At 47.6% G+C, this 66,750-nt stretch overlaps 2 protein-coding genes across 3 annotated transcripts in view; one reads left to right on the top strand and one right to left on the bottom strand.

The window, feature by feature from the left end:
• The first annotated feature begins 43,470 nt into the window (after positions 1 to 43,470).
• On the top strand, positions 43,471 to 55,823 carry ARX (aristaless related homeobox). Its single transcript, XM_082716961.1, has 5 exons — positions 43,471 to 43,895; positions 45,653 to 46,544; positions 49,148 to 49,193; positions 52,036 to 52,364; positions 54,669 to 55,823. Exons 1-5 carry the CDS (start codon positions 43,700 to 43,702, stop codon positions 54,907 to 54,909), a joined length of 1,704 nt encoding a protein of 567 aa, XP_082573087.1. The 5' UTR covers positions 43,471 to 43,699; the 3' UTR covers positions 54,910 to 55,823.
• Positions 55,824 to 62,529: 6,706 nt separating this feature from the next.
• Positions 62,530 to 66,750, bottom strand: part of POLA1 (DNA polymerase alpha 1, catalytic subunit) — a 307,687-nt gene continuing 303,466 nt past the window's right edge. For both annotated transcript variants that reach the window (XM_082718245.1, XM_082718243.1), the window contains one exon: positions 62,530 to 63,803. In XM_082718245.1, the coding sequence (XP_082574371.1) occupies positions 63,661 to 63,803 (143 nt within the window). In that variant the 3' untranslated portion in view covers positions 62,530 to 63,660. The remainder of the gene's footprint in view (positions 63,804 to 66,750) is intronic.

The following is a 66,750-nucleotide window of genomic DNA, read 5'->3' on the forward strand; positions in this document are numbered from 1 at the left end:
AATAATCTTTTAATTTGATAAGCAGTTACCAATATGTTCCAAGTATCTGTGATTTGGTCTATTGTATAACTCTATCTGGAGTCAATTTAATAGCATATATAGCCACACAATCCTAAGAACATTTTTTAACATTTCAAATTCTCTCTTTCTCTCTCTCTCTTTCACACACACATACAATTCATTTTCAAGAAATATGACAGAGAAGTCAATATTATACTTTCATGCATAAAATGTGTTATATCAGGATAAAATGCTATGGGGAAAATCAAATGTAATTATTACTTCACAGTGAATGTGTAACAATGTAAATTTTTAAAATAAGTTTTCAGTGGAAGATAGAATTATCAAATCACTATAGAATTTAGATTTTTGTTAAATGCATTTAAAAGAATGATATAATAGTTTGATTGTAAAATGTCAATATTTATAATATATTAGCACTGTATGCTGTGTAACCAATTAGACTTAAAATTAAAAATTTTAAGTGTCAATTTTAAATTATGAGAAAGTATACTGTTTCCAATATTCTTTCAGGTATGACAAGTAAACTGCCATCAAATGCGTTGTTTGAGCCACATAATTATTTGAGCCTTTGTATGATGTCTGCACTGAATATTTTATCCCAAATGAAAGTGTCCATTTCTGTAACATAGGGATATTTAATTTTTTCATTGATCTTGTGAATGTATACTTATGCTATCTTCCAAAAAAAAAAAAGATCTTTAACAACATCTAATATTTGGTACTTTGAGGTCATATACCCAGGCCTAATTACTCAATCTGTGCTAAATTTCTTTCCTCTCTTGCACCAATTCTATCAAATGACTTATAGAAGCATCCAAGACTATCAGTAGTTAAGGTCATTTTGAGGTGATATACCTTCCCCAAACAGAGGTCATCCCATAGTGAAGACGTTTTATAAGAATACACATATAAGGGATGCCTGAGTGGCTCAGTGGATTAAGCCTCTGCCTTCGGCTCAGATCATGATCTCAGGTTTCTGGGATGGAGCCCCATATCGGGCCCTCTGCTCAGCAGGGAGCCTGCTCCCCCCCCCCTTCTCTCTCTGCCTGCTTCTGCCTACTTGTGATCTCTTTCTCTCTGTCAAATGAATAAATAATCTTAAAGAAAAAAAAGAATTTGTTAAAAAAAGAATTCACATGTAAGGTGATGCTTTCCTTTCTGAGTAGTAATTTTAAGAGAAAACCTCACTTATATTTGGGCATACACGGTATATCAAATATAAATAGCGATGGTCTCTATGATATTTGTGGTATCTTCCAAAATCTTTCCTTACACAATGAGAACATACTATCTTTATCATTAAAAAAAAGAATGTACTATTAAGAAGGATTTACATATGGGTGCCTGGGTGGCTCAGTGGGTTAAAAGCCTCTGCCTTCCGCTCAGGTCATGATCCCAGGGTCCTGGGATCAAGCCCCGCATTGGGCTCTCTGCTCAGCAGGGAGCCTGCTTCCTCCTCTCTCTCTCTCTCGTTCTCTCTCTCTCTCTCTCTCTCTCTTGCGGCCTGCCTCTGCCTACTTGTGATCTCTGTCTGTCAAATAAATAAATAAAATCTTTAAAAAAAAAAAAAGAAGGATTTACATAATAATGAGTACCCCAGGATCCAGACTATGATCTCTAACTACCATTTCTCACTAAAAGAAACCAGGACTTTCAGGAGAAACAGAAAGGTAAGGAAAAATACAACAGGAGCCAAGTGAAATAAGTCAGAATGAGAAAGACAAGTACCATATGGTTTAGCTCAGACATGGAATCTAAAATAAATAAATAAATAAATAAAACAAGGAAAAAGCAGAATCACATCTATAAATACATAGAACTGATGGTTGCCAGAGGGGAGGTGGGTGGGAGTTAGGCAAAATAGGCAAAGGTGAGTACGAGACACAGGCTTCCAGTTATGAAATGGATAAGTCACAGGAATAAAAGGCACAGCATAAGGAACAGAGTCAGTGATACTATAACAGTGATGCATCTGGAGAGACAGAAGCTACACTTGTGGTGAGCACAGCCTATGTACAGACTTGTCCAATCACTGTGTTGCACACCTGGTATTAAAGTAACATTGTATGTCAACTGTACTCAAAAACACACAATTTTAACTCATGATTAGCTTTGTACAAGGCAAGAGAACAAATTCATTTGCATGAAAACTGGTTAAAAATGAAAAAAAGAAAAAGAAACAAGCATTTACTTTTGCCTTTTTTTACAAATACTATCTCAGAGTAACCAAACTGTGAATGAAAGAAACTTCTCTGCATGGAAGCATTTCAGCTAATAAACAAAGAAGAAATGATAGAATTAGAACAGCCCCTAATTAGTCCATGGACCACAACAATGATCATCAGTTGCTGGTAACATCACAGAAAAAGAAACCAAAAGACATCATGCGCCTCTTCTATCCATCTCCGTTTATGAAATATTCTTGTCAGAGCATCAAACCTGAATCTGAGCAAGCCTTTTTATACTACCAATGTATCACTTTACAGGAAATACAGGGAACTTAAGAAGATGTTGAATGACACCGGGGGTTGCAGTTGGCAAAATTTAGACTCTGTGAAGACTTCTACAGGTCAAAACCCCAGGATCTTTAACAAATAAAAAATTTAGAAAAATAAAGGGATTTGTGCATTAAAAGAGAAATAAGGGGGTACCTGAATGGCTCAGTCGATTGAGCAGCTGCCTTTGGCTTGGGTCATGATCCTGGCGTCCTGGAATTGAGCCCCGCAGGGAGTCCGCTCTTCCTCTCTCTCTTCTGCTCCCCTTGCTTGTGCTCACTCATCTTCTCTCTGTCAAACAAATAAAATCTTAAGACATATCAACAATATTGTAATGAATGGATCTTATTTGAATCCTATTTAAAACAAAAAGAGTGTTAAAAAAGAGATGTTTATGCCAAAGCAGGTGGCATCACAATTTCAAACTTCAAGCTCTGTTACAAAGATGTTATCATCAAGACAGCATGGTACTGGCACAAAAACAGACACATAGATCAATGGAACAGAATAGAGAGCCCAGAAATGGACCCTCAACTCCACAGCCAACTAATCTTGGACAAAGCAGGAAAGAATATCCAATGGAAAAAAGACAGTCTCAGATGCCCGGGTGGCTCAGTCGGTTAAATGCTGCCTTTGGTTCAGGTGATGATACCAGGGTCCTTGTCGAGTCCCACATCAGGTTCCCCGCTTAGCAGGGAGTCTGTTTCTCCCTCTACCCATGCCCATCTCCCACCACTCATGCTCTCTTACGCTCTCTCTCTCCATCTCACAAAAAAAAAATAAAATATTTTTTTAAAAAAAGACAGTCTCTTCGACAAATGGTGTTGGGAAAATTGGACAGCCACATATACAGAAGAATGAAACGAAACCATTTTCTTACACTGTACACAAAAACAGACTCAAACTGAATGAAAGACCTGAATGGGACATAGGAACCCATCAAAATCCTAGGAAAGAACACAGGCAGCAACCTCTGTGGCCTCAGCTGCAGCAATCTCTTACTAGACACATCACCAGAGGCAAGGGAAGCAAGGGCAACAATGAACTACTGGGACTTCATCAAGATCAAAAACTTTTGCACAGTAAAGGAAGCAGTCAACAAAACCAAAAGACAACCGATAGAATAGGAGAAGATACCTGCATGGTATCTAAGATCTATAAAGAACTTATTAAACTCAACACCCAAAGAATAACCCAGTCAAGGAATGGGCAGAAGACATGAACAGACATTTCTGCGAACACATATAAATGGCTAAGAAAGACACAAAAAAATGCTCCACATCACTTGGCATGAGAGAAATACAAATGAGATACTACCTCACAGTGGTCAGAAAGGCTAAAATTAACAACTCAGTAAACAAGAGATGTTGACAACGATGCAGAGAAAGGGGAACCCTCTTACACTGTTGGTGGGAATGCAAGCTGGTGCAGCCACTCTGGGAAACAGTGTGGAGATTCCTCAAAAAGTTCAAAATAAAGCTACCCTACTGCCCAGCAACTGCACTACTGGGTATTTATCCCAAAGATACAGATGTAGTGATCTGAATGGGGCACCTGTTTATAGTAGTCACGTCCACAATAGCCACACTATGGAAAGAACCCAAATATCCTTCGACAGATTAATGAATAAAGACAATGTGGTATATATACACAATGGAATATTCCTCAGCCATCAGAAGAAAAAGTGAAATCTTGCCACTTGCAACAACATGGATGGAACTAGAGGGTATTATGCTGAGTGAAATAAGTCAATAAGAGAAAGATAATTATCATATGATCTCACTCATATATGGAATTTAAGAAACAAAACAGAGGAACATAGGGGAAGGGAGGGCAAAATAAAGACAAAATCAGAGAGGAAGACAAACCATAAGAGACTTAATCATAGGAAACAAACTGAGGGTTGCTGAAGGGAGGGGGGGTGGATGGAGTAACTGGGCAATGGACGTTAAGGAAGACATGTGATGTAATGAGCACGGGTGTTATATAAGACTGATGAATCACGGAACTCTACCTCTGAAACTAATAATACATTATATGTTAATTGTAAAAAGCAATCTACAAAAAGATGCTTATGGCCCAGTTACAGAAATTTAAACACTGAATATTTGATGATTTTAAGAAATTACTATTATTTGGGTATGAGTATAGTAATGTGGTTATGCTTTCAAAAGAACCTTTGTCAGGGGCACCTGGATGGCTCAGTCATTAAGCGTCTGCCTTCAGCTCAGGTCAGGACCCTGATCGAGCCGTACATCAGGCTCCCTGCTCAGAGGGAAACCTGGTCTCCCTCTCCCATTGCCCCTGCTTGTTTCCCTCCTCTCGATGTCTGCCAAATGGATGGTGAAATCTTAAAAAAATAAAATAAAGAACCTTTATCATATACACGTACAGTGGAGTATTATTCAGCCTTAAAAAGGAGTGAAGTTCTGACACCTGCTACAACACGGAATTATCCTGAAGACATTATTCTTCGTGAAAAATGAGCCAAACATGAAAGGACAAATATTGTATGAATAAATATTGTATTAACAATAACAAATATTGTATGGTTCCACTTATGTGAGGTATCTAGAATAGTCAAATTCATGAAGACAGAAAGTAGAATGATGGTTGCCGGGGGCTTAGGGAAAGGAAAAGTCAGGATTTATTGTTTAATGGGTATGGAGTTTCATTGGAGATGAAGAAAAACTTCTAGAGATGGATGGTGGTGATGGTTCCACAATAATGGGAAGGTGCTTAATGCCACTGAGAACTGTGCACTTAAAAGTGGTTTAAATGGGCCCCCTTGGTGGCTCAGTCAGTTAAGCATCTGCCTCTGGCTCAGGTCACAATGCCAGGGTCCTGGGATTGAGTCCCACATCGGGCTCCCTGTTCAGAGGGAGCCTGTTTCCCTCTCTGGCCCTCCCTCCCCCTGCTTGTGCACTCATTCACTCTCTCACAAACAAAAATAAATCTTAAAAATCTTAAAAGGTTTAAGTGGTAAGTTCTGTTAAATATATTTTACAACAATAAAAAAAGAGTCTCTACCTTTTTTTTAAAGATTTTATTTATTTATTTATTTATTTGACAGACAGAGATCACAAGTAGGCAGAGAGGCAGGCAGAGAGAGAAGGAGGAAGCAGGCTCCCTGCTGAACAGAGAACCCAATGCAAGGCTCGATCCCAGGACCCTGAGATCATGTCCTGCGACGAAGGCAGAGGCCCCAACCCACTGAGCCACCCAGGCATCCCAAGAGTCTCTACATTTTAAAGATGAAGACACAGTGATGTCTGTGATTTTCTTATTGTTAAAATAACTATGCTGCCCAGAGCAATCTATAGTTTCAATGCCATCCCAATCAAAATACCAATGGTATTTTTCAAAGAGCTGGAACAAACAATCCTAAAATTTGTATGGAATCAGAAAAGACCCTGAATTGCCAAAGAAATGTTGGGAAAGAAAAACAAAGCTGGGGGCATCACACTGCCTGATTTCAAGCTATATTACAAAGCTGTGATCACCAAGACAGCACGGTACTGGCACAGAAACAGACACATATATCATTGGAACAGAACAGAGAACCCAGATTTGGACCCTCAACTCTATGGTTAACTAATCTTTGACAAAGCAGGAAAAAATATTCAATGGAAAAAACAGAGTCTCTTCAATAAATGGTGCTGGGAAAATTGGACAGCTATATACAGAAGAATGAAATTCGACCGTCTGGCTACATAATACATGAAGATAAACTCAAAATGGATGAAAGACCTCAATGTGAGACAGGAATCTATCAAAATCCCAGAGGAGAACAAAAGCAGTAACCTCTTTGATATCAGTCACAGCAACTTCTTTCAAGACACATCTTCAAATGTAAGGAAAACAAAAGTGAAAATGAACTTTTGGGACTTCTGCACAGCAAAGGAAACAGTCAACAAAATGAAGAGGCAACCCATGGAATGGGAGAGGATATCTGTAAATGATACTACAGAGGAAGGGTTGACTTCCAAGATCTATAAAGAATTTCTCAAACTCAACACCCAAAAAACAAATAATCAAGTCAAAAAATAGGCAGAAGACCTGGACACTTCTCCAAAGAAGACATATGAATGGCTAACAGACACGTGAAAAATTGTTCAACATCACAAACCATCAAGGAAATTCAAGTCAAAACCACCAGTTAGGATGACAAAAATTGACAAGGCAGGAAAACAAGTGTTGGAGTGGCTGTGGAGAAAGGGGAACCCTCTTCCACTGTTGGTGGGAATGCAAGTTGGTGCAGCCTCTTTGGAAAACAGTGTGGAGTTTCCTCAAAAAGTTAAAAATAGAGCTACCTTATGACCCGGCAATTGCACTACTGGGTATTTACCCCAACGACACAGATGTAGTGAAAAGAAGGGCCGCATGCACCCCCAATATTCATAGCAGCAATGTCCACAATACCCAAACTGTGGAAGGAGCCAAGATGCCCTTCAACAGACAAATGGATAAGGAAGATCTGGTCCACATATACAATGGATTATTACTGAGCCATCAGAAAGGATGAATACCCACCATTTGCATTGACATGGATGGAACTGGGGAAGATTATGCTGAGAGAAATTAAGTCAAGCAGACAAACTCAATTATCATATGGTTTCACTTATATGCGGAACATAAGGAATAGCATGGAGGACCATGGGGGAAGGGAAGAGAAAATGAAGCAGGGGGGGGGGTGCCTGGGTGGCTCAGTGGGTTAAGCCACTGTCTTCGGCTCAGGTCATGATCCCAGGATCCTGGGATCGAGCCCCAAATCGGGCTCTCTGCTCAGCAGGGAGCCTGCTTCCTCCTCTCTCTCTGCCTGCCTCTCTGCCTGCTTGTCATCTCTCTCTGTCAAATAAATAAATAAAATCTTTAAAAAAAAATGAAGCGGGGGTAGTCAGAGGGGGAGAAGAACCATGAGAGACTATGGACTCCAGGAAACAAATTGACAGTTTCAGAGGGGAAGGGGTGAGGGGATGGGTGAAACCTGGTGGTGGGTATTAAGGAGGGCATGGATTGCATGGAGCAGTGGGTGCTATATGCAAACAACAAATCATGGAACACTACATCAAAAACTAATGATGTACTGTATGGTGACTAACATAACATAAAAAAATAAAATATTCAGGGTGGGGAAGTGAATGAGGATAAAAATTAAATAAGAATTGATAATTCTTGAAGCTAAGTGATGAGTTCATGAAAATTTATTATGCTAGTTTTTCACTCTTTTTTTTTTTTTTAGATTTTATTTTTAAATAATCTCCACACCCAACATGGGGCTTAAATTCACACCCTGAGATCAAGAGTCACATGCTCTCCCAACTGAGCCAGCCAGGCACCTCCTGTTTCTCTACTTTTAGATGTGCTTGAAACTTTCCTTTAAAAAAAGAGGAAGAAGAGAAGGACAAAGGGAAGATTAATTCCCATTCTGCCCTACAATGCCCAGGTTGGCCAGATAAGGCCCTTCACTTTGAGTAACTCAGCCAGTAACTCTCCCAATCCTGGCTGGGCCTGAAGGTATATGGGGGCATCAGGACCGTAAGGAAATAAGATCTGGAACTGGGTCAACAGAGATCAACCCAGGATCCAGAGTGATCATGGTAATGACTGGACACACACGGCTCCCGGCGTTGCAGTTCTCCCCTACGACCTGCAGAGTGCGCCATACAAAGGTACTGCGACCTCACTGCCTTGCTGCCCTAGCTCTCTCCTGGAGTAGAAGCCTATTCTCAAGCTCTGCCTACCTGAGACCTTCACACACTGTCTCATTCTTGCCTTTTGCCTTACAATCCCAGCCTTTGTGTTCAATGTCTCCCTTCAAGAACTAATAATAATAGTAGCACTTAAAGAGTACTCATTGTGGGGGCACCTGGCTGGCTCAGTGGGTAGAGTGTGTGACTCTTGATCTTGGGGTTGTGAGTTCCAGCCCCACGCTGGGTGTGCAAATAACAAAAAAATACAATCTTTAAAAAAAAAAAAGAGTACTCCATATGTGACAGGAAGTTTCCAATGCATTATATGGGTATTTAATCTTCAAAACAGCCCTATGATTTTAGTACCATTTTAACCTCCACTTTACACAGGAGGAAACTGAGACGCTGACTGACTTAAATCAGAGCCACACCAGTACTCTCAAGGGAGTCGCGAGATTAGGGTTCAGATCCCGGTACTACAGGCCCAAAGTCCTTGGCTTTGCCCCATACTGGTGACCTATATTTCTTACAAATAAAACATTCATTTTCTAACAAACTCAGCTTAAGGAATCCTTGCTAAATTTGTAAGGCCCCTGAGGGCTTTGTTCAAAGTCAGTGGCCTGGATGGTCAAACAGCTGGAATTAGAAAAGCCGCAGTCAGAGAAGCCCTGCTGTGGATGACAGAAATCCTGGCTCCCTGCAAGAGGACATGCTGTGGTGTTTCCCGCCCTTGATGTATGAGCAACAGGGTGTGTGAGCTGAGCAGGCGATTCTGACCCACACACCAAATGGAAAAGGAAGCACCTGACACGCGTGCAGAGTCCATTGTATTGGTATTTGAGTGGTGCTAAAAGTCTCCAACGTGAAGTGAGAAAATGAATATCTGTATGTTGAGGGCGACACAGAAAGGATACATTATAGTGTGACAGACTGAAATGGATTTACTAAGACATTAATAGTATCTAGACAAGTTTTCAAGCACACCTGGGAATACATTACTGACACACTACAAGAATACACTGATACACTTTTATTCCCAAAGCATACAGAAAAACACTTTACCTTTACAATTCAAAAGAAAACTGTACTCCATTGACACCCAAATCTTTTAATTTTGTCTTCTGGACTAAAACTAAATTTTTGCGCGAGTTTTGGGCACTGTTGGTAAAGGGAGAGTATTTTTGGCAGAAATTCACCACGAGCAAGTCTTTCTTTTGCTATCATTTCAATGTCATGTGACTTATCAGTAATTTGCTAATCCTTCCCCTGAATAACATACATTTATGTACACAGTTGACCCTTGAACAACATGGGTTTGAACAACAATGGCCCTCTTATACGGAGATATTTTTCCTTTAAATAAATAGACTTCTGTGGGGCACCTGGGTGGTTCAGTCATAAAGCATCTGCCTTCAGCTCGGGTCATGATCCCAGGATCCTGGGATCAAGCCCCACATCAGGCTCCCTGTTCAACAGGAAACCTGCTTCTCTCTCTCCTACCTCCCCTGCTTTTGTTCCCTCTCTCGCTGTGTCTCTCTCTGTTAAATAAATAAATGAACTCTTTTAAAAAATAAATAAATGAAATCTTTAAGGGGCACCTGAATGGTGCAGTCAGTTAACTTCTTGGTTTTGAATCAGAAAATGATCTCAGGGGACACCTGGGTGGCTCAGTTGGTTAAGCGGCTGCCTTCGGCTCAGGTCATGATCCCAGCGTCCTGGGGTTGAGTCCCACATTGGGCTCCTTGCTCAGCAGGGAGCCTGCTTCTCCCTCTGCCTCTGCTGCCAGTGCCTGTGTGCTCGCTCGCTCTCTCTCTCTCTCTCTGGCAAATAAATAAATAAAATCTTTAAAAAAAGAAAAGAAAAAGAAAATGATCTCAGTGTCATGAAATCAAGCCCCATGTCAGGCTCCACACTCAGCACAGAGTCTGCTTAAGATGCTCTCTCCCAGGCACCTGGGTGGCTCAGTGGTTGAGCATCTGCCTTTGGCTCGGGTCATGATCTCAGGGTCCTGGAGTTGGGCTCCCTGTTCACTGGAAAGCCTGCTTCTACCTCTCCCTCTGCCCTTCCCCCTGCTTGTGTGCACGCTCTCTCACTCTCTCTCTCTCAAATAAATAAAATCTTTTTAAAAAGAAGATTCTCGGGGCACCTGGGTGGCTCAGTGTGATAAAGCCTCTGCCTTCAGGTCAGGTCATGATCTCAGGGTCCTGGGATTGAGCCCCACATAGGGCTCTCTGCTAAGCAGGGAGCCTGCTTCCACCTCTCTCTCTCTCACTGCCTACTTGTGATCTCTGTCAAATAAACAAATAAAATCTTGAAAAAAAAATAAATTTTAAAAAAGCATTTTAAATGTCAAATAAATGTAAAATAAGTAAATAAAATGTCAAAATTAAAATATACATCCTTCAGGGTACCCAGGTGGCTCAGTCGGTGAAGGGGCTGCCTTTGGTTCAAGTCATGATCCCAGTGTCCTACAATCAAGCCCCACATTGGGCTCCCCACTCAGCAGAAAGACTGCTTCTCTTCTCCTTCTGCCTCCCATTCTCCCTGCTGTGCTCGCTCGCGCTCTCTCTCTCTCTCTCTAATAAATAAAATCTTAAAGAAAAAAATATATATACACATACACATCCTTCTAGGGGCACCTGGGTGGCTCAGTCAGTTAAGCATCTGACTCTTGGTTTTGGCTCCAGTCATGATTTCGTGGTTTTGAGACTGAGCCCTGTGTTGGAGTCCGCACTCAGTGCAGAGTCTGCTTCAGACTCTCCCTCTCCCTCTTCCTCTGTCCCTCCCCCCCCCCTCTCTCAAATAAATAAAATCTCTAAAAATAAAATAAAAATATACATCCTTTGCAATCCATATTGGGGACTCTATTCTTCAAAAATAAAAGCATCAGTATTTCAGAATTACTTAAACACAAGAAGATTCATTGAGACATTTCAATGGCAAAAGAATGAAAACGAATTGCCACCAACGAAAGAATGCTTGAATAAACTGTAGTTTCTTTATCCATGAAAGCAGGCTGTACAATATAACATTACACTTATTTTAAAAGAACACTAAAGAAAAAGCATAGTTTTACAATGGAGAGATATGGTGGTTGCTACCTTAACCAAGTTATGAAATTACATTTTTTAAGATTTTATTTATTTATTTGACAGACAGAGATCACAAGTAGGCAGAGAGGCAGGCAGAGATAGAGAGGGAAGCAAGCTCCCCGCTGAGCAGAGAGCCAATGCGGGGCTCGATCCCAGGACCCTGAGATCATGACCTGAGCCAAAGGCAGAGGCTTTAACCCACCGAGCCACCCAGGTGCCCTAAGTTATGAAATTACTTAAGAGCAAGGCAGTCTGATACTATACAATAAAAATAGAGAGAATCATCCACAAATGGTACTTGCCAAATACGGAGGAGTTTTTCTACTTACAGTCATTGTCAAATTTTGGGCAAACATTTTGCCAAACCCAGGAAATACAAGGAATAGAAGACAAGTTAAACAACAGTGTGGGAATAATCAGACAAATATAGGATGTGCTATATTCTGCAAGACAATTCATCTAGGCTTTCCAAAGGTCGAGATTAAGAAAAAAAAAAAAAAAGTAGGGAACAATTCTAAGTTTAAAAAGACTAAAGAGGCATAAAACTAATTACAATGTGTGAACTTTCATTGGAATCTGGGTCTAAAAACAAAACTAGCTATAAAGAGATCTTAGGCATAATTGGGAAAATGTAAATATAAACTAAATATAAGAAGACAGGAATCTGTTGATTTTCTAAGGTTTAATAGTCTTGTGAGGATGATTGAGAAGGTATTTTTTTAAATGTATACTGAAGTATTTATGGGTGAAATGTCACAATGTCCAGTTTGTTCTATCTCAGATGATTCAGAAATATTCAGGAAAAAATATTAGGTTGTACTGTTCAAAGTGCCATTTTTGTAATGTCAAGAACAGTTGAGTATTGGCAACTTTACATAGCTCAACCTAACACTGAGGGTGGGAGGGAGCATGAACACTGATACAGTCAAATGTTAACAATAAATGAATCTAGATTATTTTGCCTTTTCACAATAAAATGTGAAGAGAAAAAACAGATCTATGTCTATTGGTCTGGATAGATAGATAAGGTATTATCTAGGCTTTTGGTGTTTGTTTTTTTTTAATACTAAGAAACACATATAGAAGAGGCCCAACAATGAGTGGGGTAAAGAAACAATTTCTACGTTTTCATAGATCTGTCCAACCATCAAGAAAAGTGTTCACGTGAATTAAGATATTAATATTGTCCATCTGATGATGGTTAGAATGGAGGAAATGGAGGAAAGATTAAGAACATTGTCTATAGGGCGCCTGGGTGGCTCAGTGGGTTAAGCCGCTGCCTTCGGCTCAGGTCATGATCTCAGGGTCCTGGGATCAAGTCCCGCATCGGGCTCTCTGCTCAGCAGGGAGCCTGCTTCCCTCTCTCTCTCTCTGCCTGCCTCTCAGTGTACTTGTGATTTCTCTCTGTCAAATAAATAAATAAAATCTTTAAAAAAAAAGAGAACATTGTCTATATATATATCTCTGAATTGTTTCAGTCATCAAAATAAGAATGTTTTATTTGTATAATTTTTGACAATCTATTTTAAAATACACACAATTCAGTGCCTGGGTGGCTCAGTTGGTTATGGTCTACCTTTGGCTCAGATCAAGATTCAAAGGTCCTAGGTTTGAGCCCAGCATTGGGATCACTGCTCAGTGGAGAGTTTGCTTCTCCCTCTCCCTCTGCCCCTCCCCCTGCTGATGTGCTCTCTCTCCAATAAATAAATAAAATCTTTAAAAAATATCTTTTTAGATACAATGCACACACAGGGGTGCCTGGGTAGCTCAGCTGGCTAAGTGTCCAATTCTTAATTCTTAGGCTCAGGTCATGATCTCAGGGTCATAAGATGATCCCATGTCCTGCTCAGCATGGAGCCTACCTAAGAGTCTCTCAGTGTCCTTTTGCCCCTCCTCTACTTGTGCTCGCTCTCTAAATATAAATAAATAAAAATAAAACACACACACACACCCCTCTTATAAAGAACCTCTCAGAAATTTAGGATATAGGCTGTTTTTCAAATGGGGGTCTGCAAGATGTCCCAAGAATTTTTAATCCCTCATTTTCATTTAGATCAGGGATTAGCAAACTATATCTTTGTGGCCAAACTGCCACCTTCCATCTACTTTTGTAAATAAAGTTTTACTGGAACCTAACTAAACCCATTCTCTTATCTATCTATGGCTAATTTCACAATATGATAGCAGTAGTTGAAGAGTTGTAAGAGACTGGTTAGCCATCAAAGCATAAAATATTTATTGTAAGTTACCCTACAGAAAAAGTTTACTGATCCCTGATTTAGATGATCATTTTAACAAATGTCCTGGGTCACCTGGATAGTCTGCCTTTAGTGAAAGGCTATTATCCTTCTTAAATGTGTTAGCTTTTAGATGAATTTATAATCATTTCAGTCAGAATAAGATTGCTTAAATTATGAACTAGTGAAAAAAAAAAAACCACTTAAAAAGTCATTTCAGGGACGCCTAGGTGGCTCAGTGGGTAAAAGTCTCTGCCTTCGGCTCGGGTCATGATCCTGGGGTCCTGGGATCGAGCCCCACATCAGGCTCTCTGCTTGGTGGGGAGCCTGCTTCCCCACCCCAACCCACCCCCGCCTGCTTGTAATCTCTGCCTGTCAAATAAATAAATAAAATCCAAAAAAAAAAAATAAAGTCATTTCAGATGGCGCCTGGGTGGCTCAGTCAGTTAAACATCTGCCTTGGGCTCAGATCATGATCTCAGAGCCCCACATTCAGGCACCCTGCTCAGCAGGGAGTCTACTTTTCCCTCTACCCCTGCCCTTCATCATGCTTATGCTGCTCGCTCTCTCTCTCTCCCCTCCTCTCAAATAAATAAATAAAATCTTTGAAAAAAAAAATAGTTTCAGGGCGCCTGGGTGGCTCAGTCAGTGAAGCATCCGCTTTCAGCTTGGGCCATGATCCTGGGGTCCTGGGATGGAGTCCCGCATCGGGCTCCCTGCTCGATGGGACTGCGTGGAAGGAGCCTGCTTCTCCCTCTCCCATTCCCCCCGCATGTGCTCCCTCTCTGTCTGTCAAATAAATAAATCAAACCTTTTTAAAAAATTAGTTTGAGAAAAAGGACATCATTCTTTACTTTAAATTAATGTTATTTTAAATGTTATGGGAAAAAATAAATGTTATGGGTCTACAATTGCTCATGTTTCACATATGTTGCTTATTTACCTTTAAACTTATCTAAGAGGTAAAAGCAGCAGTGATAATTTATGTTGTGTTAGCATATAACGAAAATAATTTAAGTCAACATTACTCTTAGAGATATCTATGTATGTCTGAAAATTTCCATAACAAAACGTATATAATTAATTACATAACAAAAGGAAGTATAATTTACTCACATTTGAGAAATATTCCCTTTCGGTATTAAAACCACAGTCAAGAAAACTGAAATAAAGAAAATTCTCTCTCTAGGCCAAATTATACAGGCTGAAGTACTGATCGAAAGTTGTTGTATTTTTTATATATTTAAATAATATACTATGACATATAATGAAATTTCCTCTTTGAATTTGTTTGTTTTTCTAACAGGAGAGTCAAAACTGCTTGTGAAAGTTTAGCCCATCTTCCCCTTTGAGTCAGGAAGTATCTTGTTCTAAATCATTTCTAGACTCTCACCATATTTTGAATTTATGACTGAGAAATTCTTTTAACCTTCACACACAATTGAAACACTTCATACACAATTCCCAAACACCAACACTCAGGTGATGTTTGAAACTCCATGAACACAAATGTTTTGGGCTTCTAATAGAGATAGTGTAGGGCTTGACTTCGTCACCAAACAAACCAAAAGGCAGTTTTTTCTTAAGGCCATCACATCTGGGCACATTTCAAACACTTCTGAAATGAGCACTGGCAAAAATTAACTTCCAAAATGATGCTGTAACAAACACATCCTACAAAATGCAGCCGAATTCGGTCGCTCTGCCTCACAGCATGCTCCTCGACTAGAGAAGCCAGAATGATGTGAAAAGCAAGATGCAAGTCTGCAAGAATATGATGCAATAATCATGTGTCTACAATTCCATTATGGTATAATTAATCTTAATTACACATTAAATTCTGCCTGAATTAAAAGACTCACATAGCCTGAATCTTGTTTGTGTTGCCTGTAATTTTACCGTGTTATTTTGAGAAATGTAAAATAATAAACCTTCTAAAGAAAAATGGTGACTTTCGGGACCCTGTTCTTCGGGGCTGTTACAGCTCCACTATAGTCAGCCCAGCCCACCGTTTCCATTTTGCAGAAGTCCATGAGGGAAGCACCATTTAGCTATCCCTTTCTCCCATCCCCAGGCTGGGAAGCAGTCAGTGCGTGGGAAAGGAAGTGCGGATTACGGAGCCAGTCACCTGACAGCAGGGGGCGTCACCCACACCTCTCCTTGTGTTTGTTGCTCTACATTGTTCTGAAGGCAGGCTAGAGACTTGGCGCTCGCCTCCTTTTCCGTACACCATTGTGAGAATTTCCTGGGTTCTCTTTCAATCTTCCTTCTCTTGCTACCACAAGCACTTATTAACCTTTTTGGAGCTTCTCCAGGCACACCCAGCAACTCCTCCAAGAGCAAAGATCTTCTTAGAAGGCGGAAAGCTGCACCCACAGCAGCACCTTTATTACAGTACAATTCAGACACAGCCTGTATTATCTGTGAGGCCACTATCATGAGATCATTTTTCCATTTGTACCTATTGAGCCACGGTGCAAATGAGGACTTTTTATCTTATTTCCACGGAGATAGGAATTCAAGTTTTCTACATCCTGTTATGGGGGAAGAAAAAAAATCTGGAAATGTCAAAAAACCTGGTCTCTAGAAACATAAAAACCAAGTCATGGTCTATACATTTTAGCAGGGCACAGTTTGACCCTGAAAAGGACAAATTTTGCTTCCTTTTAGAAAAAGAAGAAAGTGTTCGGTAAGAGCCCAGCATCTTAGAGTGGAAGGCTATCAAAGCACCGTGCTCTGTGTTAGACTGAAAACCCTGCACAGGAACTGAAGCGAAAGTAGCAAGAAACAATTGCCAAAATACCCTGTGTTGGAAGACCCAGAATACCTGCAATGAGAGGGTGATGAACATATGCAGTGCCTAGAAAACTGGGGACTCCATATGAAAGCCTCATCCACTCCATGAAGTCCAGCAGCACACCCACTTCCTTCCTAGACAATATGGTGCAGGAGACATCTACTCTGTGAGGGAGCATCCAAATTCCAGGGAAATATATGAACTTAGTCTCTCTCTTCTTGAGTTTCCTGTGTTTTCCAGGTATACCAATGAATCATAAAGCTTCCCTTTACAAAAGATATACCATGTTCATAGACTGAAGGACTTGATATTGTAGAGATGTCATTTCTCCCCAAGACAGGCCAGAAACAGACCCACGCATCTGTCATCTGACTTATAAGAAAAACAGGGGCTACTGGAGTACTGTAAATGTTTTGTTCCTTGTTCTGGACCCTGGTTACATCAGAGCATCCAGTTTGTGAAACTTTAACAAGCTATATATTTGTACTATGTGCACTATTCTGCTTGTATATTATAGTTCAAGTACAAGTTTGTTTTCAATTCCTCTGTAAGAGTTTGAATGACATTTTTAATTTTTTTAAAGATTTTATTTATATATTTGACAGGGAGAGAGAGATATCACAAGTAGGCAGAGAAGCAGGCGGGGATGGGGGGGGGGCAGGCTCCCCGCTGAGCAGAGAGCCCGATGCAGGGCTCGATCCCAGGACCCTGAGATCACGACCAGAGCCGAAGGCAGAGGCTTAACCCACTGAGCCACCCAGGCACCCCTGAATTACATTTTTAAAAAATTAAACTGTTATTGTTCAAAAAATAAATAAACTTATTGTTCAAAGCAGAAAAATAACAGCAAATGTTCAAAATTTGGATGAATACAATGGTGATTTGCTTCTTAGTTTCTCTCTCTTTTTAAAGAGTTTTGAACAGTATGCCTCTTATAAATATCTAGATACTGTGCAATACACTTGTCTCTTTTCTTGGGCTGTGTATCATCACCTTTCCTTTTCCTACCCATACAGTTTTAAGGCAAATGAAAAGCTATTAATTAACAGGTCTTTTGTATCACACAATTAAACCTAGTACCCCAGGATCCTTTGCCCCAGTCACTGTATCAAGCTTCTTTGTTCACAGAAAACAACTAGAATAATTGCACTGAAGGAAAAATGTAATTTAACAAGTGCTAAAAAGCCTCACATCAGATGTTTCCTCTTTGCCAACTGAGAAGAGAAATTCTTCCTTTATTTTCAAAGGAAGCACACAGTTTAACCTAAAGGCCACTGGTACTGGACCAGTTACACTCTCCGTGCCGAAGTTACTTATCTTTAGCTGAATGCCTTCATGGATAACAATTAGATTTTGCAGGGCACCTTGTAAGCAAGTAATGATCATTTATTACTTAGCTCCATTTAGAAATCTGCAACCCAAGACTCACGGAAGTCAATAAATAGTGGAAAAAAAGGGCATTCTGGCATGAAGACTGTTTATATGTTCTAGTGGATTTGTGCTCATCTTCCATTAAACAGACTTGGAAATTTGATTGTTTTCTATTTCTGAAATTCTACTCACCCAGAGAACCGTCACCAAACAGCGAGAAGCATGGCTCTACATATCATGTATGCCTCTGTAAAATGAGGGGCACAGACAATGGCAACACAAAGATATATTAAAAAATACATAATGTAACTTGTCTTAATATACTTTTCTGAGTCTAAAAATATGCCAGACCAAAAGAAACATATTTACATAAAAAGCAGACAAGGTCAAATAACAAAGAAAGCCCTTAATTAGTTGTAATCAACTTTAATTTGCATACCGTATATAATTCCTAAATGATTGTTAATAATAACTTTATATAATGGACTTCCAATTTTCATGAAAATGGCACATTTTGATAAGCAGACACAAAACCCTAGTACTAATAAGGTTTAATTTGCATACATTAGACTGATTATCCAAACAAAAGGATTACAGTATTACTTCTCCATACCTTTATGTCCTTATTATGCACATTTATTAACTTCACAAAAGCTAGCTGTTAGTGACAAACAATAGCCATGGTTGAAAGAGAAATCTAAGGAATGAATAAGGTACATTTTAATGCTAAGGAGCAAAGTTTATACATCATAAATGCTGAATTTAACTGTTTGTTGGCTAAAAGGGCTAGAATCCCACAAAGGATGTCTCATCCTCTGAATAAAGCAGCTTGCATTTGTTACCTGAAACAAGAAATGCCCTAACACGCTTCATCACTCGAATTTCATAATGAATTTATCTCAAGCTAGGAAGCCCCGACACTGCAGTATGCTGAGAATTCATGAACAGCCACAGAATTAAGCTTTAAATGTGTAGTTCTAGGGTGCAGTGTTAATAAATATATTTCAACAAGCTTAGTTTTCAGCCGAGTAAATAATAATATAGGTGGCATTAGTATTGATATCGGTTCCTAATGGTATCATTTATACCCTGCAATTAAAGTTTAAGCACTAAATAAAACATTATTAGGAGATCTGAGTTGGCTTTTCTTATATGTGAACACAAATGAAGCTCACGAGTGTTTGGATAAGAGCCAAAAAACTTGAAACTTCACCACAAGCTACTTCCGGGGCTTTCCTCTGAGCTCTCAGCTACTTGGCAAGATACAGAATTAGAACACCAGGAAATGGCTTCTAAAGAAGGCAAGAGAAACTGGAAGCCCCAGGAATTGAACTGAACACCACTATGGCTAACTCTGACCCTTCCACACATAATAGCAAATCAAGAGCCATCTGGTAGAAATTTGGACACTTCAATATCCACTCAGATTCTTGCTAGAGTTGCGCTGAACGTTCTTCAGTTAAAATAAAAGAGAAAAAAACTTCTTTACTGAAGGACAAAAGGCTTTTAACCTTCCCATGCCTCCCAGGAATGGCTGTACCCTTCACAGAGCTCCAAAGCACTACTAAGGAGTGGGTTAGGGAGTAGGTGCCTTTTAACTGACAAGCCTATATTGGACAGGATTCACCAGCTTTCCCTCTTGGATTTCCAGAGCCTTAAAAATACCCGATTCAATGGATGATTTCAAGGCCCACTTGTCAAATGACTGAACACTGTGCCGGAAAGGTGGACTCTAAGGTGCCCTGTCCCACTTCCTATCCCAGCTGTGGCTTAGCCCATGGATGATCGTCATCTTTCCACGATTAAGTGTTCTAGGAGCTGCCCCAACTGCTGCAAGTACTGGAGGTGAAACTTCTTCAAGAATGGAAAGCTACTGACTTTCAATTAAAAAAAAGAAAAAGACTGGAAGGCTAATAGAAAGTTACGCTCATCAAAGTAAACAAAGGAGTTCCAATGAATTTTGGTTTTCCCAACATACACTTACAGCCTTTAAATCAATGTCAAGTGGATCAACAGTAGTAAATAAATCTCTACCATTTGGTATAAGAACCGCCACACAGGACCCATAACAACACAAGAACCAAAGAAGTGTGACTGCTCTGAATAAAGCCATTATCATGACACCAAATTAGGGTAGTCAGAAAAATTTCAGAATATCACAATGAAACAAGAAGTAACTGTTTTTACTACTTAGTTACTAAACTGACATAAAATGGTGATAAGTGTCTCCAGTCCCTACTATTTCGCCAAACCAAAGTCAGTATGTGAATGTGCCCAAGATGCTTCTGTTGACTTCAGCAGGGTCCCCTACAAGACAAGACTTGGGTCCTGAAAATAAATACTATACCAATAGTTTATCCAAAGGCAATACTTAGATGGCAACTTTCTTTCAACAAAGTCAAAGGCTTAGCACGTAAATCATATCATGATGTTCTCAATTCTCTCTCTGTATATGTGGCTTTTCAACATGGGGAAACTGGCCCAGCCTGGCTAGGGGCTTATTCCTTTCAGCCAGGGGCTGAGCTGAAGCCAGCAGGGATCCGTCCTGCCTGGAGGGCAGCTGTTCTTTGCACTGCTCCACCCCTCCACCAAGTGGGAGGCTCAGCTTCTGGACCCAGACCCAGCACAAAACCATAATACAACAACGTGAGACAGGAAACGCGGTCCAGTCGCAAGGCAGGAACACAACTTTCATTAGCATTTCCTTTGCTCAAACTGATGGCACACACTCCCAAGGAAATAAATTCACACCCCAGTTCTCTTTCTACCTTTTTTCTGTGCATTGTGCAAGAGAAATAAAGATCTCTTTGTCAATTCAGATGTGCTGCTTTTCATATGCTGTGCTGCAGATCCGAAGAGCGATTCAGATTATGCAGAGAACAAAGGCCAGCCTGCCTGCTTACCTGATTACTGAGAAATGGCCATCTTTAGCAGTGTCTTCTAATAGTACATCAGCTGCCACCGCGACTCAATCACATTCCAGCAAGACTTCTAACAAAGGTATGAAACCCACCTCAAAGTTGAGAGCCATAAAAACTCATCAAATGAAAACCTATGTAAATTATTGTTCTGTTAATCTCACCTACCAATCCCCAAATCACCGAGGCCTAAAGGGGCTAGCTCAAGCTGTAGCCAGGCTCCAAATGAACTGAAACATTCAAATTCTGTGCATACCATCACACCTCATCTACTTGCAGGAGAATATAAATGCGTTGTACATTAGTTTGCCTGGGCTCCAACAGTACTGAACCTACCAGCTTTTGTGTGCTAATTCCATTATTCAATATTTTCCCTTCCTCTCAGTGAAGACTTAACCAATCTTCTTTTCACCTACCACAGTTTTCTCTAAGAGTCAAAAACCAAATTACTTCATTAAAGTTGAGAATACTAGATCAAAGCACATCCTTCTGATGAATTTCTAAATGCCCTTTAGAAGCAAGGATGGTATCTTGTGTGCTTACTATTTTCTTTGCTTTCACTTAGCCCAGGTTTCCTGTTTGTGAAACTGCTGTCCTTATATCCAAGTTAATGAGTTTTTAGGAGAAAAAAGCATATTGCATATGCAGATTTGATGTCGCCACACCACCTGATGGATCAATTAGATATATGGTGACACTTTACCTATGCCTGAGGGATTATGGGTTTGACTACACCCAGGACGGTCCTGGGTTTTGCCTGTTGTCCCAGAGAACTATTAATTGTGCCCCTTTTCACACTAAAAAGTGTCCTGGTTTGGATGACAAATTAATTAAGCTGTTTTCTCATCATTAGCATGGAAGCAAGTATTGGGTAACACAATTTGTTATGTTAACATATTATGTAACATAATCCGTACTGGGGTCCTTCTCAACTTTTACAGCAGCAATTCAGCTTTACATTGATATACGTATTGATAGTTCATATTGACACTTTGACATTTTTTAGTCACTTTCAAGTACCTTCATTTTTATTTTTTTGGATCCATACAACATGCCCACATAGTGTGAATAGAGATATTAGTATCCTCATTTACAGCTGAGACAAAAACGATTGATTTGCCTGGAGACCATACAGTGAGGCTTCCTCATTCCTTACTCTGGAAGTAATCTTTCCATTAAATCATAATAGAAATGTATAGAATTGAGATTTGACATTATTTGAAACATCATTCAACTTATTATTCTAAGTTTTAACTCAACCTTACTTTCCTAGCGAAAAGAGGCCTTGGAAACAAATCCTACACTGACAATAACCCCCACAAGAGTTAAATTTCCTCTCTTTCTGGATCAAATCAAATTACAATCCAAGATTAAAACAAGATTTTTTTCATTTTTTTAAGTAATCGTTAGACCCAATGTGGGGCTTAAACTTATGCCCCACAGATTAAGAGTTACATGCTCTACTGACTGAGCTTGCCATGTGCCCCTGAAAGAAAATATTTTCAATTATAAAGTCAGTGAGGGGGCGCCTGGGTGGTTCAGTCATTAAGCGTGGGCCTTCAGCTCAGGTCATGATCCTGGGGTCCTGGGATGGTGCCCCACATGGGCCCCATATTGGGCTTCCTGCTCAGCAGGGAGTCTGCTTCTCCCTCTCCAGCTCTCTTGTGGCTTGTGTTCCCTCTCTTACTATCTCTCTCTGTCATAAATAAATAAAATCTTTTAAAAAATAAAAAAATAAAGTCAGTGAGATTGGGACAAGAGGAAAGGGACTCGTGACAGAGTTTATAAGGCTTTCCATGTGAATTCAAACAAGTCTTTAATGTCTTGAAGCCCTGTCCTCTAAAGAAAAAGGGATCACAGCACAAACATTTTGCACCAGAGGCACTTCCAAAAACATTATCTACCTAAGTGTGTTTTCTTTACATCCATCCTAGAAGCACAGGATGGGACCTGGGATAGCACAGAGCACTGAAGACTGAACAACCCCCTGTCTTGGTTTCCAGGATAGCATTCTCTCCTGGTTTGACCTCTCTGGCAGGAAGTGAGCCACTTACAATACATGTGTTTCCTTTGACCCAAATCAATTCTTTAAATTGAGGCAACATTAAAAACCAAGACATTCTGTGGTAAAATCCAGATTCCTGGCTGCAGGTGAAAGTCAAAAAAAAAAAAGAAGAAGAAGAAGAAGAAGAAGAAACAAAGAAAGAAAAGAAAAGATTAGGAAAAAAAAAGAAAATCCATGCAATAACCACATGACATATTATGTCTGGAAACAGCGTAGACAGTCTCAATCACTGACTTAAATAAAATATGCTTCTGGCCTGCATTCTCATTTGTTACCTGCCTGGCCCCTATAGACAATGGAGTTAGCAGTCTCTATTTCATGTACCTCCTACAGCTTCAGGAACCACCTCTGTACACACTAGCAGTATCTATTTGGACATTTTCTGAAGTCCAGCTCCACATACCTATATGTCCTGAGGTCCAGATCACATATCTGTATACCCTCTAATGTCCAGACCACACACCACAGGGCCCCTGCAGTTAACTTTACTATATACATCCTCTGTGGTCCAGGGACATATTCAGCTGCCTTCCAAAAATCTCCAATTGAATGGTAGAGACACCTCATATTCAGCATCTCCAAAACTGCTTTCTCCCAAATCGGACCACCAGTGTGGTTTATTTGAGAATAAAAATAATGATTTCAAGCTATCATCTGAGAATCCTATCAGACAACCCCTTATCCTCAACTTCTACATTCAATAATCACCAAGTTTTATTGATTTGCCTTTAAAATATCTTTCCAGTGCTTCCACCTTCACTTTATCTACCTTGGACCAAACCACTATCATTCCCATCGTAGACTATTCAGTCATTGCCTAATTGGTCTTCCAACACGCATATTTACATCCTGCCAAATCATTCCCTTGATTGAAATGTTTCACTGATTTCCCATTGTATGAGGTCCTTACTAATTTTCTCCAAATCCTTTATGAGCTGAACCTCTAAATTCTTTTAGTACCCTCTTACCCAGCCCCTCTCCTCTATACCTTCATTGGCATTCTCTCAGTTCTTTGAAGATGCAACCTTCTTTCCTGCTGCAGAATTCTTAGATAAACTCCTCTCTCCCTGACACTGACCACCAGCCCCCACCCCATCTGACCAGGTCAGTCCTTCCCAAACTGTTTCACTAAAACAGTAAGTCAGTATAATGTCGACAGGGCAAGCTGGGGAAACAGATGGGACCATCCATAGCATGAAATGAGTACCCTTGCCTTCTGCCCCAGCCCCCAAGTCTGGCTGCCCCTGAAAGCTGAGAGGAGCAATTCCTCAGTGGGCCTAGAACCACCCCCCCCACTTCAGCACTGTGCCCCCAGCAAACCCTTAGGAGATATGGCCCAGATAAGTGATTCCCAAAGTGTAGTCCCGGAAAGGCAGACAGCATCAGCATCACCTGGGAACATGTTAGAAATCAGTTCCACCCCAGACGTACTGAATGAGAAACTCAAGAGTAAAGCCCAGTCATCTGTGTTTTACAGGTGCTCTGGGTGATCCTGATTCACACTCAAGTTTAAGAACCACTCTCTGGTCTAGACAACATTGTAGATAACTCCTATTCAACCCTGAAGTCTCTCATTTCAAGGAAATATTATTCTATGACCTCCACAATAGGTCAGATCCCCCTGCTGTTTATTTTCACTGCACAAAGTACCTCTCCTACACAATACACATGCTAACAACTACCAGTTACTTGTGTAGTCACCTGGTCCATGTGTCCACAACACACTGCAATCTCTAGGTAGTAAAGACCAATTTGGTCTTATTTATTTATTCATGCGCAGTGCGTGGACGAATGGAGTAGGGAAGCAAGGAAGACTAACAAGAATAAGGAAACAGGGGCGCCTGGGTGGCTCAGTGGATTAAGCCGCTGCCTTGGGTTCAGGTCATGATCTCAGGGTCCTGGGATCGAGTCCCGCATCGGGCTCTCTGCTCAGCGGGGAGCCTGCTTCCTCCTCTCTCTGCCTGCCTCTGCCTACTTGTGATCTCTGTCAAATGAATAAATAAAATCTTAAAAAAAAAAAAAGAATAAGGAAACACTCTTGCCTTTTGACAATCCCTCAAGCCTTTTAAAAATGCCAAACTAGGCATGCTCTCCGCCTAGGCTGTTGGCCCGCTAAACCTAAGATCTTATTTTAGGTTGCGTGCACAGAAAGTACAAAGAAGCGACTCACCAAAGCTCAAATCGCCAACAAAGGCTAGGGGCGGAGACGCATAAGTATGACGTAGACTGCTACGGGGGGGGGGGGGGGGGGACAGAGGATCCACCAGCATCAGCCCGCCGGCGCGGTGTGGAAACGCAAGGTCCTTTTGGTCCGGCTACCGGCCTCGCAAGGCGGAAGGCCCGGCGCGCTTCTCGCCCCCCGGCTGCACGTGCACTGCGGAAGGGAGGATCCTCTGGGCCACCATCCTTCTCCCGCAGTACTTGCAGATACTCCTCCGGGCACAAACGTGCCCACGAGAAAGGGTTCCGCGGGTCGTTTGGTCCCTGTACCTGCCTGTGTGCTGGGAAACCAAAAGCTAACCCGCCTTCAACCTGCCGGTACACTGTGACAATGAGATCACTTTGGGCCATGTTACAGGCCTGGTGTCATATGGCGGGGGGGAACCCTTCCTGCTAATGACTCGCCTGTGCGAAGACAAAGTGAGAACCTTCTCGGCCACCATCATTTCAGCCTGGCGGTGCACCCATTACCTTTCCGGCCACCCAGCACTCTGCTGAACTCGATTGGAAGCCCTTTCAGCCACCATTCAGCCCCTAATCCACCTATCCGCAGCTTTTTCAGAAGCCCAATCTGCAGTAGAATTGGAAACTAAAAGGCCTTTCACCCTCAAGTCTCCAGGGTGCTATGGAAAATCAATACATTTTGGTGATCATCCTTCCTGCACTCTATCTTACAGGATGTTCCGGTCACCAACCTGAATCCTCACATGGATTCCGCAGGTCATTTTGGGCCCCAGTCTTCTTCTGTACTGGGGAACCGTAGGTTATTCCAGCGATTCTCTTCTCCATGACTGTGCATCTGAAAGCCCTTCTGACCACCAAACCGGCTTTGAGAGCTGCAGAGCCGATGGCCCTACGTGCCGTTACAACTACCACGTTTTGAGGAAAAACGAGCCATTTCGACCACCATCCTACCAGGGTACTGGTGTCCTGCATGACCTTCCCGTCTGAAACCTCGCCACCTGTTGAGGTTCCGCCAGCCATTCTGACTTCTCGTGCTGGGAAACAGAGAGCCAAGCAGCCATCAGGGGAATACTAGCTATGGAAGTGAGAGCCCTTTTGGCCACCATATGGGCCTCACTGGGTACGGAGCTGAGGGCCTTTCTAGCCCCAGAACGCATGTACATTGTGAAAGTGACACGCCTTTGGGCCACCATCATTATCTACCGGTTTCAAGGAATCTTCCGGTCGCAAAGGGGCCCACCCATTAAGGTTCCACTGGTCATTTGGTCCCCCAACTGGCCCACGTGTTTGACTAACTGAAGGCTAACCGACCTTCAACCTACCCACACGCTGTGGAAATGAGATCCCTTTTGGCCGCTTTACCTGTCCGGCAGAGTGTGGAGCCATGAACTCTTTCTGCTAACAACCTGTCCGCGTGTTGAAGAAGTGAGAGCCCTCTCGGCCACCATCCTTCCAGCTTGCTGGGGTATCCATTTCGCTTTCTACTACCCACCTACCATCACCGGAGAAGGAGATTTGCCGCCCTTCTGATAGTACCCAACCTGAAATCCCTGTCTTCTTGGAGGCTTCAGGACCCCGGCCTGCAGTGCACAGAACAAAACACCTAACACCCTTAGGCATCAGAGTGCTGTGGAAGACAAATGCCTTTTGGTGACCCTTTTTCCAGTGCTCTGGTGTTCCAGAGGGCCTTACGGTTAGCAACTTAACTCTCAGCCTGGATTCCAGGGGTCGTTCTGACACTCACCCTCTCTGAGTGATGGAGAACCGTGGTTATTCCAGTAATTCTCCTGCTCATACCTGTGCACGCGAAAGCCCTTTTGACCACCACGCAAGCCTCACATGCTGTAAAATTGAGAGTTCTTGCTGCTTTCATACCAACCGCATTTTGAGGAATCAAGAGCCCTCTCGGCCCCAATCTTCCTCATGTGCTGCTGTCTTAAGGGATCTTTCCATCAGAAACCTGGTCACCAGCTGGGATTCCACATGTCTTTTCCTTGGTGTCACCCTCCCCCCGCACCTGCTCACAGGCTGGGGAACAAAAGGTCACCTGGCTATCAGTCTGCCTGTCTGTTGTTGGTGAGGACTTTTGGCAATTGTACAGGTGCCCGGCACTGGAGAGCCTATGGCCTCTCTGGCTAGTAGCCTGCCCCTCAGCTATTGAGTCAACAGCTCTCTTAGCCACCATCCACACTGTGCCCTGGGGGCCTCGCCGGCCCTTCCAGTCACTGTCCAGCCTCGTGCTGTGCCATGGGGCCCTTTGGGTCACCAGCTTGCCCATAACCCTGGATTCCATCAGGCACCTACCTATACCCGCGCTGGAGACCTAATGGTCCGTCCAGCTGTCAGCATGTATGTGCTAAGGAATGAAGGTCCTTTCTCATAATTGGAGGACCTTCCCACCTACCAGCTCCTAACCTACTAGCAAGCTGGTGCTCAGAGGCCCCTTACTGCCTGCACATGTATTGGAATCATAGGTGGGTGGGAGGCCTCGGGGCACTGGCCAGTCCACTTGCTGTGGAATCTAGAACCCGATAGGAAACCAGTGTTCCTCCTGCTGTTTCCCTAGGGCCACCGTGAATCCCAAGGTCAGTCCTTTGTGCTGGTGATTGAGATAATCTAAGGCCACCAGGCAGCCCACACACTAATATACCAAGGGTCCTCTTGGCCCTGAGACTGCCCACTTGCTGGGGAACAAAGGGTTCTTATAGTGCAAAAGCAGCCATAGACCTTATGTAAAGGAATGGGCCTGGCTAGATTTGGCTCTTGAAAGTAGTTCTCCCTTCAGGGCTCTGTAGTACTAGAAGTCTCTGGTTTTTGTGTGGCACATAGCTCTACAGAATAAATGCTACAGTTCCAAGCCTCCCTTGTAGCCAGGTATGACAGTGTGTCTAAGTTCTGGTCATTGAGATACAAGATGCAGCAATATGGACAACTCCTACCCCATGCCCCCAAAGGGAAGAAATGAGACCTCTTTTCCCTCTCCTTCCTTCCTACTGCCTGGAATGTTAAGAGTCATCCTGGGTCATCCAGATGAAGGCAACATCTTAGGAACAAAAAAGCAGCAAGACAGAAGGAGACTGAGACTTTGGTGACTTCCTGGAGTAGATCCACCATATCAGCTCCCGTTTTTGTGTGAAGGAAAAAGAAGCTTCCAACCTGTTGAGAGCACTACTGTTACTGAGTCTCATGCCTTCTAATCCATATCCTAACAAATGTGCCTGGTTTCACCAAACATTAAGGAGTTAGTTCAGTTCAACCTCCCGATGACAAATAAAAACCAAAGTCAGGGACCCAAGCCCAAGAGTGAGAGTGAGAAGCAGTGCTTCCTTGTTTTCCTTCTCTCCATCTCCTCTGCTACCATCCTCTTTCAGACCACTGCCCTTGCCAGCTAAAAACGTCAGTGGTTTGAAAACAGACAAGACCCAGAAACATGACCTACATTCTGTCCTCTGCTGCCCTCTCCAGCCTCATGCACACTCGACTCACTTGATTGTCCTGCCTCCAGCCACATCCTCTCTCTTCACATCCTCTCTCTTCCCATTTTACTTGTCATGCTTCCCTCTACGCTGTGACCTCTGCCTGGAATGTTCTTCTGCACCCTCATCACAGAGTTCTCACACCCGCCTTTCAGACCTTAGCTCAAACATCCCTTCCAGACCCTGATTCCTTGATTTGGCAAAGGCCACATTCCAGGCTCTCCTGGCACCGTGAGCCTGTCTGTCAAGGGCTGGCCACGGTCAGTTTTCCACGTGCTTTGCGATTATTTAACTGTAAGCTGTGTGGGGGTAGGGAGCATGTCTGATTTTGCTCACAGTTGTATCCTGACACAGAATTCCCATAAAGTATATAAATGAATCATTGGGATATAGGCTCCTATTGCAAAGGTAAGGTAACGTGCTTCATAACGGAATTTGGTCTTGCCCTGTGTCACTCAAGATTAGGTTCAGCTGCACAGAATAGAAAAAAGACAATGGCTTAATTAGATAAGAGGTTTATTTCCCTGTCATATAAAATATGTGTGGAAGTAGGAGGTTCATAGTTAGAGTAGAACAGCTCTATAAACTTGCCAACCATCCAGGTGCCTTCTAGCCTGCCACTCTGCCATCTCTAGTATGTGATTTAAGTCTTTTTTTTTTTTAAGACCACCCAGGGGACACCTGGGGAGCTCAGTCAGTTAGATGTCTTCCTTCAGCTCAGGTCATGATCTCAGAGTCTTGGGACTGAGTCCTGCATCGGGTCCCTGCTCAGTGGGAAGCCTGATTCTCCCTCTGCCTGCGCTCCCCGCCGCTTGTGCTCTCTCTCTCTGACAAATAAATAAATACGATCTTAAAAAAAAAAAAAAAAAACAACAACTCATGAAAAGAAACACTGGCCATGATGCTTCGAACTGAAAATGGAGTAAGACTGGTGGTGGTCACCCTCATGAGGATCAGAACCAGCCTCACACCCGCTCTTCATAAAACCCTAGCAAATTTTAAAACACTCACTGTGGGTAAAATAATCTGTGCACAACATTAACAAGCAATTCATAGGAGAGAGGAAATGCAATTGGGCCTATTGTCCCATGAAAAAATACTTTATCTCACTAATAATGAAAGAAATGCACATAAAACAATCATAAGCTATTAGGTTTTATTCATCATACTAACAAGGTTTCACAAGATTGAAAATACCCAGTGTTATTGGTGGGAATATAAATCGGTGCTGCTTCTGTGGAAAACAGTGCGGCGATTCCTCAAAAAAATAAAAATAGGGGCGCCTGGGTGGCTCAGTGGGTTCAGCCTCTGCCTTCGGCTCGGGTCGTGGTCTCAGGGTCCTGGGATCGAGCCCTGCATTGGGCTCTCTGCTCAGTGGAGAGCCTGCTTCCTCCTCTCCCTCTGCCTGCCTCTCTGCCTACTTATGATCTCTGTCTGTCAAATAAATAAATAAATAATCTTTAAAAAAATAAAAATAAATAAAAATCAAAAATAAAAATACCATAAGATCTAGTAATTCCACTACTGGGTACTTACCCAAACAAAACAAAAACACTAATTCAAAAAGACATATGCACCCCTATGTTTACTGCAGCATTATTTACAATAGCCAAGATGTAGAAGCAAACCAAGTGTCTCCTGATAGATGAATGGATAAAGAAGACGTGGTGTACACACACACACACACACACACACACACACACACACGAATGTTACCCAGTCATAAAAAAGGATGAGATCATGCTTTTTACAATAACATGGATGGACATAGAGGGTATTAGACTGAGAAGACAAATACCATATGACTCCATTCATATGTGGAACCTAAAAAAAAACCCACCTATGAATAAACAAACAAAAAGCAGAATTAACCTGTAATAGAATGAACTTTTGGTAGCTAGAGGGAAGGGGGTAGGGGTGGGCAAAATGGATGATGGGGAGTGGGAGATACAGGCTTCCGGTTGTGGAATAAATAAATCACAGGGATTAAAGGTACAGCATAAAGAATACAGTAGTGTTATTGTAATAGTGACATATCAGGACGGATGGTAGCCACACCGTGCTGAGCACCTCAGAACATAGACTTGCTGAATGACTATATAGTACATCTGAAACCAACGTAACATTGTGTCAACTCCAAAAAATTTTTAAAGAAAAAATGTTCAGTGTTATCAATGCTGTTAGTAGAGGTATAAAGTGGAATGATCTTTCTATCTTTATTTTTAAAGACTTTTATCTATTTATTTGAGAGAGAGAAAGAGCACAAGTGGTGAGGGGGTGGGGAGGAGCAGAGGGAGAAGCAGACCGCCCGCTGAGCGAGGCTCCATCCAGGACCCTGTGACCATAACCTGAGCCAAAGGCCGACACTTAACCTACTGAGCCACCCAGGCACCTGGAATGATCTTCTTTTTTTTTTTTTTTAAGAATTTATTTATTTGACAGAGAAAGATCACAAGTAGGCAGAGAGGCAGGCAGAGAGAGAGAGGAGGAAGCAGGACCCTGAGATCCCAGGACCCTGAGATCACGACCTGAGCCGAAGGCAGTGGCTTAACCCACTGAGCCACCCAGGCATTTTGTCAATATCTATAAAGCTTAAACTATACATAACTTTTTTTAATTTTTTTATTTATTTGTACATACCTTTTAATGGAGCAATTGCAGTCCTAAGTCAGTATTCCATAACATAACCATACAAGTATTCAAAACTGCACATAACATAATTTCAGTATTCATACATCACATGAAGTAAGTCAACGTCTGTTAGCATTTCTAGTGTACCTACAGGTACTTTTCTCATTCTCACTCTTCAGGTGAGAAAACTGTCTTTGTGTATGTGTGTGGTTTAATAATCTAAAATTTAAAAAGTTTTTAAATTTCAATTCCAGCATAGTTAACATACAGTGTACTATTAGTATCAGGTGTACCGTGTAGCGATTGGACAGTTCCATTCATCACCCAAGGCTCATCATAAGCACCCTCCTTAATCCCCATCACCTGTTTCACCAATGACCCCCCCCCATCCCCACTCTGGTAAACTTCAGTTTGTTCTCTGTACTTAAGAGTCTGTTTCTTGGTTTGTCTTTCTCTTTTTTTCCCTTTGTTCATTTGTTTTGTTTCTTAAACTCCACATGATTTTTGTCTTCTTCTGACTGATTTCTTTCACTCAGCATTATACTCTCTAGATCCAAACCTGTTGTTGCCAATGGCAAGATTTCATTCTATTTGGCTGAGTAATACTCCATTGCATATACAGCACTTCTTTACCCAGTCATCCATCAATGGACACTTGGGCCGCTTCTACAATTTGGCTATTATAATAGATATTATTATTACCTATAGATAATGCAATAAACAACAAGATGTACATATCCTTTCAAATTAGTGTTTTGGGGTCCTTTGGGTAAATACTCAGTAGTGTGATGACTGGATCGTAGGGTAGTTCTATTTTTAACTTTCTGAGGACCCTCCATGCTATTCTCCAGAGTGGCTGCACCAGTTTGCATTCCCAGCAGCAGTGCAAGAGGCTTCCCCTTTCTCCTCATCCTCGCCCACACCTGCTCTTTCTTATGTTCTTGACTTCAGCCATTCTGAATGGCCTAAGGTGATGTCTCATAGGAAACTGAGTTTTAAGAGGTTAAGCAGATTGCCCAAGACCACACATCCAGGAAGTGGAAGGAATGGGATCCAAGCCAGGCCTGGCTGATTCCAGAGCCTCAGGTCTCAGATGCTGCACCTTCCGTCACAGATGTCTCCCAAAGCCTTCCCGAGTGTGGCAGATGTGCCCTGTTGTGGGATTACGTCTATTCCCTTTTATCCTCGCTGTCTTACTGGTCCTTCAAGCCACTCCCGAGGGCAAGAGCTAGAACTGCTGGGGTAAGGGAGGAAAGTTATCCAGTGTGGAGTTAGAAGAGCTAAATGCAAGTATAGAGCTATTTAAATTAACAAGTTTTGAGGGGGGAAAAGAATACATAAAACAACAGTACATGAATGTGAGCAAGGTTCTAGTTAAACCGGCACGTCCATATATGGCTAGCGGTGGTACGAATTGCTTCAACCAGTTAGAGAAATGTTCAACAATATTTCGAAAGAGACATTAAGGAGCGCCTGGGTGGCTCAGTGGTTTAGGCCTCTGTCTTTGGCTCAGGTCATGACCTCAGGGTCTTGGGATCGAGCCCCACATTGGGCTCTCTGCTCAACGGAAGCCTGCTTCCCCCTTTCTCTCCGCCTGCCTCTTTGCCTACTTCTGATTTCTCTCTGTCAAATAAATAAAGTCTTTAAAAAATACTTTAGCTCTCACGTTAAAAAAAAGAAGAAGAAGAAAAGAAAGAGACATTAAAATGTTCCCACTCTTCAATCTCGAATCCCGTTCTTAGGAAAGTAGTTAAAGGAAATAATGCAAAAGAGTAAGTTAGGCACACAGCGGTTCTCATTATCCCGTTGTCTGAACTAGCAGAAACACTTAAACTAACCCCAGTGTCCAATGTGGGGGGATGATGAGACAATGACTAAGGCTTTGTATTTGACAGGAACCACAGCTGTTCACCTTTTTTCTCAGAAGCCTCTGGCTCTCCAAGCCCTGATCCTCACCCCGCCCCGGGTGCTTGTGTGACATAAAGCAATCAGCGAGACGTTAACTCTGCGGAACCAGGATGAAGTCAGCCCAATGTTTTCTTCACATTAAAAAAAACTGAGAACAAGCTCCACCTGCCCTCTTTTAGCTCTGCATAAGTCCCCACTCTTTAGCACATTTGCTGTTTATGGTGGCAACTCCTTCACAGTTTTCCCGTCATTTCCAAAATGTTTTCTTCCCTGAAGTTGGGCTTACGCTCCTGGCATTCAGGATGCGCGCCAGGACTCTGAAAGGCGCAGGGGGGGCCTCCCTGCTTCCCATATCAGCGGGACAGAGCCCAAATCACAACTTTGCTAGCTGGGAAGCCCCACCCAGAGATGACCTATAATTATAAGAAATATATCAAATAGGGATTATTTGTATTGATGTCAAGTTGCATTTCTCCCGTGAACTGTGTTCCAAAACAGCATTCATTCCTGGCCAGGGCCCAGCTTCGCAAGCTGCTTGCAAACTCCATGCACAGAGTAGAATCCGTTCTTAAAGTGTTGTGTGCAGAGCCCCTGAGAAGCTGTTTGGAAACACTGAGCACTGCGGCGGGGGGGCTGCCGGTTTTGAGGATGGGGTGAAGCAGAACACTGATCATCAAGACTAAACAAGACATCCAGTGCTTTGGAGAGTTCAAATGTTCCCTGCCTAATGGCCCCATGTTCCATAAAATTATTTTCTTTGTGTGGTTACTGCACTTTTAAAGTTGTCTTTCATTACAAATTATGTTTGCAACATAGGTGACCTCCCTTTTCTACGTGTTCTGTTACTTTCAGATGGTGATAATTCTGCAGGTCTGAATATGATATACATCTCTTTCTTGCATATTATCTCTTTCTGTTCCTCAGTTCTGTCTTTAAGATGTTTTAAAAAGCCACCTTGTTTTCTATGAAAGCTCTTTTTTTTTTTTTTTTTAATTGGAGGTAGCTGAGGGTAGAAAGGCAGTGGACTCACGAGTCCCAAATTGTAGTGTCCCGTCTGCCACTCGCAAGCTGTGTGACTGTGGACAAATCACTTCACTTCTCTCTGGCCCTCAAGTTCCTCACCTGTAAAATGGACCCTATTTACTGAGCTCAGTGCTGCTTACGTGAGTCAGATCGCGGGGCTTTACAACCTGGCTCGGGTTCTGTGACCTTGGACAAACCACTCCTTCCCATGCTTCTCGGGGGAACCAACCACCCCAGTGGGCCCCAGACTGAGGGACTGGCTGGGCCACAGGACTTTCCGGGTGAAAGCCAGGTAACCCGCCGGAAAACTGGGACCAGCTGGTCACACCTTCCATGTCTCAGTTCCCTCCTCTGTAAAAGAGGGATTATAATAGAAACTTCCTCATAGGGTTGTCAGGAAAACAATCAGTCAATGTGGAAAGCACTCAGGACAACGACTGGTGCACAGTCAAGGCCCAGCGTGTCACTATTATGGTCAGGATGGTCCTCCCCAAGGTGGCTTCTGTCTCTTCTCTGCCACCACCCACATTCAGTACTTCACCATCTCCCTTTCTCCTCTCTTCTGTTTAATAGCTGAAAGTCTTAAATATGAACATAGTTAGTATTAAACCCGACATGCTGTGAAATCCTTTGTTTCACTTACCACTACAGACAAGACCAATGATGCCTTCAAAATGTTTTTAAGCAATTTAATATAGCTCTCATTGGAATGTCACAATTTTCAAAGTTATAGTTCAATCTCCCTTTAGTGTAATGCAATAAAAAGGTTACTCTGATGTCGTTTCCTTTATATAAATAACATCAAAATGCTTCAACCCAAAAGCTGGTAAAGAGAAGCAGGCAGGAGCTGGCCCATTAGGAGATCGATGGTCACCCCCCCCACATACCCCCCCACCCCTGCTGGTCTCCCCTCCTGTCTTCCATAAAACATTCTGGGGGAGATCCTCTTGCGTTCTGTGCTGTGGGAGTGGGAGCCTGACCTCACTGATGGGGTGCTTGGAAGGCGGGGTTGGGGTTGGGGGGGAGTTGTGGAAGGGGTGTGTGAGAATGAACAAGCAGATGGGCCTCCCCAGCTAGAAGCCTGCTGCAGAGGCCTTGCAGGGCAAGGAGAGTCTCGGAACAACTCTCTTCTCTGCCTGTTCCCTCCCCATGATGCCTGATACCTAAGCAGGCTATAGTTTGAGGGGAGATAAAGGGAAGTGGGTGGAAGAAAGGACAGGCATTTTCTTTGATGATCAGTCCCTTTTGCAGTTGGCAGAGAGTTAAAAGCCCTTTCTGGGTATTTTTGCCTGGGGCCCCAGAATTCCAATCAGCCCATCTTTGTTTACAACTCTCTGTGCGGGGGGTATACACCACCCTACACCCCCCCCCCCAAACCAGGCTTGTATATGGAAGAAAAAAAAGAGAGAGAGACAGAAAGAAAGGAAGGAAGGAAGAAAGAAAGAGAGAAAGGAAGGGAAGCAAGTTGGCCTAGAATTGATTCTCCAGTGGGAAAGACTGTCAGCAACTGCATTTTCTATTTCTACTATTTAAAAGATAGTGTTGGTGGGCCTTTCGTTTCTCAGAAAAGGGAAATTTTACACCTGTTAGATTATAGTCTTGGAGCTATTAGAGAGAACATACAGTGACAGATAACACCAACTCTCTATTATCCATGAAAAGAAATAAGTAAAAATCACTCCTGGGTCTCAAATTCACTTGAACTGGGGGGTTTCAGTCTTTCTAGCCTTTTCGAGATTCTCTGAGCAGAATACATTGGTTTTAATTTCTTCTTAGCGTCTCGCCAGCCTTAAATTGTGCAAGTAAAGAAACAATGAAATGGCCCCAATAGCAGTAAAGGGAGAAGTGAGGAAAGAAAATGAGGCCCCGAGAAGAAAGGGGGGGACTGCCAGGGGACCAATCAGCGCCCACCCTCATGAGAATGAAAAACCAGCGGTCATTTGCTCAAATGAGATGCCCTCTACCCTCCCACAGCCGTGTCGCTCTTCTCCCGGGCCCACAAGGTTACTGGCTGCTCCCGGGTGCCGGGAACTGTGCTGAGACCCGCAAAGTCTCCAGCGCGGGAAAGAAGGTGCTATTCTGAGGCAAGCAACACAACAGTGCAGGCGATTGTGAGACACCTACGACTTCCCACTCAAAGCAAAACAAAACAAAACAAAATCTGGGATCTGCTCACTGAATCCCCAAGGAAAAACTGCCAAGGCTCACTTCGGGTGCATTTGCATCTGGGCAGCTGGTTTTGCTCGCCTCGCGCGTTTACTGCCCCGACTCTCTCCGCCTGCATCCACCACCGCGGTCGTTCTCGAGGGCCGGGCGGTGTCGGGGCCGCCGACTCGGTGCGCCTCTCCCCGCAGGCCACCTCCCCGCCCGCGCCCTGTCGCGGGCGCCCTTCCGGGTCCCCGCGCTGACCGCCCCGCACCCCCCCCCACCGCTCACCCACGGACTCCCCCCACCCCCCCACCCCCGCCGCCAGTCGTCGGTGCCAGCGGACTCAGCTCCCCGGGTCCCCCGAGAGAGCCGGGAGGCGACACGACGTGGGGGCGCCTCCTTCCCGACGGGGAAACCGAGGCCGCGCAGGCCGAGCGGTGCCGGGGTGCGCGAGGAGGCGACGTCGCTGCCGGCGGGCCCTGCCTCCACCGCCCCGAGAGGCCCCTAGGCCGTGAGGGTCGCAGCTCTCCGCTCCCGCCGCCCTCCGCGCAGCTGGGGAGACGCCCTCCTTCTCCCAAAGATGCAGAGTGTCCCCGAAACGGATCCCGGGGGGCTGGAAAGTCCGAGGGCAGAAGGGGGGCCGCTGGGGGAGGACGCAACTGTCCCAGATTTGGAGGAGACGCCTGTCAGCGCGTGGAATGCAAGCCCTTTTGCGCAGTTATTTTTATTCCGGGGCCTTTCTTCCTCGTCCTCGTCCTCCTCCTCTATTTTTTCCCTTTCTGTTGAGCTATTTGTGTTTTCTGATCGGGTAAGTGATTTGCGGCAGGAAATTAGATATCTGTATTCCAGAGGCACTGTGGTTCTAATGGTATCTATTGCAAAGCCGGCTCTGTCTTAGTTGCGGGCTTTTTTCTTTTTTCTTCCTTTTTTTTTTTTTTTTTTTTCCTCGCAGGTTATTCTGTGACGAAGGGAACAGAACGCTGCTCAGCTTTGGCATCTTCCCTCCTCCTTTCAACACAATGCAACTCTCAATTAAACACGGGGACACCCACGTCTCCTTTCCCACAGGACCCCTTCCATCTACTCCCCCCCACACTCTGAAATACCAGCCTTTTCTGGGCATGGAAAGTCTGGAGAACTTCACAATTATCGAGACACATGGCAACATAAGAGACTCCAAAGAGCCGTTATCACTCCTATTTTTGGACCCTCCTTTCTAGGCCTTACCTATTAAATGTTTTGGTGGCCTTAGCAAGACTTTAAAATCCTGCAGGACTGAGGACATGAATATACAGACACTCCACGTCCTAAACTCGATCTGTGTTTTTCTGATTGATGCGTGAGGCTTACGACACTAGTGCAAAAGAAGTAAGTTATGGATTGATTTGAACTAATAATTTGTCATCTTTGCAAAGTCTTCATCAGTAACTTTCCACCAGAGGCTCTAAGAGCTTCAAGAACACTCACCATTTTTAGGTTGAACAAGTCCACGAGGGATGGACAGGAACCCTGCCTTTCTCTGTTGTCTGTTTCTGGCCAGACCAAGTGGGAGTAGGTGATTTGTGAGTAGTGGAGCGTGGTGGAATCTGGGGTTGACGATTGCCTGATGCAGATGCTGCCGGAGGCGGGTAGTGCCTGCGTGAGTTGGGGCAGGGCGGTGGCCAGATTCCCGGAGAGTGAGAAAGTAGGAGACCATCAAGTCAGAGCTTGGGGACGGACGGAGGCAGAAGGTGGAGGGATCATGAAGACAGAAGGCGGGGTAATCACTGAGGGAAAAACTGGAAAATCCTGGAATCCGAACGTGGGGTAGTCTAGAGTCAGAAGGTGGGATCATAGAGCCAGGATGTGGGGGTGCCACAGAGATCGACTGCAAATCAAAGAAATATTAGAGTAGCTACCTTCAGATGACCCCTCACTAAGGACTGAGGAACCTGAGGGCGCAAGCGGCTAGGACTCCATGAACGCCCCAGAGACCGCGGATTCAGATCTCAGGCTGGTGTTGCAGCCTCTGCACGCTTGCCTTCGCCCCACCCCCAATTATTCCACTTCTCGGGCCAGTGTTTCCTGAGGTTCTCCAGCAAGAATCCACCCAGCAATTATCTCCCCTCTCGCGCGCATGGGGGGACATTAACCACGAACGCGCTGGAGAAGAAAGGTACAGATGGGTCTTTTATTGCACACTTGGAAATGTTTCCAAGGCTTTTGTTTTCTTCCCCCATTCATTCCTGCAGTATCACTGGGATCTGCCAACTTCAGTGCCCAGAGGCTGCGGCGGAAGGGCCCGGCCCACCCGGAGACCCCCGCTAGGGGGCGCGCTCTGGCCGTGGCGCGGAGCCGAGCCGGAGACGGGGGCTCCGCTGCGAGGACGGCGACAGCGGGGGTCGGCACGGGCCTCCGGACTGACGCCGGCGTTGGGTCCCTCGCTGCTCCTGACGTGAGCTCCTACCCGTGCCCCCTACACACACCCCAAGTCCGGGGGCGCCAGGAGCAGCGGCTACAGAATAACGGTGGCTGCACCGGGGACGCCCAGACCCTGGACGCACCCAGGGTCCCGCCGTCCCGCGGCGTTGGAGAGGAGAAGCCAGATGGTGGCGATTACAGGGCGCCGAGAAGTTTCCCTCTCCGGTCTGGAAACCTGGGGAACGGTGCGGCAGGAGATGGGGCGGGAGGGAGGAGAGGTCCCGCCGAGGGACTCAGGGTGAGAGCCCAAACACTTGCTTCTCGCCCCTGAGAAGGGGGCACCTTCCGCTCTTCCTCCTCCTCCCCCTCCTTCCGAGGGCAGACGTGAGCTGCGACCGGCTCGCCTGGCTTTGTGCGCAGAGCAAGGCTAGAAAATGCCTCGGTTGGCCGCCTGAGGGGATGATTGCGGTGGGGGGTGGGGTCTGTTTTCTCTCTAGTTCTCGCTCCCCACCCCCTTCCCTGCCTGCCGCAGGGTAACCAAAAGTGGCGAAGTTTGCAAATAAGGGGAGCTGTCCTAACGCAGTGATCACACCCACACGTCCGTACCTTGAGGGCTCGGCCCGCGGTCATCCTCTCCCAGCCGAGCCCTGTTGGTGGAACCCAGGGTTCCCGCGGACTACACGGGGAAGAGAGGGGACTGGGAAACACCAAGGACTCTTCCCTGGAAACCCAAGTTGTCAGTCCCTTCGGACCTTTCCACGAGCTGATGCTCTGAAAACACATCAACAAACAAACACCGTCCACAGACAGTTCCCCGCCGCCTTGGGAAGAACTGGGTCAGGGGTAAGGAGTGGAGGGCACGCAGGGGACAGAGAAAACGAGGGACTAGTGCTAGGCAAGCGGATTATGTTGTATTTCCTCCTATTATCAGACTTCCAGAAGGAGAGACCACGATTTGTGCATAAAATGTGTACCCCGGAGTGGATGAGACTCTGAAGGCAGCATTTGTGGAGGTTAACCTTGACTGGTTGGAGTTAAGGGGGTGGGGGTGAGGCAAATATTTCTGTTTGTGCCCTCCGGCTCTTCCCAGCACCGGCTGTCAATCCCGACGCTTGTTATCCTCACAAGGCTTCAGTTTGTTTGCCTGATCTCAGCAAGGTTTTCTTCCACAAGTAGAACTATAATTGCTATAATTCTACTGTATCATTTGGATCATTGCAGTATTGTTGTTTTCTCTCCCTCTTTCTCTCCTCCTAACACTGCAATAACGCGCTCCAGTGTTAAATTAGCAGGTTGCGGAAGACCATAAATGAATGAAAGTTTGTTAAAAAAAAAAAAAAAAAGAAAATAAATAAATAAAACAGCAAAATGACTTGGCAAAGGAGATATCACATCGCAGAGACTCCTTGAGTGTAATCAGGACTTATTGTCTTCCCTTCCAATGGCTTCCAATTTGGTCGCCAGACTCCAGTGAAGTTTATTTCTATTGTTTAAATATATGTTTTGCAGAGGTTGAGCATAATTTAAGGGGACCTGAATGTCCGGTGAGGCTGGAAGCCCGTCACTGCTTTATTTACCTATGCATATACTGCACAGTAAATTAAAACATCTCAAATGAAAAGTGTGCAAGGTTAACTCTCCTCCAAACATTCCCCCCCCCATAATGACATTTACTGCCACCCCCTTATCCTGCATTTCTTGCAAATATAATTTTGAAACTGCAATGTAGAATTAGTTCTCACCATGGAAAAGAAAGGAGTTTCTTCCATCCTCCTCTTCTAGGTAATTATTATTTCCAGTCCTGGGGACAAGCCTTATCTTTCGCCATAAACAACAGTTTTAAGCACTTCTGACCCTCATTTCTGGCCATAAATGTCATTTTTATTTCAGTGATTGACTGTAAAGGCAGATGAACTGCAAACTATTGTTTTCTAGGCACCCCAGGGAAATTTAAAAAAAAAAAAAAACCATTTACAGACCCCAAAGACTAGAGGAGCCAGGAGTTGTGAATAACAAAGTACAAACGTGAATAATATTACCACTAAAATGAAATTACTTTGATCCGTGGGAAAAAGAAAGTGAGATGAAAGGAAAGTGAAATATGAAATTGGCTAACCTAGAAGTTTTTATACTTATCCTGTAGCCCAATTCTTACAAGTTTACCTACTCAACAAATCAATTAAATTCTTCCTAGATCTTAGAAGTATCATTTTTGTTTTCTAAAATAACAAATAGGAAGGGTGCCTCCCTGGCTTACTCATGGGACTCTTGATCTCCCTGTCGTGAGTTCAAGCCCCATGTTGGGTGTAGAGCTTACCTTAAAAAAATTAAAATTAACAAATAGGATAGCGCATACATCTTAAACCCATATTCTGTCTGGACACTATGGGGATGCCAGCAGTTTCTGTCTCCCAGTGGGTATGCTGGAAGTTTTCTGTTGTTGTTTTTAATTTAATCTTTCAGGAATAGCAAAAGTCAATTGTAGATTTTTAAGTTAGTATTGAATTGTGACAAAGATCATCTCAGGGCTATTGGGTGTAAAATGAACGGGGTCGGGCCCTTCTTCCCAAAGTGAATGCACGTGTCTTCCCAATAGTGTCCTCACAGCGGAAGACTAATTGGAAATACCAAAAATGAACAAAATAAAATAACAAAGCTAGTGTTTTCAAATAGGTTTCCCAAAGAAACACATTATATTCCATTAATAGAGTTAGATTTAATTCCAGGGGTCATTAAGTCAGAATCAGAAATTCTATGTTAACCTCCTCTTTTACAGTGGATGATTAAAATTAGAATACACCCCAGCAGAAAGTCCGACTTCTTTTTTAAAAAAGGAGAACAGCTGCAGAAGGGGGAGGAGGGAGACGGAAGCAAAGAAATCTTCCACCGAGAGAGCTGAAACCCTGTTAGGCTCTCAGAAATGATTTGTGCGTTTGTGTCTCTTTTTGTTTAACACGATCTTTTTTGGACTCGTTTTTCAGCCCACTCCCTGCGTGTGCGGAGCCGACTCTGAAGTCACGGAGCCACCCAGCAGCCGGGTCTTGTGGATTTCCGACGCGGGGCCCGGCGGGAGGGAAAAGTGCCTATGTTTCTCCCAGCGACCAGCCGCAGGGACACCCGCGAGGGTCCGCGGCTGGAGGCTTAGAGGAGACGGTCCCGTCTTTATAGCTGCATCGCGACCCGCTTGCCGGGAGTGGGCTTTCGGGGCTGGGGAGGGAATCAGCGCGCAGAATGTTAGGTGAAAGCTGAATGGGACAGTGTAAAAACTGGAACTGTTGGTGAGGATGGAAAAAGGAAGAATGCAGGAAAGGCATGAGAAGATCCCAGGTGCCTTGGATCAGCAGGCAGGGCTTAAAAGAAAATTGAATGCCAGAGATAGCTCAGGGAGAGCTCCGTCCCCTGGCCCCATCATCCAAGTGTAGGAAAAACTGGTGAGAATCAAACTGAAAAACAGAAAGACAGAGAGAGGGACACAGACATCTTTCCCCTCTTGCCTCTAATAGTAGTAGTAATACCAGCATCAGTATTAACATTATTAATGTACCTGTTCCCAACCCTTCATCCCCCTCAAGTTGTGTCTTGAATACTCCTGCCAAGGGAGCCCAATCTTTTGGCCACCCACCCACCAGCATCCAAGTTTTATGCAGATGTTTATGGCTGGGAAAAAAAATCCCAGTTATGCATCCTTGTATTTTTAAATACTGACTGTAAGTGATTCAAGTATAATCCTTTGTAAAACGCTTTTCTCTTTGACACATTGAAGGGGTTGAGACAGAAAAACCCGGCGTGGATTCCCCCTCCCTGAACCCTCTCCCGCCCACCACCCTCGCTCCCAGCCTACCATGGTGGGGGGTGGGGGGGGCTGACTGGCCCTTGAGCCCTGCACCCAGGCAGGGAGAGAGTCCATGCTAGCCCCTCGCCCAGGCTTGGCCCAACTTCAGTCCTGGCTGGTCTCGATTCTCAGCGCTGGACGCGCAGGAAGTTGTTTGGTAAGAAACGCGTTCAACCACAGGCTCATTCTCTTACTTTTGCTAATGGTAGCCAGGCCTTAAGAATTCAGAATTTTAGGTGCTTACGCTTGGTAGAAGCCGAACCTGGGTCCTTCCCACCCGGGAGAACTCAGGGCCCCCACAGGTCTGGTCCCTGCACGAGATTTGAGAGTGTCCAGTCTCGGGGTGACAGCCCCGAACTTGCGGGAGGAAGAGAGAAGCGAGTCTGGGGAGGAGGGGGAGACTCCCAGACTCCTCTGTTGACACTCGCCTGCCCCGTTCTGACCCATGGGTGCTCAAGTGAAGGCCGCGGGTCTTTGGCAGAGCTTAGTCCTCAAAAGGACTATTTCCAGAGGTCAAGACGGAGACGAGAGAGGTTGGGGGCCGCTACGAACCCGAGAGCAACCTCCGGGCTCAGGGTGAAGATTAGCAGCTCAAGGCGTCGGGCCACAAGAGTAAAGCGAACGCCCAAACAGTAATGTTTACTTTCGGCCATCACCCTGACACCTCGGAGGCCCGTCCGGCCTAAAAGGGCACGGCGACTGGGCGCCACTGAGATCGAGGCCGCTGTCCTGGAAGCACAGCCCTGGCTTTGCAAAGTACCAAGTCGGTCTGAACGCGAGCCTCAAGGCCTTGCCTCCAGGAAACGAGGTCCTCTGGTTGGTGGAAGGGGCGCAAGGCGCCCAAGTGGCACCCACAGGCCTGACATCAGAATAAGCTAGAGCTTCGGGGCAGGCCTGATGGGTTAAAGGAGAATCCACAGGAAGAAAATGGAGAACTTAGAAAATTGTTAGTTAAAAACAAAAAAGAAAAGAAAAAAAAAAATAGTTCGGGTGAGTGCCCGCTGTCCCCTTATCCTCCGCAACTCCTCTCCCCAACGCCGGCCTTTCTGGACTCCAGTCCAGGCTTTGCTCTGAGCCCGCAGCCCAGCGCAGCCCGGCCTCTGGCGAGAGCCAATCAGAGGGCGCCTCTCAGCACGTGGAGGAGAGAGACTCCAGAGCTCCGCGCCCGCCGCTCACTACACTTGTTACTGCTTGTCCTGAGCGCGGAGAGGGCGAGCTTGGGCTGCGGGCAGGGCGGGAGCTAGCAGCCAGCAACCGAGGGAGGCAGAGAGGCACAGAGATCGCAGTAATATCCATTACAACCAGCCATCTAACCCCACTCCCTAACACACATCCATCCACCCCACCCTCCAGGAGAGGCAGCCAGCGGCCCGGCTCTCTGCGTCCAGGGGAAAAAAACCCAGCCATGAGCAATCAGTACCAGGAGGAGGGCTGCTCCGAGAGGCCCGAGTGCAAAAGTAAATCTCCAACTTTGCTATCCTCCTACTGCATCGACAGCATCCTGGGCCGAAGGAGCCCATGCAAGATGCGGCTGCTGGGAGCCGCGCAGAGCCTGCCCGCTCCACTGGCCAGCCGCGCCGACCAGGAAAAGGCTGTGCAAGGTAAGGCTGCGCCCGCCAGGCACCTGCAAAGAGTGCTGGACACTGGTTTGGATGTTTGATGTTCGGAGCCAGGGGCCTGGGGTTATCAAGCTGGAGATGGATGACAGAGAACAACTCTGAGGCCTGGTGCCTCAAAGAGCAGCAAACATCTCGCTAGGGGCTGTCTCTCCCTTCCTCTCAGCTTCCTGATGCACAGGCCGAGCTTCGCTTTGGTGGGGGCTGGGGGGCTTAGAGTCTCAGAATTGGCCTTTAGGTCGTTTCAGTGCTTCCTTTGGTGGCCTTGGGGGTGCTCTGAAGAGGGGCCACCGGTCAGAAACAGCAGGTGCCGGGTGGACCCTTGTAACAACTTGAAGACAAGGACTCCTAAAGCTGTGAATAGGGGTGTTCAGGTAGACTGAGCCTTGGTCTCTCCTCTTTGGAAGATTTCTTTATTTGTAGTGCTCTCCACAACCCCCATCTGCCCCCAACCGTCAGCCCTTTTTTTCTTTTTTTGATTGTAGCTTACTTGTGACCTTTTAAACCCAAGCTTTGTAGAAAACATCTCCCTGGGATTACCCAAATGCTCCTTATTGTATTTGAAATGTATGAAATGTGCGCTTCTGGGTGCTATGTTTTCTCTGCTGTGTTATTTTTTAAAAATAGAGTTGAAACATTTAAAAGGTTTTTTTTTTCCCTAAAATTAAAAATTCCAAAGCAACCGTCGTTTTGCCCCGAACCTGTTACGCTCAAGTTTCGCCTTGAGCTGCCCTCAGAAGTATCACAGGGAAAGAATTGTTGGTTTCTTTTTAAAATCCGAAAACCAGCGGTCCAGCCGCAGCGCCCCTTGGAAGACAGGAGCAAATGGCGGAGAAGGAGAAGTTTAAAATAAAACTGGCTTTTTCCTTTTCTTTTTTTAGCCTGCAGTGGCACCTGTGCCAGGCGCTTCCTCGAAGGGATAGAGCGGCCTGTGCCTGTTGTGCCCCCCCCCGCCCCCTCCCAGGCCTTTCCGAGCCCATTTTCCCCAGGACGATTTTTCTTTGCCTTTCTGTGCTAGGAGCCCCCGTCCCCCGCCCGCGGCGGGCTGTTGCGGCAAGGCCCGCGCTCAGGGCCACTGGGCCGCTTCCTCAGTCCCCGCAGGGGTCGCCCACGGGCAGTGCCCCTCTTGCCGGCCTGGGCCTGCGTGGCAGAGCAGCGGGCAGAGGTCCTGCGTAAAGTTTCCAGGGTGGTGATGATTTTTTTTAAAGTTGTTGAATGTTTTCAGATTCTTCCTTGCCCTGAAATGGAGAGGGGAAAAAAGTGAGAGAGAGAGCGCGCGAGAGCGCGAGCGCAAAGGGAAAGAAAAAGAAAGGAAGAAAGGAAGAGGAGAGTGAGCGGGGAAAGCGCACAGAAAGGAAGGAAGGAAGGGCGAGAGGAGAAAGATGAGGAAAGAGCGTGAGAGACGGGTAGAGAAGGAAAGAGAAAAAGAGAAGGAAAATAAAAATGAAAGGAAGAGAGGGAAAGAAAAAGGTAAAGGAAGGAAAAAGGAAATGAAGGGAAGAGTGGGAGAGGGAAAGGAGAGATGAGAGGGACAGAGGAGGACAGAAGAAAAAAAGAGAGAAGGAAAAAAAGAAAAAGCCTGAAAAGTGGGGAAGGGGGCGAAGGAGGTCCAAATCCGGGAGCGCGCGGGAGGGGGGCCGGGGCCTAGGGGCCGACAGAGCAGTGGTGGGTTGGCCTCCGGTGGCCGCTCTGGTGGGCACGCCGGGCTGGCTAGTGCGCTGACCGCTCTCCCTTGCCCGCAGGCTCCCCCAAGGGCAGCAGCGCCCCGTTCGAGGCTGAGCTCCACCTGCCGCCCAAGCTTCGGCGCCTGTACGGCCCGGGCGGGGGCCGCCTCCTCCAGGGCGCCGCGGCGGCGGCGGCGGCGGCCGCAGCAGCTGCTGCGGCAGCGGCCACGGCCACGGCGGGTCCGCGCGGGGAGGCCCCTCCGCCGCCGCCGCCAGCCGCGCGGCCCGGGGAGCGGCCGGACGGCGCGGGGGCTGCGGTGGCCGCCGCGGCCGCCGCGGCCGCGGCCTGGGACACACTCAAGATCAGCCAGGCACCGCAGGTGAGCATCAGCCGCAGCAAGTCGTACCGCGAAAACGGGGCGCCCTTCGTGCCGCCGCCGCCCGCGCTGGACGAGCTGGGTGGCCCGGGGGGCGCCGCGCACCCGGACGAGCGCCTCGGCGCGGCCAGCGGCCCCGGTGGCGCCCAGGCGGCGGGCGGCGGTACGGGCGCAGAGGACGACGAGGAGGAGCTGCTGGAGGATGAAGAGGACGAAGACGAGGAAGAGGAGCTGTTGGAGGACGACGAGGAGGAGCTGCTGGAGGACGACGCCCGCGCGCTGCTCAAGGAGCCCCGGCGCTGCGCCGTGGCCTCCACTGGCGGGGTGGCCGCCGCCGCCGCCGCCGCCGCGGCCGCCGCCGCCGTGGCCACCGAGGGAGGCGAGCTATCGCCCAAGGAGGAGCTCCTGCTGCACCCAGAGGACGCCGAGGGCAAGGACGGCGAGGACAGCGTGTGCCTGTCGGCGGGCAGCGATTCGGAGGAGGGGCTGCTGAAGCGCAAACAGCGGCGCTACCGCACCACGTTCACCAGCTACCAGCTGGAAGAACTGGAGCGGGCCTTCCAGAAGACGCACTACCCAGACGTCTTCACCAGGTACGCGAGAGGGGCGGGCGCGGCGGTAGCTCGGAGAGAGCGCCAGCGGGCCCCGGAGAGGGAAGGCGGGCGGGCGGGGGCCCCGGGTTTGGGGCAGGGACTTGGCTCTTGAACTCTACCCAGGTGTGTCCTCCCAGCGCACCCACTCCTACTCACAAAAAACTACGCGCACCCAACCCTACCCCTACTCCGCGCTTTAAGTTTGGACTGGGATCACTCCTTTCCTTCCCAAAGTCTCTCCAGTTTAATTTTTTTAATTTTTTTTTTGTCAAATTACAAGTTTTAGTTAGAGAAAAACAGCCTCTCCAAAGAGTGCCCGAAAGCGCCACCTTGGAGGCACGCGCTCCCCAGAGCACAGACGCCGGACCCCAGGCGCTGCGGTCCCGGCCAGGCCCCAGGCCAGGCTCAGGAAGCAAAAACAGGGGCTATTTTTGGCCGCTGTGTGGTGCGCGTTCGCCACCCCCGCCTGATGCCCCAGGAGCCTGGTGCGTATCAGTTACGCTGTTCGCTGTTCACAGTGAAGCTGGAGCCCGTGCCTGCGGAGAAGGCCTTTAAAAAGATTCCAGTTCTGTCGTTTGAGGACTTCTGAAATAACGGGAGCAAGTCAGCACTGGGCAGGGTTTGTTATCTGCACATCGCGGGGGCAGCAGCCAGGGTCTTCCCCGCTCGTCCCTGTGCTCTCTTCGCACACGCGCGTTAAGCCCAGCACTCGTTTACTGTACGCGGGTTTACAGGGGCGGGCCGGGATTGCTGGCAGCCTGGCGGTCGGGAGACAACACAGCGCGGGGAGGGGGATTTTTCTCTTTGGACGGCTGTCCAGCCGGGGTGTTCCCCCTGGTCACGCTCCACTTTCCTCTTGCCGGACTGTTTGGGGAAAGAGGTGAGATGACTGGTTCATCCAACCTGGGGCGCTGGCCGGCGGTGGGGGAGGCTTCCTCTCCCACCGAAGGTCAAGGTCTGGGCTCAGACGGGGAGAGGAGCCAGGGGCAGGGCAAACTTCCCTCGGTGGGTAGGAAGAAACCGATGGGTATCTGCCTGGCGCAGCAGCTTGTCAAGCTCAGGCAGCTCCTTCGCTCAAGACGCGTGCAGCTTTTCCATCAGCGGTTTAGAAGCGGAAGGCTGGCCGCCCCTTTGAGCCGGAGGAGGAATCGCGGCTCAGAGCTCAGGAGGCCGGAGCCAACTCTAAAGTGACGCTGATCTGGCGAGTAATTGCCAAACTCTCTTAAGCAGTCATGAAAAAGAAGTGGCTCTGATGCCGGCAGGCACTACACTTGGTCACCCTCGAGCTAAAGTTGGTCCTCCCCTATACCATCCAGTCCCTCATCATCTTTAAAAAGAACATAGATTTCAAAATCGGTGTGTGCTACCAACTGGCTAAGTGGCCGCCCTGCTTTTTGCATTTGTGACACGTGTGTGTTTCAAAAGAAGAAAATGATGAGGTATCGCTGGGCATCCAGGTCTGCCCTTTCTTAGCTTCTCCAGGGGGAACCAGCGTGCTGGAAGGCGAGCAGCTCCACTCCGGCAGCCTGTGCCCTCCTCTTTCCCACTGGGGGTTACCTAGAGTTCCTGGGCTCAGGTGGGGGAGCCGGCCACAAGTGTGGCTTTAGATTTGCTGGTGCTCACGGCAGCGGGAGGCAAGGGAAAGCGCTCGCTCGGTGACCCGGTTTCCTCTCCTGGCCCTGAAGTTCCAGGTGTGGACCTGTGCCCTGCGGGCAGTGCAGACCCGGGTCCCAGGCTGGGGTGGCCCCCAATCTTTCATAGTAGCGGGGGTAGAGCCAATTATTCTCTGGAGCTCATATTTTCGGTAAACAGGTCGTAAGCCATTTTACAGCATCTTAATGGTTTCCTATTTGCCTTAATTGTCGCAGTAATAACGGCAATGACGGGGTAGGGTTTCAGTTAAATTGACTTCCCCTGAGATGGGCAGGGTTTGTAGTGGGCACTGGAGTCAGGAGGTGCGCAGAATTTTGTTTAATCAAAAAATTACCCCACTGAACTCTTAACAAGCTTAACATATCTCCAGAGGGTAATGGGGAGTATGACCTAAGGCGCGAGGGAGGGAGGGAGGGGGGCAGGGGGGGGAGAGATGGAGGGAAAGGCAAAGAGCTGGAGAGGGAGAGAGAGAGAAGGAGGGGGAGAATGGGGTGGGGGGAGGTAGAAAAAAATTTCAAGGCAGAAAGACACCAAGGGCAGGAAAATAATTTTTGGTTGAATACTGAGTTCTTCTCCCATGTAACATTAGGCCAGAACAGGCAGTAAGCATTGTGTGCATGTGTGTTTCTTGTACAACTCTGGCTTACGGGAGATTGAGGGGGAATCCGAGTACCAGTTAGGTTTATGGACTCAAGAAGCCACCCCTGTCACTCTTGAATATAGTATGATACAAGATAATATCTTATACCCAGCAATGTGTTGTGTGTTTTTTATGTTTTCAAACAGTAGGCATTTCGGTGGTGAAGGGCTCCTGAGGCCCATCTGTTTGGGGGTGAGGCAGGCAGCCAGGGGAGACCCTAATGGCGGAGGCCTGCCAGCAAGGGGAAGGTGGCTGAGAGGGCTTGCCGGAGCCTGCTGTGACCTCCTGTCTGTGTGTCGCTTTCTTATAGGGAGGAACTGGCCATGAGGCTGGATTTGACTGAGGCCCGAGTCCAGGTGAGCTGCACCAGCAGAGAGAGAGAGAGAGAGAGAGAGAGAGAGAGAGAGGAGGGAGGGGGAGGGGCGGGGAGGGGAGAAGAGTGGGAGAGAGGGGGAGTGGATGAATTGGGGTGGGTTGAGACCCCCTTCATAAAACGAAGAGAAGCAGAATCAGAAAAAAAAAATTGACCCAAACACTCATGCACAAAAAGACGGAAATGTGAAGACCTGGGTTTGGAAGGGAAGGTTTCTGGGTTTGGGAGCCTTGGAGAAGGGGTCTAGGAGCAGAAGAGGGATTTCAGGGTCTCAGCACTGCAGTCAGGAGCCCCCCGGTTCCATGGCCCCTGTAGGAAACAATCGGAGGACTGACTTCTCCTGATTGAAATAATGGGATGGAGCATGGATTTGGTTGTTAGACAAATCCGCTCAGCTCCAAGCAGGTATTTGGCTGCGATTAAGTCTCCAATCGGGCTTCATAAAAGCCCACTTAGTGCTAGAACAAACAGGGCCATTTGAAGGCAAAATGCTGTTTGATTTCCCCTCCGCCCGCACAAGGAGCTGGCTAATGCTATTTGATTTCCCATTTTTTATAGCAATGAGCCCACATTGATCTAATAGGGAGTGAGTGCAATGCTATTAAAGGTGTTTGCAGCCCCATACCAGAGTGCATTTCCGAACCCAGGCCTCATAACCAAAGAGACGATCAACACTGGGCAGCCCCGATGGCCAACAGAAAACAGATGTCCCTGGGTTAGGAGCTGAGTGAATCACTTTACAGTCAAAATCAAGCGCTGATAAAGCACAATAAATTCCATATGGCTCATTTAATACACAACAGCTTCTTGCATTAGAGGGCTAATGATGAGGCCTGTCCCCTCCTTTCTGTTGACACATTTCTCCATTGTCAAACAGAGATGTGACAGCAACTCCGTATTTTCAGCTCAGGGGAACGAGTCGTGGGAAAGTTAAATAACTTTTAAAAAGAAAGAGAGCGCCCCCTCCCCTTCTCCTCTCTCCCTATTCACTGGAGAAGATGTAATTAAGTGAATATGAATTATTAGAGCCCTTTCGTTTACCTTTGGGGGGCCTCAGAGGTATTAATTCAATAATGAGGAATTGCAGGGGGACATCTTGATGATTGCAGTTGAGCCGGGAGAGACGATCTGTCTGTAAAAGGTTTCCACGTTCTTTGAGGGCATTCTGCCTCCCCTGCCCCCCTCCCCTCCTCCACTCCTTTCACTGCCATCGGAGAGTGGCGGATATTCTCGTCTAGACAGATTTGGATACACAAAAGCTGCCCACCCAGCCTGGTCCCATCTAGTCTTACTTTTCCAAGCCCCTCTGAATTTCTGCACTAGAGTGTTTCTCTAATTCACAAATAGATTGTTTGAGGGCTGTGGCATCTTATGGATGGCCCCCTTTTCAGTAGCTTGAAATAATCAACTGATGTGGATTCTCGACTTCTCTTGTCATAGGGGGCTGTCTAGAAGGCGAGCCCAGCTTAGCTCCCAGGGCTAGTAGGACAACTTCCAAGTGTGTATATATGAAAGGCACGGATGTCTTTCAATTAAAAAAACACACCGAGCCCTCTGCGATCATTTACATTATATTTTCATATAACTCTGGAGAGTCCTGGAGTTCATTCTTAATTTTTAGACTCGTGTGCAGGCATCACCCCAAGCCTAAAAATATTAATGCCTTCAGGGGAGAAGGAGCATATCTTATTAGCTGTGGGTGTGATGAGCAGGTCACATAAAAATAATTTCATGCTTCTGGGAGTTATTTTTAGACTATGGTAGCTGCCACATCTCAGGTGAAGGTCTCTACTAAAACAGCTTTCTATTAACAATTAGGAAGATACCTTATGCTGGAAACCTCCCCCAAGCCTAGAACTGTCTTATTTAAATAACCTGTTTAAACCACATCCCGCAAAGAAATCAAGGACTTGTTAGCTCTGAAGATGTGTGAAGTCTACAGGTAGTCCGCGCTCTGATTTCTGTTGGTCCAGGGTTTGCTGCATACCTGGGCCTGGCAGTCAGCGCCTTCCTGGCGGGAAGCAGGCCCCGCACGGAGCCCCCGCGGATGGCAGGCCACAGGCCCTATATTTCCTTTCCCAGAGAACTGCTCTACACTGTATGCTTGTTTGCTGGGGCAAACCCAGCTTTTCCTGCCCGCCCAGCTTTCCCCAAGCCCCAGAACCCAGCTTAGTGCTCTTAGGTGTTCAACAAATATTTCTGGAAAGAATAAATGAACCGCCTCCCCGAGATCCCCTTTTCAACACAGCGGGGGTTTTGCCAGCTCTTGGGTAAACCTGAAATAGGCGGGAACCGCTGACAGGCAACGGAGAGCCCATGTGTGTTCATCTCGGGGTGGCTGCCCACTGCCAAGAGTCCCAGGCTACGGCGAGCTTGCACATGCTTTACACGTTATACATTCCACACAGCAGTTTTAATATCACCATTTTACAGATTAGAAAACTGAGGCTGAGAGAGATTTAAGCGACGTGTTTAAAGCTGCCCCGCAAGCAGATGTTCGCGGCGACGTTTAAACCTCGGTTTCCCCCTCTCTAAACTCTCTGACCACTTTCTTCCAACTTGGAAAGGAACTAGGCTGTTTCAAATACGCGCTCCTGGAAAGGCTTTGCCGGCCCCGTGTTTCCTGCTGGCTTTACGTTTGGGCTCCTTCTCGCCGCCTGTTTGGCCCCAGAGGTGTCGTTGAATAGCCGGAGGCCAGAGAGGGGCGAGTGGGCTCCAGCCGCGGTGGAAAGAAGAAAGGGCCCCGCGGCACTGGGGTGGGGGGCGGGGAGGAGGCCGGGGCGCGCCCCCAGCGCCCGCCGACCGCGGCTCTCTCCGCTTTGCAGGTCTGGTTCCAGAACCGTCGGGCGAAGTGGCGCAAGCGGGAGAAGGCGGGCGCGCAGACCCATCCTCCCGGGCTGCCCTTCCCCGGGCCGCTCTCGGCCACCCACCCGCTGAGCCCCTACCTGGACGCAAGCCCCTTCCCTCCGCACCACCCAGCGCTTGACTCGGCCTGGACGGCCGCCGCTGCCGCGGCTGCCGCCGCCTTCCCGAGCCTACCTCCGCCTCCAGGCTCGGCCAGCCTGCCGCCCAGCGGGGCGCCGCTGGGCCTGAGCACTTTCCTCGGAGCCGCTGTGTTCCGACACCCGGCCTTCATCAGCCCTGCGTTCGGCAGGTAACGCGCGGCCTCGGGGAGTCTGTCTGTCTGTCTGTCTGTCTCATACACACACGGAGGCTGGGGTCAGGGAGGAGGCCGGAGACAGGCCGCGGCCACACACATCTTTGCTCTTTGGCCAACCCGCAGAGATTTAGCCAAAGAAAATACTCTCTAATTTTGCCTCAGACAGTGTGGATCTCGAAGGGAATGACTTGGGACTGAGCAGCAAAGGGGAGGGTGGTGGCAGTAACAACCGCCCTGTCGCCTGGGAGTGTTCAGTGAGAGCTGTACAAGTACCAGCTGAAGGCAGCAACCACTCAGGCCATAGCTGGTATGTGTGTAACGGTGCCCAGGTGTATCCTACGGAGGTGAGATGACTCCAGATTTTGCAAAAATCCTTCCCCATACCCCAAAGCCTGGCAGAGGAACACAGTTCTGGTTTCCACAGGAGCCCTGGAGCCACCAGCCCTCTGGGTGCAAAGAATTCTTTCTTCTTCCCCAGACTCTAACTTCTCTGTCACTCAAATGACCCGCTGCCAGCCATACCCCCATATGTGCAACACCCCCCCCCACCCTCACGGCAGCACAAGACAACGAAATAAAAGAAACAGTTCATCGTATATTATAATATCCTTTCTTTAAATGAGCATCGAATGGTGAAATAAAAAGTCTGTATAATCACCCAGACAAAGAAACAAAGGAGGGATGTATTAAGTTGGAAAGTGCAGTGAAAATAAAACTGAATGCAGCTTCAATGATCTCTCTTTGGGAGAACAAAGAAATAACAGATTCATCCAACTGCGCAGCCACTTAACAAAAATCATCTTAGAGAAAAGTTTCAAAAAAAGACACTAAGTAAAAGTAGTTTCATGTAACGAACCGATAAAATAAACAGTGCACTGAAGTGTAGTTAGTGACTCAGTTTACCTATGGAACCGGGGCATCTTACACACCCCCTCCAGGCCACACTTCATTTTTTCTGGGAAAACAACTTTAAGTCCTGCGTCCCTTGAACCAACCCTACCCCCACCCCCTTTTCCTTCGGACAAGTGACTTGTAAAAGCTGGCAGACCATGGCTGGAGTACCAGACTTAGAGATTTGGAGCGGTTGCAAGAGGAGTGCGGTGGGGGTGGCATGAAGGGTGGAGTGTGACTTGGGATAAGTAGGAGGCTGTCCTCAATCCCCAGTGGGCTCATTTCTAATCGTGGAAACTCCGAGTTGGCACTGCGGGAGTTCGGAGCCAGAAGCCTGGCGGGGGGTGGGGTGGGGGGGTAGGGGGTGGGGACATGAGGGGGTTTGGGGGTGGCAGTAGCGGGTGGCAGGGGGTGGGGGGGTGGCTCTGGCCTCAGCTGCAGGTCCGCTGTGTTGTGAGAAAGCGGGTGGAGGCGCCACAAGGACCAATCCCGGCGCCGCCTGGAGTTGGTGGCGTGGACTGGGATCCCAGACTTGGGGTCCGAGGCTTGCACGTTGCCGTGCACCGCGAGCGCGCGGGGGGGTCGCGGGTTCGGGGTTCTCTGGGTAAGAGGCTGCGGGACGCAGGGAAGGCGATGGGGAAAGAGTGTTGCCGCGCCGGGACGCTGGGCGGCTGGCGGGTCAGAGCGGCCTGTCGAGCGGAAATCAACAGGCGGGCGCCCCCCACCCCCACCTCGCGGTCATTGGCTGGGCACTGGCGGCTCAGTCTGCCGCGGGAGGGTGGCCGTGTCGGCGGGAAGGCCAGCAAACCAGTCCAGCTTTTCCGAGCAAGAGGAGTCCCCGGCCAAGGCGCCCTAGGGAGAGTACAAAGTCTGCAGCATTAGTCTTGATCGGTTTTGATCCCACTTTCTCCCTTCTTTCTCTTTTTTACTTCTCCCTCCATCTCTCTTCTTTTCCTCTTTGTCTTTCTTTTCTCTCCTGGCCACTGGAGCTCCCGGCCTGAGAATACAGCCCCTTCTTATGCGAAAGCTCAGAATCCCGGCAATGGGGCCATTGGGTATTGGGCCACGGGACCTGCCTCCGCCCTGGATCAGATCCCCTCTGGATACCTGGCCCTTGGGCCTCGCCCCACCCCCGCCACACACCATCGGTTCCCTGCTCTAGTAAAGCCCTCTCAGAGCACCCTAGCCTCCCACCTGTACCCCAGCCCATGGCCCACCCTAGCCCTGCGGCTCAGGGCTGCTTCTGGCGGCGCCCGTCTGCACCCTCCTATGGCTTTCTGCTCCCCGGGTGGGAGGCGGCGGGAAACGCTGCCCGCCCGCCCCCCTCCCTGCCCCCTTGACCCCCCCCTCCCCTGGCGCCGCGCTCAGCTCCCGAGGCCGTGACCGCGCTGTTTGCTCTCCCTGCAGGCTCTTTTCCACCATGGCCCCCCTGACCAGCGCGTCGACCGCGGCCGCGCTCCTGAGACAGCCCACGCCCGCCGTGGAGGGCGCGGTGGCCTCGGGCGCGCTGGCCGACCCGGCCACTGCGGCCGCAGACAGACGCGCCTCTAGCATAGCGGCGCTGAGGCTCAAGGCCAAGGAGCACGCCGCGCAGCTCACGCAGCTCAACATCCTGCCGGGCACCAGCACGGGCAAGGAGGTGTGCTAAAGGCTGCCCTCCACCCTCGCGCCCCGGGCGCACCCCGAAAGGTCACCTCACTCAGCACCACTCAAGACCAAATGGAAACAGAGGACCAGCACACTCCCGAGACGGCACTGAGAGAGCGCAGCCGCCTTCGCAGCAGCCTGGATGCGGGCAAGGCAGCCCCTGGCGCTACCGGACGTGGCACCTCCTCGGCTGGCTGTCCACCCGCCCCTGCCCCCTCCCCCGCCACTGCCAACCTCGCTCCCACTCGAACGCCCACTCTCTCCCGTTCTTACTTTGCTGAAAATATCGGAGAGGTTTTCTCTCCAAGACGCCTGGTATTGAAGTTAAAAAATTTAAAAACCCAACCTCTCTTCCTCCTGGCACCCCACTTAGCTTTTTCTTTTTTAACAGCATTTTGGCGCTCTAAGTTGATCTCCCAAGCGTGGGCCCCGGTGTGAAGCCAGGGCCAGGGAAGCGAACGCGAATCTGTAAGATAGCTAACAGTGCACTTAACAGAAAGGGGCGTCTTGTTCTTGTTCTCTTCTTTATCATACACCAACCAAGGTTTTTATATCAAACCAAAGGGAAATACTCTGCTAGAATATGGACTGTTGAAGTCACCAAACTGTGATTATTGATTCTGTACATACCATTGTTATTAAAAAAAAAAAAAAAGAACAGAGCTTTGTATATTTGAAATGTTATAACGCAATTGCACTCAGCGTGGTATGGTAAAAGTTTGTCCTCCTGTAGATTCTTACTGTGTTGTAGATACGGTAGGGTTCCTAGACAAATATTTATGTACTCAAGCCCTTTATTTAACTTATTAACTGTAGAGGCTTCCGAAACCTTCAAGATAAAGGCAATGGTACAGTACTTTTGTGTAATGTGTAATTGTTATCACTTTTCCTTGCTATCTAGTGGAGAAGTGTCACGCTCAAAATAAAAAAAAAATTATATGTTTAACAAAAGGAAGTGTGAATGCTATATGCAGGCGCTGTGGGGTCAGCACACTGGGGGCCCCCCAGAGGCCAGGGGTGGGTTCCAGCGCTCAGGCACCTTCTCAGTTTATCTGCGAGCGCGTTCTCCTGGCAGAGGCCCCAGGTTTGAATCTGATCCTCGAAGGCATTCGGGTTTCGTCCACGAGTTAAGGACGCCGCCGCAGCGCTTGCCGCCGCACCTCGCCTCCCCCGGGTCGTGCCGCAGCGGGAGCTGAGAGTGCGGGGCCACGGACGTGGGTTGGGCTGCATGGTGGGCGGTGGGTGGACTGTAGGCGTTGTTGACGGTGGAGATAGAAAGTTGAAGCGAGCAGGAGTCTTGGCTTGGAAGGTGAAGGAAACTGTTCGTGGAAAGTGCCACGTAGCAAGGAAGCGCGCAGTCCGAGATGACAGGTAATGGCGAGAGCAGGAAGCCGAGGCGCTGGCTTCCGAGGGGGCGGGCTCCACAGTGTATACCCACGGGGAGGAGGGTGTGTGTGTGCACGCGCGCGCGCGCGCGCGCCGGTGTGTGTGTGTGTGTGTGTGTGTGAAAGAGAGAGAGAGAGAGATGGGGAGAGGGAGAGAGAGAAGAACGCAGAAACAGTGATGGAAAGGCAGCGAGGGGTATCCAAGTGGCAGATCTTAACTCGACAAATGTCATTACATCACTTATCCAGGCATTGGCAAATGTATACGTTTAAAAAAATCTAAACAACTCAGGTTTCTTGAGGAGACCCGATCAGATTTGCAATCCGTAACCCCCTCGGCGCACTACTCCCCGCGCCGGGAACCGTGGCTTCTCCCTCCCTCGCCTCGGCCCTTCCTGCGCCCCTCCCGGTGACCGCGGGGGAAGCCCGCCCGCGGGGGCTGGGTCTCGCCGATGCTCCCAGGGTGATGGGAAAGGGAAGAGAAGCTTAATTAGTTTCAATTTGTAGTAATTAGCGCGCCGGACCTTTGGGGAGAGGGGCAGGCTGGGGGTGGGGTGCCGCCGCGGCGTGACTACCGGGCTCGCGGAGCGGGTGCCAGCCGCCCCGCCAGGCCGTGGGCCAGTCGGGCGCCGCGGGGGGCGGGGGCGGGGGCGAGTCTCCGGGCCTGCCGTCCCGCTCGGCGCGCGCTCCCGGGCTGCGCCCCGCAGAAGGGGGGCGGGTCCCCTTGCGGCCGGGAGCGCAAGTGTGCGCGGCCTAGGGGCAGGTGCGGGGTCGGGCAGAGGTCGGCGGCAACTCGGGGGCGGATAACCCGCTCAGCAGCTGCCGCTCTCGGGCCCGGGTGCCCTCGGGTCGCCCCCCCCCCCCGCCCGCCCGGGCGCTGAAATCCGGAGCCCCCGCCTGCTGGGAACTTTGGGGAAGGCGCCCACGGGCTTCGGGGCCCAGGCTGCTTTCTGGCCCTGGGCCGTCGGGTGGGGCCACCGCCGCCGAGCGCGGGCTCCGGACTCACAAGGACGGAGCTCGAAAGCAGAAGCCCGGCCTGGGGTCAGGGGGAGCGGGCCCTCCCACCACCTCTTTTCAGCCACTGCGGCCTCACACCCCTTTCTCGAGTTTAGCAGGCCAGGCGGGAACTTTCTAGGACGTCCCCTCGCGATCTGAGTGCCTCAAACCTCCAGACTCCACAGGATCTCCCGGTGTGAAGGCCCCTTTCCTGGGGTGGGCAGGGTTACTCAGGAGTTGGAGGTGGGGATAGGGGAGGGCAGGAGAAGAGGGAGTGAGGGAAAGGCTTTTTTTTTTTTTGGTGGTCAATATCAATTTTCCCTCGATTTTGGCTTTTTGTTTAGGTACGGCTTTTTTTCCTCTCTAGACTGCCAGTTGGATGTTATACGAGAAACAGTACCATTCTTCCTGTTAATGAACTCTTTTTTAAGTCATTTTTTCTCATTTGACCCTTCCATGGAGCAGAAGCAAATTGCGTGAAATTACCTCCAAGGATTACATTTATTACTGGCCAATGAGAACCCCTTGCCTTGTTTTACAAACTCTTAATCCTATGTCATTCTGATGCCACAAACAAGCCCGGTCCTGGGCCTCCTATTCTTTCAACTTTCCCCAGCTGGAGGGACCTCATTCTGCACTTAATATTCCCCATAAATATCACACGCTAAAGACCCCCTGACTTCCAGCAAGTCCACATTAAACATGTGACATGTCACGCATGACAAACCCTGAGTATCTTTTCAAAGCAGCATTAAAAGCAAAGAAACCAATTTTCTTCTCCTTCCAAACCTCCCCAAGTGCTGAATGATGGGGATTGGAAAGAGCCACTGGAGCGTACTTAGGGGGATTTTATGAGATTTTCCAGAATGATTTAATCTTATTGTGAGCATTATTAATGAATGGCAACCCAATTTGGCCCCAATATCTGGGAATGTAGTCACAGTGCTGGGAGCGGCTGACCCCCCCCCCCCACCAAACCTTAAGCAAACCTCTTCCATCCTGGAGGACATGCCGAGCCCAGGGGAGTTCAGGAGAGCCCCAGCGATGGGGGCATGGCTGTCCCCTGTCACACCCAGGGCAGAATGCCCCACCACCTGCTTTCCCAGGGCCACCCCTACAGAATCCTGGGATGAGGGGTGATCGGGAGACTCTGTGGGAAGGGTGAGAGAAGGGGAAAGTTAACTTGCTACATTTTCAGACAGGCTAGCCAGATCTGGATAAGGCCCTGGAAGGAAAGGCAAGAAGGGATTAAGATTGTCATAATATTATCAGAAGGTGCCCCTGTGTTCTTCTGTCACCAACCACCCATGGCCTGGAATGCGAACGGTTGGGGTGGGGATCCTAGGTTTGTGGTGGGGAAGACGGAAGTTAGGGGAATTAGAGAGAGGGACTACTGGAGAAGGTTTGGGACTTGAAACTCAGAGTTCAGCTGAAGTCACCAGTATTGGCCCCAGCCAGTTTCCCATTTTTTCCCCCTCCTATTAGCCCACTCTTCTCCCTAATCAGGGCAAACATTTATTACTGTTGTTTTGGATTTGTACAACCCAGACACAAGGCACCCACAGTCCTCCTTTTCATATCATTTTGAGTGTAGCGATCTTACTGGATTAGAAGAGGGGGCCGATGTTAGAGGGAAGAAAAGTATACACGGGTCCGTTGAGGTTGCATTTAGAGGGCAAAAAAATGTGTACGTGAGCATGTGTGCATGTGTATACACAACAGTGTGTGTGGATGAAGGGGGTCTTTAACGGGGCCTAAGAGGGTATTTTGGAACCCTGAGTCCCAGGGAGGAACTGCGTATTTCACTGCCAGTGGCAGGCTGGCTGGAGGTGGGGAGTAGGAAACCCGCTACCTGCCGTGGTGGGGGGGGGGGAGAATTTTTCAAAGGAAAAAAGTTGTGTTGTCTCTGGACGTTATTAACGGTCCACTTTGAAGTATACATTTTTTCCTTTAAAGAAAAGGGAGCGATTACCAGTTATACATTACGAAATGTCATTCAGTCATTTTTATTCAATTCTCCGGAAATCTTCGTAAAAGCCTGAATCATACTTCTGCAAGCAGCAATTTTGTTAATCCAGGGGGTTATTACTCTGGGCCCTTATTAGGTTCTACACCACTGCCAAGCAATCCTATAACCCTCTCAAAAGAAGTTTACCTCCCTGTTATAAAACCAGTAGTGGTATTTATACTGTGCAATAATTAGTGTATTACTTGAATCCACTAACACGTTCATTTTATCTCCGCACAAAACCTCTAGTCTGCTTATAGAAAGCTTGTGCCTCCTTTGGTGCTGGTAAAGTGGTGAAAGAGTGAATTGAAGGCTGGTTGCACTTTCTCCTTTTGCCTCGCCTTAATTCCCATCTCTTTTTGCTCTCATCCAATTAGCACAGTGTATTAAGCGGTTTATCATCTCATAGTCAGCTATTGAGAGAAACAAGGCGAGCACTTTGCAATAGAACCTGCGCTCCTTTGACACCCTCAGGTACTTACATATTCCACTGTGCTATGAATAATAGAGGAAGAATGGAGCGCTAATTCCCTCATCAAAGAATGCCTTGTCTGCTGCTTTGCTCAACAACACCATTCTGATCAAAAGAAAAGCAATAAAGCTTAGCATAACAAAACGAAACCTACTTATTAGCTTAGTGGTTAAATTAATGCAGAGCCGCTGCTATTCAAAACCAAGGTTTGAAAACAGCCTCCAACAACCTGATAATGCTGCCTTCGGGATGAAGGAATTTTAATCTGAAATTTGAGGCTGGCTCAGATGAGTTAATCTATTAAACTGCTATAAGGAAGCTCCACGGCAAAGCGTTCAATTAAGAAATATTTAGGTGAGGGGAGAGAGAATGAGGGAGACAGAGAGAGAGAGAGAGACAGAGAGAGACAGGGAGAGACAGGGAGGGAAAGCAAGGTGGCTTTAAGTCTCGGATGGGAGCACAGGATGGAGGGGCTGGGGGAGTCTGACCAGAGGGTCTGGGGCTTAGTGCGCTTTTCTTAAGACCCTGACACAAGATAGGGAGGTGTGTTTCTGGAGTTTCCTTGATCTTTGCATCTCCTGCCAAACGAATTTAAATGCTGCCTTGGGAAAGGCATGTTGATGCGCGCGTGTGTTGGAGGTTAAGAGGTGGGGATGGGCACGAGAAGGGAGCAGCGGCGAAGGGCAGTGAATTCATCCCCGGCCCATAGCCCTCCCGGAACCCCCATCTGGGAACTTTGATAAGCCCCCAAGTCTTGGGGAAGAGTCACAAGATTAACTCCGTCTGTTTCCTGGACAAATTAAAACCTTGAGCATGATCTCTGAAGGTTTTTCGACTTCTGGCCTCCCTTCTGCCCCCTTTAAATTAAGGCGAGCTGAGGGGTAGCCAGTGGTGTCCCAGACAGATGTGCGCCCTGTGGGCAGATCCTACTGCTTTTCTGTTCAACAGGAGAGGTGCCCTTCTCGGAGGCATGGGACCCTGAGAGGAGCAAGGGTGCTTTTAGGGTACCGTTTCCCAACTGACCCAGATAAAAGTCAGCCTAGAGGTTTAGTCTGGCCCAGCGTTCAAAATTTTATTTAAAAAAAATTGGTTGCCAAGGCTTCAAACTTGAGCCTCTCTACGGAATATCGGGATTCCTGGCTTCTCTTGAAAACCGGATCATGGGGCCACCCTGGGCTCCAGGCCTTCCAGCACCACCGAGTACCCTCTGCCCTCTTTGGACAGGACGTGCCAACTCTGGTCCACCACAGTCTCTGCCATTCTGGCGTGTGAGGCCGGCTCGTTTCAGCTGCTCAGTGTTAGCATTGAGCTTAAGATCCTCGCCCAACAGCCTGTGGTGGAGACACGTAAGTAGGCTCCCCCTTGCAAAGACGTGGGTGGCATTTCTGCACCCATCCTACCCACTGCCCTACCAACTGACAAAAATCAAGGGCTAGAAACCTTTCTCGGAGAAGAGTGAGTGCTAGTGAAAAGTGAGAGCTTCTCGGGTGTTCCGATAGAGTCGCTGGAATTCTTAATCAAAGTTGCAGTTTCGATTTTCTGTAAAATTCTGGACTATGTGCCTCCCAGAAAAGCCCCTCCACTAACCCGGAGTTCCACATCTGAACAGGAAAGCATCTATGGCGGGGCACCTGGCTGGCTCAGTGGGTTAAGCGGCTGCCTTTGGCTCGGCTTGGGTCATGATCCCTGGGGGTGCTGGGATCCAGCAGCAGCAACCTCGCCCCACTCCCAGGCTGGGCTCCCTGTTCACTGGGAGCCTGCTTCTCCCTCTCCCTCTGTCCCTTCACCCACTTGTTCTTTCTCTCTCTCAAGTGAATGGATAAAATCTTTTGAGAGAGAGAGAGAGAGAGAGAGAGAGAGAAAGCATCTATGGCTCCACGAGCTATTCCTGGGCCTCGGCCACACTGGCTCTTTCTCTAGCCTTGCTACAGAAGCAGGTCCTGACCTCACGGTGCTTGCCAGCTAGATGCAGAGACGAGAAACAGAGCGGTAAGAAGTTATTTGAGCATCTTGGAGTTTCTTGATGACCAAGTTCAGGATAACTGTCTTATTTGTATTTACCATAAACCCAGGTTTCAGAAACCAAGGAAAATGCGCCTTCTCTTCAGAAAGCAGCGTGGAGGCATGGGCTCCAGAAACACACACTGGAGAACCATCTCCAGAACTTTACGTGACAGAAACACTGAAGACCACGCTTACTCCCCCCACTTTGCTGAAGCAATGTGGCTGCTCTCACTTGTGACAGGCTGCGGAGCCCGAGGTGCCAAGGCTTTCACTAATTAAGCGACGGGGCCCTACACCCAAAGTGTCTCTGCTTGGACCCTTATACAGAGGACAAAGTGAGGGAGAGGAAAGAGAAAGCAAAGCAAGACAGAAGATGGTATCATCTCCACTGTTTTCACAAGGGGATTCACTAGTGTCTGTGCTGAGCGACCTTTCTCCTGTGAGGGGCCTTTCTCCCAAGAGCCACTGGGTCTCGTTCTCCAAAAATAGATACCACTGGGCTCTTGGCTTAGCTCTCTGGCTGTCCAAGTCAGCAAAGCACATGAGAAACCTTACTTCATCTCTTAAATGATCCGAGGTCCACAGGAATTCTCCCAAATGCTACTCAGAACATTTGGACAAACATCACTTGGGCATCTTGGAGCTGATTTCGAACCGGGCTGAGGTTTGGGAAGGGGCTGGCCTCCAGTCATCCCTTACTCCTGGCTGCCACCTCTAGCCAACACTTTGCACCTGACAAAGATTCACTGCAACTGCTTTCCTTTCAGAAAACTTTATTTAAGCAGGGGACAGGGAGAGGGGATGGAAGCACAACATATTTTTCTTGTAGAAAAACAGGTAAACATTTAAAAAAATATATAGCACAGTGTACAGGGGAAATAGATTCTGTTAGTATAATCTCACACATACTGTAAGAATGGAAAGACTGCTATCTTGAAATACATTCGGCTTCCGGCAAAGAGGCACCACTGTGAAGAAATGAAAGGGGGGAAAAAAAAGCGAAACAGAAAAAACCAAAACAGCACCGGGGCTAATTCGCCAAACCTCTTCCCAATTTCTTCTGAACACAACACAGTGATCCTTTCCCCAATCTCTACACATTTTAAAGGAAATGTTATAGGATATCAAATTAGTTTAAATGTGTCTTCCTACTATATAAACCTTACCTGGACTTTCTAGTTAAGGGGGAAAAGAAGGAATGTGAGTGTAAAACACCTGCCCTGTACGGGTGTGCACGGGCAGCTCTGGGCCAATTGAATAAACAAGTAAGCTCTCTTTAATCTATTTAGTCAACGCAAGGCTTCTCCATCTCCCCCCTCAGCTACCTATATAAAAGCCAAGACTGAAAAGGACAGCCACTCCTGAAGCCAGAGGCTGGGGCAACAGTTGGGTTCAGACTGGGTTTAATTGGCGTGTGAAAAGGCAAAATGTTAGCGCTCCTACCAGGCTTCATAAATCTCTCTCTCTGGGGGCATCTCTGCTGAAGGCCCTGAGGCAAAGCCTGGGGTCCCCTGCATTCCAGCCACTCTCAATTAATTTCTCGTCCCTCACCAGCCCCTCCCCTTGAAACCCAGTCCTAAATACGAAGCAGCCAGCTCTTCAGCCACTTTGCAGTGGGCTCTAGGCTGTGTTTCAGTAGTTGGGGTCATACTACGACAGGAAGGCTCTTCCGATGTGCTCTGCTGCTTGGCAGGCGAACGACTGTTGTGGTCCCCGGTCTCCCGGTCCCCGTCAGTAATGCCCTCCCACGCGCACAAACAGGAGATGCGGCGGTCCTAAATGAGACGTGATGGCCGAGAAGCAGGTAGGGTCTGGAGGAGGTGGTGCAGTGGCCAGGAAGCCGGGCGTCTGTCTTCATCCACCCAGGCTGCCCCTTCTGGGGTGCCCTCACGGCCTCACGGCACAGTCGGCGAAGAGTTTGCTGAGGTTCACTTCAGAGTAGCCACTTTGGGCCAAGAACTGCTCTGCAGTGTTCTTGAGTTTTTGGTAGTCCTGACGAACTTTGGGGGTAAAAAACTTCTTCCACTTATCTAAAAAGAAATAAAAATAAAAGGTTTACAAGTTTCAGAGGTAGCGTCTTTAAAGACCATTGGCTATTTACTGGTCAAGCACTAGAGAAGAGGGCGCAGATTCGGTTTACAGTTCCGTGTCTCAGATGTCCTCATGGTCCCGTGGCTGGTCGTGGGTGAGACCCCTAGATTCCTCTGTGGGAGCCTTTCTTCCTCTGCCCTGCCTGCCACTGCTCACCACCTAGCTGACACAGCGCCCTGTGGGACAGGCAGGGTTCCGCTCTAGTGATGCGAGCCGCAGGTGCAGGCCGGGCTGCGGCCACCAAGGTGAAGCCAGCCTGTGGCCAGCACTCCCGCAGCGCTGCCCAGCCCATGCGTGCAACCGTGTGCGAGGTATGGACGCGGCAGCAAAGACTTCGTCTCGAAGGAAGCCAGAGCCTCCTGGAGCTAAGTCCCTGGAGCAGCTGGACCCAGTTGGCTTTCAGGCCCTTTGGTCTGTGTCCCTGTGCAACACAAAACGCCTCTGTTGACAGAGGTAAGGGGTAGGCTGTCCAGAGAGCACCTGTCCATTGGTAAGACTCCTTCTTCTTTGTGAACTCTGGGTATGCAGCGGCCGGTCCTCTGTCTCCTGCCGCTGTTACCCATTCATCTCTGGCCTTCCCATTCTGAGAAGGGCTCTACCAGCCAGAGAGGAGAGGCTTCCTTTCCTTCCCCAGAGCCTGCTACCTCTGCCCTTGGTTCATTTAAAGGAGCAGTAAGGGCCGAGACAGGAGGTCTGATCTTTTGAGGATAAGGGTGATCCTGGGGGGGGGGGGGCGCTTCCTGGATGCTTTAGATGACACAGTTTTAGTTCAGAGCTGCGCAGGAACCCCCTTAAGGTGTTTGGAAAGGCCGACATTTATTTATTTATTTAGGATCCCCATTTGCTGGCTGAAGGTGGGTGGTTAAGTCACTCGCCCCGGGACACACAGCTGGAAATCTGGGATGAAGAAATGCAAGCCCGGGTATCCAGAAGCCCAAGCCCACAGTGGGGAGGACTGCGTGCCGGCGCCCAGAATGAGATGCGCAGGCCCCCAGATGCCGGCCTATGCCAAGTCAGGCTGCCCAGTGCCCCGGAACAGGAAAGTATCAGGAAGGAAACACGGAAGGGAGTGCACATCAACCACAGAAAGAAAAACCCCACTGCAACAACAGAGCAACACTGAAATCTACAAAACACCCAGAAAACTAAAGCTGGGTCTCCAGATTTTTGTTCCTTAGCTACAAGTTCCCATTTGTTCCCTGCAACCTTTTCTAAATTACATCAATTGCCTTTCAAGAAACAACAACAAGAAGTTTTGTGGCGAGGATTTAAATGCCCAATGGGGGTGGAAAAAGAGGGCTGAGGAGCAAGCGAGAGAGGGAGGCACCGGCCGCCGACTACAGAAAGACACTGTGAAAGTTCTAATTATCGGAGTCTGGGAATCTGCCACAATGGCCCCGAGCGCGGTGGCTGCCGCCTCCCCGCAGGCCAGAGCGGCGGCCCGCGCCCCGTGCATGTGAATGACACACGCGCAGGTGCTGACTGGGGGCGCACATTTCAAGAGCCGCCGGAATCCGGGGCAGGGGAGGAAGGGAGAGGGCCTCGCTCCTGATGTGTTTACCTCCTCTGCTGATGGGATATTGACTTTTCCCACCAGGTTGGTTAGAAAGGGGACTATTTACGCTGCCACACAGCAGAGTTAGAATGACAACCAGCGTCACTTGGTGCTCTTCTTCGGAAAAGATGAGTGTGACCGCCAGCATATCCCATAGCCGGTCAATACAGCTAAGGCACCACTGCACGCCAGTTGGACATGCAGATAAAAGCTCCCACTTGCTTCCCCAGTGAGAATTTAATCAATAACATATGGAAGGTCTTCTAGGAAACAGAACTGCACGAGCTGGCACAGGCGCGCCAGAGCGGGGAGCGGGGGTGGGGAGGGAGGGCTCACCCCTTCTTTGTGCTTATTCTTGGCCCCCTTCAGGCACCTAGGCCCCCTACATTAGGCTTCACATGAAACTGCTCTCCTGTTTCCTTTACTGCTACACCCACCACCGTAGAACTCAAGGGAAAATACCAGTGTTAAATGGTGGCAACCAGTTAATGTGGCGAGGAGCACATGATTCCTTCTCCCTGCTCTGGTTTTGGGAGTCGGTAAAGAGGCCACTGACACAGGCACAGCAGGCCAGGCACCCAATGACAACAACTGTTAAGAGATTCCAAGAGGCCATCCGGCAAGGGGCAGGGAAGACCAGCCCAGCCCGGTCCACAGTGATGCCAGGGGCCGGGGCTGTTGCTGTTTCAACAACCAGCGTGGAAAAATCCAAACTTCGTCAACTGGGGAAGGAAATGCTCTTTCTACACTTAGGTGCATCAGCGAAATCAACTCCAGTGGCCTCAACTATCACCTGGAAATCACTCATCTTAGTACCCCAGTGAAGTGAATCTTCTTTTCCTGGGAATAACCTTTGAGGCACGCGTATCTGCAGCTTCCCGGGCTTGCTACATGCTGACTCCTTAGAGTCATATCCTGGTTATCAGAAACATCCTGTCCCCAACCCTTATGAAAACAGTGAAAAAACAAGGTAGCCTAGACATTAATTACTGACAGTATTTTAGCAGATACTAAAATGAACTGCTAATTTAAAAGGTGGTTTCTACTGATTAGAATAAAAAACCTCATCATCAGGCAAGTTACGGTGTTTTCTACACAGGATGAACTAAACCATCACCTGCAGGTCGAACCTGTCTTAAATATTTTATTTAGAAGTAACAGATTCAAGCAAACATTAGAACTGTTTGGTCAAATGGGAGTATTTTCCCATCGAAGGAAAGCATCTCCACTTCAGAGATTTTATTTCCGTATCAGTAAACCAAAAATCTCTTTCAGCTGTACTCTTTGTAAAAACCCCCTTGGACTTAAGGAAACACATTCAACTAGAAACC

Source organism: Mustela nivalis, assembly GCF_964662115.1.
Source record: "Mustela nivalis genome assembly, chromosome: X".
Lineage (NCBI taxonomy): Eukaryota > Metazoa > Chordata > Mammalia > Carnivora > Mustelidae > Mustela > Mustela nivalis.

Coding starts and splice junctions, on each gene's coding strand:
- ARX (XM_082716961.1), top strand. CDS start 43,700: ATGAGCAATCAGTACCAGGAGGAGGGCTGCTCCGAGAGGCCCGAGTGC. Junction 43,896..45,652: donor CCAGGAAAAGGCTGTGCAAG/GTAAGGCTGCGC, acceptor CCTTGCCCGCAG/GCTCCCCCAAGGGCAGCAGC. Junction 52,365..54,668: donor ATCAGCCCTGCGTTCGGCAG/GTAACGCGCGGC, acceptor CTCTCCCTGCAG/GCTCTTTTCCACCATGGCCC.